Below are 72,089 nucleotides of genomic sequence, written 5' to 3'. Positions count from 1 at the left end.
TAGGTACACATTCTTCTAACTCACTGATGGTTTTGAGACCTGTTGGCTATGTTCATCCTGGTTTACCTGTTTGCCAAGATCATTTTACTGGGGTGCAGTTCTATGCATGCTATAGCTTTTTGGAGCCACAGGTGAGATTTGGGTAACAGGTGGACACTAAAAGTGGATGCATGATCTTGAAAAGAGCTCAGCAAACCTTCAAGCCAGAGGTACTAGTCCTCCCTGAACACCCCATAGAACAAAGCACTTAGTGCAATACCCACTACGCAATAGGGACTCTGATATTCCTGGACTCTGATATCTCATTTCTAATTGTCTTTCAGTCACCTTAAACTAGATGTATCTGAGATATCTTAAATTCAATAAATTTAAAACTGAACTCATCCCCCCACCAAAAAAAAATCCTGCCTCTTTCTTATTTCTCTATTACTATTGAGGGTGCCACCCTCATTCAAGTCACCCATGCTTAAAACCTAAGTGTCATCCTCAACTCCTCACTCTCTCTTATCCCCACCATATCTAATAAGTTGCCAAATCCTGTTGATTATGTTTTCATAACATCTCTTGTATAGGTCCCTTTCTCTCCTCTGACACTTACCACCCTGATGACAATCCTCATCACTTTATGCCTGGATTTTTGCAGTAGCCTTCTGATTAGTCTCCCCACCTTGAGTCTCTCCCCACTCCAGTTTCTCCACCATTCAGTTGTCAAACAGATCTTTAGCCCAGGGTTGGCTGTGTCATCTCCAGATTTAATAAACTCCAATAGTTCTCTCTGGACTCAAAGATGAAAGATAAGATCATCTGGCATTAAAGGCCCTTTAAAATCTGATACCTTCCTACTATTGCATTCTTCTTACGCCTTATTCTCCCTCACATATTCTTTGATCCCATAACACTTCTTTCTGTTCTTCTTACAACACACTCTGTCTCCAACTCCTAACATTTTCATGGGCTCTTACTCATTCTTAGAACTCTCTCCCTCCTTGTCTCCATTTCTTAGTTTCCCTGTCTTCCTTCAAATTTCCTCTAAAGTCACACCTTTTCCAATGACAACAACAACAACAAATAGCATTTATATAAACTATATAATTTGCAATGTACTTGAAAATTTTATATCAGTTTGCCTTTATAACAACCTGGGAGATAGGTGCTATTAGTGTTTCTCTTTTTCTAGATGAGGAAACTGAGGCACAGAGAAATTTAAGAGTCACAAAGGTAGTATATGTTCAATGCCTGATTTGAATTCAGCTTTTCCTAATGACAGGTCTAGCTCTGTATTCACTATGCCACCTAGATACCTTAACCAGTCCCCTTTCTTTAATGCCTTCTTCTTAGATTATGCTCAATTTATCACATATGTGTATGCATATATAGATATATAAATATAGGTATATGTATCTATATCTAGATACATATATACATATATGTCCATATACATAAATACACACACATGTATACACACACATATAAAATTTTGTTTGTACATTGCTGTTTACATGCCATCTCTACCATTAGACTATGACCTCCTTGAGAATAAAGACTTTCTGGGTTTTTTATTCTTTATAGCCAGTGCTTAGAAAATTACCCGGCACATAATAGGAGCCTAATAAATTATTGTTGACTTGATTTGCCCCATGAAAAGTTATTTATTGTGCCTTTTGTGCAAATGAAATTGACACTCCAACTTCTTTATGCACTTTTCCTAAGAGACTGTAAAATAGTATTCCATTAAGATACACTTTCATATCTACCACAGAAACATTTTCATATTAATGGTCTTTAGTTCCTCCAGTAGTATATCAGTAATCATTGATGAAAGATGTCACAACAATAATACTAAAAATTAAATATTTCAGATGATCTAAGAATTGAGTGATATTTAGCATCTATTGCCCCCTTTTTAACCATTTTGCCAATTTTGAAAAGAGATTTCAAACCACTTTGTAATTTTATCTGTTTCGTAGGTCAGTAAAACCAAAAATTCCATCACCTGGTATTCAGTATTATGATGAAGCTCTTGTTACTTAAATTGACTGATCCTCAGACCATAGCCACCATCTTCCCTGCAACGTATAGTTAAAGCCTTTCTGGCTTGTTTTAACTTTCTAGAACTTGTAGTCAGTTGGTATAGACTTTAAGAAACTAGAGTTTCACATATGTTATGGCAAAGGATCTGTATTCATAAGACCTTACCTTTAATCTAAAAAAAAATTATCCATGTACAAGATCAACACAGAGATAAAAATAATATAGTTACATCAACCTTTTTCCTGTTATAAATAATGGTGGCCAATATTGGCTACCAAAGTGAATGATAACAGATCCATAGCCTGAGGAGCTGCACTGATAATTTTGAAAGTCTCATGTAAAGAACTCCCAGTGTTTTGCACTATTCCCTAAGGAGGATTTATTAAAACACATGGATGTCAATTGCCCAGAATGAGATAGTGTGGATAGATTGTGATCTGAATTTTTTTGAGGAATTACTCACATCAGTGAAATCACAGATCCTTTGTAAAGCTGAAGAGTTATCCATCCTTAAAGATCATTTGTGTAGGATATCAAGTCTGTTTCAACTATCTTTTATGCTTAAATATATACAACTATTCTCTTAGACACAAAAGTCAGAGAATGCCTTCCCACCATCTTTGCAGATTCAAAATTTCTTACCTGGGTTAGAAGCACATTTGATTTCCTTATCCTAAATGACTTTCCTTCACATACTAAATAAAGTATGTAGAGTATATGGAGATTATATAGCACCAAATCATTCTTCATTCTGAATGTTGCTACAAAATGTGAAATTTAGATTATCTAAAGTTATTAGGATTGTACATCCTATGTGTAACTCTTAATATTTTATTGTGTACAAGGTAGCAAAATCTAAGAACTAAGTTTTTAAAATGTTTAATAGAAATACCATTGTGCTCCTTGGAAGTGACTCAGATACATTAGGGCTGTCATTTCTTATACTGCTTTTATTTTCAATATCCTGATATTTGCATGGGTTAATCTTTTTATATTTCCTAATCTCTTAGGACCAAGTTCATTTCGAAAAGCCCTGTCTGTTAAGTAGCTGGTTGAAGAATAAACATGCCAATGCACAAAATAATTATAGCCCAAAATATATTTTATTTAATGCTACATGAGATATGAAGGTCTCAAGGAAATGTAACTTCTAAAGTTTTCTTCCTATAGTAATTTTTGGCTTCTGGCACTTTCATACTAATAGGCATAGTTTAGTGACAGGAATATTTTCAGTCTAAGCAAGATAAAAGTAGGCATAAATCAATGTGTATGCTTGCCTAAATTTGGCCTATTAAATCAATTTTGGAAGCTATAAGGATGGGTCCTGAGTTCGCTATCATTAAAAGTCTGTCCTCATACCTATAAATGTATAATAGACTGGAAATGCAGGATGAGATATAGATAAATACATGATTGGCCCCATTTTTTTTGATCTAATGAATGACAAGGTTCTTTCTCACAGATAGTGCTATGAATGATGCTTAAAGCCTTGCTAGTCAAAAGAATGAATTGTATTAAGTTTCAGAGCCAAAATCAATGGTGGGAACAAAGGAGGAAGGTGGAACACCTCCTTGCTTACTGGAATCTTGCTGATATAATGTCCTGCTTTGAGAAAGAAGACAAACAAGAATGAAAAGGACCTCTCCCTTCTATAATACACCGTTCAATTACTGTAAAATGCTGCATGTTTCCCCTATATTCTTTGTTCTCCCACAAGATGCAAATAAGCCTCAGAAGAGGAATTGAACAATGGTTATGAGATCAAATTGAAGAGAAATCAGGGAACCCCAACTATGTTTAGCATATGTTATAGGAGGATAATGCTGAGCTGAGTCTCATTTAGGAATTGACACTTATTTTAGGGTTCTCAAAATTGTTACAGCTGTTCCAAATGGAACTAGTGCACTAGCGTGGTTCATGAATAGCTAAGATGTCCCCATTTGCAACAATTGCTCCTATTCCCTCTTCCATGCCCACTCCCATATCTGGGCTCCTCAATCTGAGGCTGATGGTCTATTGTCAGTCAATCAATAAAAATTAATTGTTCTCTGAAATACTCAAACTGTCAATCTATTATCATTCACCTTGGTGGCCAATAGTGGGTCACCTCCTTTTACAACCAGAAAAAAAAGATTGATGTAACTATATGATATTATTTTTAACTACATGTGTTAATCTTGTCTTAAACACCAATTGCATGCCAAGCACTGTGCTAAGTGCTAAGGATACAAAAGAGGCAAATGCCCAGCCCTCAAGGAGCTCATGTACTACATATTCTGACCAACATGCTATCATAGAAGAAAGAAAAAAAAAGCTGCCAAGCCTTCCTTCAACCCTCTATTTCCTTGGAGGCCAGAGGTAGGGGTTAAGGGTCATTAATGGTTATTTGCTGTGAGACCACAGGTTGGACACCCTATAGGTTGGGACATGCTTTCTTTAGCATATCTACAATCAACAATGAATGGCTCGCAGTAAAACTACCCATGATACAAAGATGGTAAAAGTTGACGTGTCCCAAAAGTGGGATCCTGAGGTTTACCTAAATCCCGGTGAGTCTCTCCCTAACTTATCCTCTTCCTGCTCCTAACTCATGCCTGGGCTTGTGGTTTCTTGCTAGGTTCTTTCCTTGCCTCAGGCACCAGAATTCTTAGTTAAGGTTCCTCTACCTGTAGCTACTATATTTTTGCAGCTGCCTTTACGTTTACCTTTACCTTTAGCTAAAATTTTATCAATTTTCCTGGATTATATGGTGCTCAGTTCACTCTGGCCCTGGGACCATTAAATGGGTTCAGCAGTCCTCAGAGTCTTAAGAATTGGGGTGACTTGTGTCTGCCCATTAGAAGAGTTTCCAGTAGATAATATTACGGTCATCTTAAGTAGCTGAAACCTATACCACATCCGTCTTCATAGGAATGAATGGGAAAAAAAAGAAACTTCGGAGATGTGTGTGTTTTCATTGGATCCCTGTAAGGGTTACAATAAATAATCAGCAATTCACTTTGGAGGCATTAAAAATAATAGAAAACTCCTAAGTACCTTTGAGGTGCCCTGTGGGCATTTACACTGGTTCCCTATCACTATTTGATTATCTTTAGGTCAGCAGCTTGCTGAGAATTCCCAATGAAGTGCCCTCATTTCATCAGTTGCTATCCAGTTTAATTAATCTGGTTTTGCGAGCCAGTGTTGACCCTCTTCACTTTTCTATGCGCAGGCCTCTGTGTTGTTCTCAATTTCCCACAAATCTGGTAGTTATTACCTGCACCTGGGTTGCTCTTGCCACTCTGAAGCTCAGAACATCAGAGCTAAAAATGAAACTGGTTAGGTGTCAGAACCTACCAATTAACCCAACTACTGTACTCAAGCTATCTCTCTAAGTGAGGCTGTTCACCCCTAGACAGGTGTTAATATAGCTTTTTCTCCATACGTGCTCAGCATGGTTAGCTCCCAGCTAAGTCACCAATGTGAGCAGTCATTGAATACTGCTTTTGTTTGCAGAGCACAGCAATCCTGCTTATAATTCCCTTGGGAGCCAGCTCACCAAATCACAGGAGAGAGGTCAGGGCTAGATATATTGATTTGGAAGTTATCCCCAGAGTTTGATAACTAAAGACATGGGAGTAGATGAGATTGCCAGTGGAGAGAGTTCAAGTAGAAAATCAAATCAGGGACAAGGAAAGAATCCTTGCTTCTCTTCATTCAACACTCAGAGAAGAGTAAAAAACAAGGGAAGGGCATAGGACTTGATAAGAATTAAGTGATACCTTTAGGAGGGCAAGGGCAATGATTGAACCAAAGCAAAATTACAAAGTAAGAAGGTTACTTTTTGGTGGTTATTTTGGTCCTGCCTATCTATACATCACGCTTGTCCTTATTCCCACTATCACCATCAAGTTCCCTCATCCTGATCTCTGAGCCAACTCCTTAATATTCATGTGCACCAAGATGCTGTTTTCCTTTTGACACTCTTACTTGGCACCACCATTACTTCAACAATCACATGTATATGAATGATTCCTACATGTATATATCCAACCCTGACTGCTTTACTACAATTCAGATGCAGTTAGCCAACTACATATTGAGCACCTCCACAGGATGCCCCAGACACATCACAAACTCAGCATATCCAAAACTAAACTTACCATCTCTACCCTTCAATCAACTTTGCCTTATGATTTCTGTATGCTACCACCATCACATGGAGGTCAGAAAAAGTAATACAAGCTCTCTAGGTCTCTCTGCAGAACTCTGGAATCAATGGGAGACAATGGCACAGAACTGCCCAACATGGCATGCCAATATCAAAGGAGGCACTGTGCTCTATGAGCATAGCAGAATTTCAGTGGTTAAAAAGAAAAGTGAGTTGCACAAATTTAGAAACACCTTCACTCTTCATATGGATTATTGTGGTAGAGCCTTCTGAGCTCATATTGGTCTGATCGGCCACAATCAGACACACTGTATCTCTGCCCTAACACAGTGATGTCATTTTGGTCCTCTTCAAGCACAACCAACCATGACTTCTATATGCTGCCACAATGTACTTTGTCATTCATGCTTAAAATCCCAATTCCCTACTGCTCATCTCCCATATCCAATCAGTTGCCAAGTCACTTTCATCTCCACATTTTCTCTTGTTTAGTCCTCCTTTCTATTCCCATCGGCATTACCTCAGCCGTAGCCCTTATTACCACCTGGTTAAAGAACCGCAACAATTCCCTAACAAGGCTCCCTGCCTTTAGTCAACATTTTGCTTTTCATTAGCATCCCTGCTTGTTAGATTCCCCTGAGTCCTATCAATGAGAAATATACTGGGTGCATTGCTTCGGGGCCAGTATGAGGCCGAATGGGAAGGTATAAACGGATACTACTTAATCCAAGCAACCAGAGGGTCATACAAATACTGGAAAGCAAGTTTTAGACTATTTGTTAAGCATCTCTCTGTGTTACTTATCTTCCTATCGAATTTTAAGTTCTATGAAGATAGGATCAAAGGATCGCATATCACATTTAAATTTTGTATCACTCCTAGTTTCTTTCCTCACATCAGCACTTAATCGTTGTTTAATAAATACTTCGTGAATTGAATTATCTTGTTTGTTGCAAGATTCCAAAAATAGCCCTAATTTTACATTGTGATGCTTTGGCTTGTGGAGAATGATGTAAAACAAAAAGTGCATGGTCCTAGTAAAAATCCAAAATCAAGAAGAACTTATGTAGCCAGGCTTCCTCGATTGGCTCCAATTTATATTTGCGGCCCTGTCCAATTTCACCTCCATGGGACAAGACACCTGTCCTAGGATAAGCTCAGCACTTCTAAATTCATCACCGTGCTATTACTCAGCCTTGATTGACACTGCAGCCTCCCCTCCCCTTCTGTTTAGAGGGTTGGAGGACAGGGTACTGAACTCTTCCCAATATTTTCCTTTAGAGGGGGCAGAAACTGAACTTTAAGATCACTGCACTTTGCCTCTGCTGCCCTGATTAGTTTCAACTCCATAGAAAAAGATGCCCCCAGGCCAGGTAACTTTAGCATCCTTCCCTTCCTGCTTTCTAGCCTCCTTTTGTGTGTTGTCTCTTCCTTTAGATTGTAAGCTATTTGAAACCAGGGACTGTGTTGTTCCTTTTATTAATTATATCCCCAGCATTTAATATACTGCCTGGCACATAGAAGGCACTTAATATAAGTTTATTGGATTCCTAAGGTTGGGGCCTCTCATACTTGGGTATCATGGAAAATAACAGAATGGGCCCTAGATTCAAGAGCAGCTTATTCAGTAATAGGTTCCAAATTGAATTGTAACCAAAGGTAATAACACAGCAATGATAGTCCATATAGTAGGTGTTTAATAAATATTTGTAAAAGGACGAAATCAATTTTTCTGCTTCTTTGTTCCCTTCATTCTGTTTTACTTAACTAAGTAGGACTGACCATATACTCATTCTTTGATTAAGACTGCATTCGGGGTGGGGCAGGGGGAGATAGAACCAAGATGGCAGGGTAAAAGCAGGGACGTGCTTGAGCTCTCCCCCGAAACCCTCCAAATACCTGTAAAATGACTCTAAATAGATTATAGAGCAGCAGAACCCATAAAATAACAGAGTGAAACAAATTTGCAACCCAAGACAACTTGGAAGCTGTACAGGAAAGATCTGCTGCACCAGTCTGAAAGAAGAGCACAGTACGGTGTGGGCCACACTGGCAGATGGGACCCTAGCAAACTTGAAGCAGGCCTTAGAGGACTGAATCACTGGCAGCTGTGGCAGTTTCCAGACTTCTCAATCCGCAAACACCAAAGACAACTTGGAAGGTCAGTAGAAAAGATATGTTGGACATAGGTGAGAGAGGAGCATGATCTGGCCCCAGCCCCAGGGTGGCAGAGGTGGTGGCAGCATCATTGGCTGCTTCCAGAGGATGGGGGGATCAAGCAGCTGATCAGAGGGGATCTCTTTGGTGGTGCTGAGGCAGGATTCTCTTACTTCGCCTGTTTCTGAACCGGGGTCATAGTCCTCGGTGGCAGTCCTGCGGTGAGAAGGAGCACTGGCATGATGGAGTTTGTCTCCACACTGGAAGCAAAGTGCTACCTTAAAAAAGAGCTAAAAGGTCAAATAATTGGCTGGGAAAATGAGGAAACAGCAGAAAAAAAATCAGAATGTAGATTCTTACTTTGGTGACAAGGAAGATCAAAACATAAAACCAGAAGAAGACAACAAAATCAAAGCTCCTTCATCCAAAGCCTCCATGAAAAATATGAATTGGCCACAATCCATGGAAGAGTTTAAAAAGTATTTTGAAAATCAAGTAAGATAAATAGAGGAAGAATTGGGAAGAGAAATGAGAGTGATGAAAGAAAATCATGAAAAACAAGTCAATATCTTGCTAAAGGAAACCCCAAAATGCTGAAGAAAATATTAACTTAAAAAATAGACTAACCCAAATAGCAAGAGAGGTCCAAAAACCCAATGAGGAGAAAAATGCCTTAACAAAGCAGAATTGGCCAAATGGAAAAGGAGGTCCAAAAGCTCACTTAAGAAAATAATTCCTTAAAAATTAGAATGGAGCAAATGGAAGCTTATGACTGTATGAGAAATCAAGAAATTATAAAACAGAACCAAAAGAATGAAAAAATAGAAGACAATATGAAATATCTCACTGGAAAAACAACTGACCTGGAAAATGAATCCAGGAGAAACAATTTAAAAATTAATGCACTCCTTGAAAGCCATGATCAAAAATTTAAAAAGCCTAGGCATCATTATTCAAGAAATTATCAAAGAAAACTGTCCTGATATTCTAGAACCAGACGGGAAAATAGAAATTAAAAGAATACACCAATCACTTCCTGAAAGAGATCCCAAAAGGAAAACTCTTAGGAATATTTTAGCCAAATTCCAGAATTCCCAAATCAAGGAGAAAATACTGCAAGCAGCCAGAAAGAAACAATTTAAGTACTGTGGAAATACAATCAGGATAACACAAGATTTAGCACCTTCTACATTAAGGCATCAGAGGGCGCGGAATATGATATTCTGGAGGTCAAGGGAGCTAGGATTAAAACCAAGAATCACCTACCCAGCAAAACTGAGTATAATACCTCAGGTTAGACATTCAATGAAATAGAGGAATTTCAAGCATTCTTGATGAAAAGACCAGAGCTGAATAGAAAATTTGACTTTCAAATACAGGAATCAAGAGAAGTATGAAAAGGAAACAGAAAGAGAAATCGTAACAAACTTACTAAAGTTGACCTGTTTACATTCCTACCTAGAAAGATGATATTTGTAACTCATGAGACCTTTCTCAATATCAGGGTAGTTGGAGGGAATACACACACACACACACACACACACACACACACACACACACACACATATATATATATATATATATATATATATATATATATAACACAGAGGGCACAGGGTGAGTTGAATATGAAGGGATAGTATCTAAAAATAAAATTAAGGGATGAGAGAGTAATGTGCTGGGAGAAGGAGAAAGGGAGAGGTAGAATGGTGTAAATTATCTCACATAAAAGAGGCAAAAAAAGCTTTTACAATGGAGGGGAAGAGGGGGGAAGTGAGAGGGAATGACTGAACATTACTCTCATTGGATTTGACTTAATAAGGGAATAACAAACACACTCAATTTGGTATGGAAATGTATATTACCTAACAGGAAATGGGGGAAAGAGATAAGAAAGCAGGGATGATAGAAGGGAAGGCAGACTGGGGGAGGGGGTAATCAGAATCAAACATTTTTGAGGAAGGACAGGGTGAAAGGAGAGAATAGAATATATGGGGGGCAGGAGAGGAAGGAGGGAAATATAGTTAGTCTTTCACAACATGACTATGATGGAGCTGTTTTGCATGAATAAACATGTACAACTCATTTAAAATTGTTTGCCTTCTCAATGAGCATGGGGGGGAGGAAGGGAGAGAATATGCAAATCAAAGATTTAAAAATGAATGTTAAAAATTGTTTTTAGGTGCAACTGGGAAATATGATATACAGGCAATTGGATATAGAAATCTATCTTGCCCTACAGGAAAATAGAAGGGAAGGGGATAAAAGAGGGGTGATAGAAAGGAGGACAGACTGGGGGAAGGGGTAATCAGAATGCATGACATTTTGGGCTGGGGGGAAGGGAAAGATGAGGAGAAAATTTGGAACTCAAAGTCTTGTGGAAGTGAATGCTGAAAACTAAGAATAAATTAATTACAAAGAAAAAAAAGACTGGATTCTCCTCATTTCCCTGACTATTGTAATAAATCTGGAGTTCCTTTGTGATATAAATTTCTAGACCTGAAGTCAGAAAGATCTGGGTTTGAATCCTTTCTCCGATTCTTAATAACTGTGTGATCCTAGGCAAGACACGTAACCTCTCTCCTCTCATTTCCTCACTTGTAAGATAAGAGTGTGAGATTAATGATTTCTAAGTTACCTTCCAGCTCTACATCCAGGATCTATAATCCTATAAAACTGCTTACCTCTTCAGTCATCAACTGCACATCAGAGCTCAAAACCCATCTCTAAAGGGTCCAACTGGCTCACTTGCTAATTCCTAAATATTTTAGCTTTTACTTCATATGTTTTCTATTGATCATGGAAATTATTCCAGTCTTTTTTTCCAATTTAAACATCATAGCACTTAAAAAATCATATAAGGCATTTTTGTATAGAATCAAAACATCTCCCATATGGATATTCTCCCCCTAACATAATAGATGCTATCTCTGGACCTGCTATCCAATCTTAGATATAAGAACAAAGGAAACAAAGCATGTTAGTCTCTCCACTTGTGGCAGGAAGTTCAATCCTAAGGATGGTTAATTAGTAGACAACTAATCCCCATACTAATTGAGCCAGAGATGATTAAATTTCTACTTTAATCTGCTTCATAACAAACTCATTCCTCCTTGTTTTCATAGTCGCCATTGATGTGACCCTCATTTGCATACTCTCTACAGTTTGGGACATCCAAGTATAAATGTAAGATTAAAAACCAAAAAGGATCTGAAAAGTAATTTTTTTTTAAAATGGCATGATTAGTGTCATCAAGCACATGAAAGGTTATTCAAAAGAGGAAAATGACTATATCTTTTTTCCCCATTGAGGGTGGAAGAGCAAAAATATTTAGTTACAGATGATGGGGGAAAGTATTCTAGCTACAATTTTCTAGACTCCAGAGTTGCTTGGACACAGAAGCTTTGGAATCATAGGAGAAGCTCTAAAAAAGTCTAATAAAAATGAAGAAATTAAAACAATTCACAGTCACATGGAAAAATGCTCTAAATCATTATTGATTAGAGAAATGCAAATTAAGCCAACCTTGAGATTTCATTTTACGTGTTACAGATTGGCTAATATAATTAAAGGGAAAAGTGACAAATGTTGAAGAGGATGTGGAAATATTAGGACACTAATTCATTGTTGGTAGAATTGTAAACTGATCCAACCATTTTGAAAAGCAATCTGGAATTATGCCCAAAGAGTTATTAAACTGCTTATCCCCTTCAACCCAGCAAGACCACTACTAGGTCTATCTTCAAAGATGATTAGGGAAAAAAAGAAAACAATCTGTATGGTCGAAAATGTTACAGCAGTTGTCTTTGTGATGGCAAAGAACTGGAAATTTTATGGATGCCTGTCAGTTGTGGTATATGATTGTGATGGAGTAATACTATACTATAAGAAATGTTGAGGTCAATGATCTTAGGAAAACATGGGTAGAATGGCACAAAATAATGAAGAGCAAAATGAGCAGAATCAAGAGAATGTTCTATATAATAACTATTATTTTAAGAGCAACTTTGGGTAACTAAGTAATTTTGATTGTTATTAATACTCAAATTAACTATAAAGGACATATGAAGGAAGATGCTATCTGCATCCAGAGAAAGAAATGATAAATATAAGTATGTATAGAATATATGTGTGTGTATACACACATATATGCATATGGATATATACACGTGTTTATTTCTAATGGTGGCAATCTTTAGGGCAGGAGGAGGGAGAGAAGAAAAAAATGTAAAAAAAGTTGTATGATAACATTTTAATGTATTTAAAATACATAGCAAGCAGATTAGTAGTTTCATGTACAATCATCTTTTTTTCTGTTCTACTATGTTATGGAAATACTTGTTTCATTTCTTAGGTCCAGAATAAAATAAATAACTTTTCAAAAAAATTGAATAGGTATCTATCTCTCTGGGATGGTGTTGGAACATAGGCTAGCTGGAAGAGTGAACTGAATTGGACAGTCTTTTCATGTTCTGTGATTTAATCATTGGTATTTTGTTCTACTGTACAAAACTGATCTGTTCTCAGCTGCATTTTAAAGAAAATCTGATATTCACACAAATTAAGGGACTTTTTTCACAATTCAAGATATTTAAATTATTCATTTACTGTTAAGATTCTACCAACTCTATTTTATTTAAGATTATGATTATAGGTAGGGATAAGGCAATAATATGAATTTGCTATCTTTTAAATTTTATAATAATAGCTAGTAATTACAGAGTACCTCTTTTCCATGGAGCTTAATCTGTTTTATGGACATTGCCTCATTAATCCTCCCAACTTCCTCTTGAAGTAGGGATCATGATCCTCATTATACAGATAGAGGACCTAAGGCACAAAGATGTTAATTGACTTGCCCAAGGTCACACAGCAAGTCAGTGGCAGGGCTGTGACTTCTGACTCATTGTCTAATACTCTGCACAACAGGCCATCCTCCCTCCCTCATTGGAGAAAAGGACAATCTATTTTAGGAAAGTTCAACAATTGGCTGTTGAAAACCTTGGGCAAAGTTGCAGGCCACAATATAACACCATCATATTGGCATGTAGTCAATGTACACAAAGCAGAATACACAGCAAGGTTACTAATATAAATAGAGAAGAAAATGTACCTAAGAATAACTCTCTAGGTTTGTACTATTGGCAACTAACATTATTCTTCCACATAACCCTGGAGGTGGCTTTATAAATATATTCTAATTGTGAATGTTATGAAAATATTCAAGGATTAAATAAATCAAAAGCTAAGATCTTGGCTGGGTCCACGGAAACTGCCCTACAGAGCTGCCAATATTATTTCTTCTTTTCTACTAGAACACTGGACCTAATCCATGAGTTGAAATCCAGCCCCAGATATGTATCAGCTGTGTTATCCTAGGCATGTCACTCATCTTTTGTCTGCCTCAGTTTCCTTATCTGCAAAGTGGGGACAGTAATAACACCTGTCCCCTGGGGTTGTGTGAGGATAAAATGCAGTGGTATTTGTGAAGGGATTTGCAAACCTTAAAGCACTGTACAAATGCTAGCCATTATTAGTAGTTAATATTAACTATTTGTTGTTATGATTATTATTGATATCAGTGTGATGGTAGTAAAGTAGAGTGCTTTAAGGGAGTGTAAGCTGTAGAAGTTTGTACCAAGCTTTAAAATATCCAAATATGTGTCTGGTAATGGATTTTGTGTCTATTTTCTGAGGACCAGGTTACCTCTTTCCAGAGAGGCTCAATATCATGAGGTTAGCCACAAAAATGACATTATAACTCTACAATTAATAAGATATGGATGGAGTACCCATTCTGATGAAAACAAAGATCATTCAAATAAACCTATTATCATTACCATAAGGGCTTTGGATAAGCATCACCATTGAAGCATAGAAACTTACAAATAAGAATGATTTTACTTAAAAAAGAAAGAAGAGGAAGCTAGCTGGTTATTAGATAAAAGAAATATGGTCCAGTTTAGGACCTGCATGTAAATCCTTTTCATCTCGGTAGGACAAGCTAGAGCTTATACCACAATGGAAAAATAATCATTGTGAACTCAGGGTCACTTCCATATCATGATAAGAATTTTGAGGAAGATTCTAGGTGAAGTTTATGGGATTTTAAAGAAAGGCAAAATGCAGTGGGCTCACCAAACACCCTATATAAACAGGCAACACAGAATACTGCTTTGTTAGTTGCTGAAAAAGCAGTAAAACCATTTTGTAGCCCCATTTAGGACTGTACAGCTCAGCCCCAAATGGGAAGAATCCAGAAAAAGTGCCCTATATATAGCTTTCCTCACATCAAATTAGTCTCACTAGATTACTGCATCTGGTGAGTTTTACCTCTGCAGTACAATAAAGATAAAGCTGCAGAAATTCTGAGCTGACGTGAGGCTATATGCAGAGTGCTTTGGCAGCAAAGCCAAATATGTAGTCAGAGTGGGGACTTACCCTTGAGGTTCACAGTGGTTGACAGAACTGCTGGTCTTTGGCTTATATGCTTTTCTTAAAGCAGATTGCTTCAGACTGAAACTAGAGATAACTATATCCTCTTCCCTCTATCTACTTTGATGAAGTTCCTCTTGATACTTGGATAAATGCGCTCCAGGTTGGCCACTGAAGACTGTTTGCAAAAGCTTCTAAATTTGAACTAACATTTTCACCTTAGAGTGCTCTGGATGGAATGCTATTGGGAGATAAAATGGATTTCCTAAAACAAATGAGGAATAAATGAGATCCCATAGGTTCTGCCTACCTGGAGGAAACTCTCTCCCTATTCTTCCAGCTAAAGGTGAGATCCTAAGGGACTTGCAGCCTAATGATACTGTTCCAGGCTAAGCCAACTTAAATAACCTTACTGAAATTCTATAATGCCCTTACTGTTTCTCCACCTGTAGCACTTGGATGTGGGATGTGGATGGCAATGAACTGTCCTTCACTTTTGGCCATTCTGCTCCTGGCAGGTTGATGATGGAACTGAATGAAGGTGTATCCATAAGCTGGAAAATATGTATGACAGGTACATTTGTGTTACCTACTTTGATTAATTTTATTATTCTGTGGGATATTATGTATGATAGCACTGGGCACTTGATTAATAGTTACATGTCTAGGGTCTAGATGCTAAAAAGGACCAGGCCCTGGATATAGAATCCTCTTACGGTATCTCAAATGAAACTAGTATTTAGGGATGCCAATTGCTAGCTTAAATACACTGATAATCCAATGCCCGCAAATGTTTTACTATCCTCTCAAGAATCCTCATATTTATATGCTACAAGAGCTTCTTACATCATTATAAACACTTCAGCCAATCAGATGGTTCCTTAAAAGCCATCCATTGGGATAGAATAATGGAAACATATAAATTTACCAAGGCAGCTCTGTTCACTTATAAGCATAAAGAGAATAACAAAACTTGTCAAGAATAACAAAGAATCTTCAAATGCTAATCATCTTTCAAGGTCCTTCCAAATCCCACCTCCTCCTTATAGCCTTTAAAAGCAGTTAATTACAATAATTCCTCATTTTTGTTCATTCATAACATTCATTTTCTTAGAGGGCTGCCCTTGGAGTCCAGAAGACCTGAATTTCAGGCCCCATCACTAAAACCTCCTAAATACTTGACCATGGGCAAACTACTTAACCTCTTAGTGTCTGGAAGAGTTCTTCAAGACTATTTGTTTAAAAAAATATTCTGATTTATATTAATGGAGAGAATTTTCTATACAAGGAGATATCACAACAAAGGAATCATAGGCTTAAACAAAAAAGAGGATAAAAGGACATAATTATATATCTTTTATTAAGATTTAACCTTTCATGTTCTCTATATACTGTGGGTAGGAGAGTATATACCACCATAGACCCAGAGTACTAATATTAAATACATGATAGCTTAATGCCATGATGTGGTTCATCCTTTATTTAAAATTTATTTGGAATTTATTTTCCATGTTTATTACGAAAGTCAATTTGACTTTATATGCTTCTCTAGCATATAATCCAGGAGAGCACAAGAATCCAATATATTTGTTAAGCACGTATTATGTACAAAGCACTCAATGAAAGCATTCAAAAGGATTATACAGAATGACTCTAAGCCACTAGAAATCTGTTGAGGACTTGGGACTGGATACTTTATCAAACAGGCTCTCGGTACTAAGTACTAGAGATAAAACAAAAGTTACAAAACAATCCCTGTTCTCAAGGAGCTTGCTTTCTATTTGAGGAATATCTAGAAAGTGATAATTTGAGCTGAATCTCAGTGGAAAGTAAGGAGCCTATAGGGTACAGTGATAAGGGAACATATGTCCTGCAAAGATGACAGCCTCCGAGGCAAAGAGATAAGATGTGTCTCTCTGGCAAGCTGAAAAGCTAACAATCTAGTTTAGCAGACATATGGAGTGTCTAAGTGGAACAATATGAAAAAAGTCTGGAAAAAGACAGTTTGGAGCCCAACTCCAGTTATGCTGAGGAAATAGCACCTTATCTTAGAAGCAGTAGGGAGCAACGACATTTTGGGGGGGGCAGTCATAGGATAACACCTATGCCTTAGGAGTATAGCACATGCTCTGGAGCTGTCCTCTTACTTTAGCGCTGCCAAGTCATGTTCCCATGTCTTTGCACAGGATTCTAGAAAAATCTAATGAGGCGAGAGGTGAGTTTGTGAGTTTATAAGCCAAAGTCCACAAATCCCAATAGATTTACCTTCCCTTCTCCATTCAAAGTTTATCAAACTGCCAGAATTAATTAGCTTTTAGACAGGGGTATTTACTAAGGTGGCAAGAAAGTATCAGGAACAGTTGATATAAGAAAGCTTTCTAAAAGTTTATGACACTCTCCCATCTATATATATATATATATATATATATATATATATATATATATATATATATATATATATATATATATATAAAATCCTGGGTAAAGCGGGCTCAAGCTTAGAGAGAATATGGGTCAAAGGGGTAACTCAAAGCTGCTTGTCACTAGAAGTCTATTTTTTCCCTTCATGGGGGTCCTCATGTCTTTCCTCACAAGCATGGCATAACTTTTTGCAGGAAGCCTTCTAGAACCCAGAAAATGCCTTTTCTCAGTGTATTTACTTTGTCTTCTATTCTCAATGTAGACATAACTATCAATGACTATTGCTCTGAGAATGCTGCCAGGATGCCGATCTCTCACCAGCTGTTCCAGGGTTGTTGCTAGAATACTGATGAGGACTCCAAAATATTCTGCCTTTTGAAGTCCACAAAGTCATCCTCTGTTCAAGAGGATAAGATGGAAAAGACAATTGAGATTTTCTCTCTACAGGCATACTCAAGAAACCCCTCAGGGGCTTAGATGGAATTGCTTTTACCTCTGTTTAATCAGACCCTGGAATAATTTCTGGTTTCCAAACTGAGTTGTTATTTTATCAAAGAGCCCATCACTCAATTTTAACCAATTGTCTTCAAGGATATATAAAACCTGGTCTTGAGACCTTGATCTATTCAATAAATGTAGTCTTCCTTTGGGTTGGGGCAATTGATTCCTTGATTCAATATGACAAGAGGAATTCCAGTGGGGAAAAGAATAAAGAATTACTCTGAAGTTAGGATCAATGAATCAACGGTAAAGTGGAGGTATCATCAATAGAAAAAGGGAATTTGAAGGAGGAATGATTTGGTCAGAGATCAGGAAAGACAAGAGAATTAGTTCCCTCTTGACATGTCAACTTTTAAATATCAGAAACTATCTACATAAGGTGAAGGAGGTGATTCTGGGCTCTATTTCAAGAAATAAATTAGGGTAGAAAAAATAACATCATCTCCACAGAGATAACAGGGCCAATGACAGTAGATTAGACGACGAAGGGAGTGAGTATAGAAAGAGAAGAGCACTCAGGACAAAACTTTGAGAGATGCCCAGCTGTGTAGAGATAGACAATTTCATTGATGGCTTTGTGGTTTATCTGGTTGAATCAAAAGACATGATCCTAGATTGCTAAGTCAGTTCTATTTGACCACTTCAATAACGTTCCTCTGCCTCAAAATAATGAAATATAAGACTTAGAAATAACACTCAGTTCTACTTGCAGTTCTGTCTTTAACTTGCTGTGTGACCTTGGGAAAAATCATTTGGCCTTGTTAAGCTATGGTTTTTCTAATTTCTAAAATGAGGAGTTTAGACTACATAACTTCTATGGTCACTTTCATTTTAAACTATGCTCAATATCTGTGTTTCCTTTGTGGAAGGAAAAAGAACATAAATTGCTTTTGAGATATTATAATATCTCAAGGCTCAAAATTTGAAGAGTAACTTAGAAGAGTGAAATAAGATATAGAGAAACATATAGAATGTCATTTAAAATTAAGCATTAAGCAATTTAAGCAATCTAAAAATAACCAGAAGTTTGGGGATAATGAAAAATTACAATTAATGGAAAAAATTATATTGAATGTTCTTTTTTTTTTCTAATGCCACCTATTTGCTGAATAGCATCTTATTCTGGCTACTATTACATTCACTATGCATCGGGAAGGTATTCCCAGGAGAATCCTTAGTTTTACACCACTCAGAATAATGGCTTGCATGGAGGCTTCAAAGAAATGCAGAATGAATGTGAAAAAAAGCATTTGTTCCTACTAGTAAATATGCTGAACTTCCCAGGGGACTCCAAGAAAAGATTGTGTTTAGGGGATACCTAACATCCAATTGAGTAATTTTAAAGACATTCACAGTTTAAAAAAGTATTTATTCCCCATTCCCCATTGGTTTATTGCCTATGAACAACTTAATATTCAAATAATGCAACATCCCCATAATAGTAAGGCAATATATGCACATATGATGCAGAGGAGATATGGTCCAATGCCACCCATTAGAAAAACAAAGTGTTCTCTTGTGATGGGGATAAGATTTTAGCAAGTCTGATTTGAATTGAGAGACTTTAGCCTCTCCTCCCTTGAGACAACTTTCCAACACAAGTCACTGGCTTGTTGTCATGTTTTGAAAAAAGCACAAGGATAAAAATCATCATTAAGCTCAGGGTAGTACTCTATCCACGTATTATTATTCTCCTTAACTCTGTGATCCAGTCACATTGGATGACTATCCCCTGAACATGTTTTTTGCTTTTGTTCATGATGTTTGATCCCTTAGATTTTTTTTCTGTTGTTTCTAGAAGAATAACCAGTTCCCCTAATACTATGCAAGCACCACATTTTATATAAAGGGCCAAGTCTGGGCCTCTTATGTCAGAAAAAAATCACCACATCTATTTTTAAGGTCTGGATTACTTTCCTTGAGGCATACAGAGGAATACCAGTTATGTATCAGGAAGATTCTAGATCTTCTGTGTTGCACAGAGAAGTCTTGCCTGTAGGAAACTCTGAGAGTGGATAAGTCATAGCAGAGAGACACAACTGGACACAATCATTTTCTCAGTAAAGGACCATTACCTTCCTGGAGAAAATCCATGGGAAACTTGTATTACACCTGTGACAGTGATATTTCAGAATTAAAAAGCATCTGAACTAGAAAAAGGTATAGATTAATGGGTAACCTCAGTGAAAGACGTTATGGTTTTGTGCAGGGTTTGTTGTTCGCTCAACCAAATATTTCATTGTGTATTTACATAAAATTGATAAATATTTTGGGACTGGTGAAACACTAGGCCAGTCATATGCTATATTGATTGAAACTGTATTTCAGTACAGAGAGGAGAGGCCAACTAGCTTTAAAATTTGTATGCACTTGAGACAATAGGTAGAAGTAAGGAAGGACATAAATGGATAAAGGACTCAAAAGGATGTTCACCCCACAGATATTTAGATCTGAATGAGGGCAGGAATATGTTTTCATAATTCTCAATGCATACTGAAATAATTTTATGCCCACTAGGCACAGAACCACAAAAATCATTCTGGTTTTACAGAGTCACTCAGAAAAGAAATATCAAGTTCCTCAAACAGTCAAGTCATAAGCAAATATTGTTTTAATTGATTTCTGGAGGACCATAAGTGTTGATGTTGATGAATTTCTAAATTTAATAAAGGGAAAAGTAGTTATTAAATCATTGATTACATGAAACATGAAAAATTTACATGAAAAGCAAATAAAAATGTTATATCATCTTACCTCTGACCAACTCTTGAATAAAAGAAAACACAGCGGCAAGGGAAAAATGTGATGATGACAAAATTGTTAGAATTACATACAACATACTTTATATCACATTTCCTAATTGTTGGTATTCAAGATGAAAGGACTGGGAGTAAAGAATCTAATACTGACTGCCATTTTAGTGTATTTATCTACTATACCTTCCTGATCCTATCTTATACTCACTAAAGTATCTCATGGTAATAAATCCTCTATATTTATGATTCACTAATATCCCTTTTTGAGGCAGTTGATGGTTCAGTGGATGAAACACTGGGCCAAGAATTAGCAAGATCTGAATTTAAATCCAGCCTCAGAGCTTCCCAAGCTGTGTGACCCTAGGCAAGTCACTTAACCTCTGATTGAAGCCACCAGATGAGGAAATGGCAAACAACTCCAGTATCTTTGCCAAGAAAACTTCAAATGGTATTATGATGGGTCAATCATGATGGAAATGACTGAAAAACAACAATAAGCTTCTTTTACTTTTCCCCCTGAAACTGTAGATTTCAAGGTTCAAAAGACATCTAGCTTTAGAGTTTTTGGGCTTACCCTATGGAACAAGTATAATGTAATTATTCAATTTATTCCTATAGTTAGCAAAAAAAAAAAATACCAAACAGATCTTTAAGGTTCTTTAAATGTTACAAGATAGTGGAAAATATCAAGACCATGACTATTCAGAACTCTCAGGGAATATAGCATTTTGGAAAATTTAATATTTCAGATATGAATTTTTAAGGTTAAATCTTCAAGTTCAGGTGATTGTTGAGAATTATTGAGAATTGAGCAATGTTATGGAAAGCATAGTGTAAGGCAGTGACTTTGTGGTTTAAAGGCTATGGAGTTACCTATGAACAGGTGATATACTCCCTCTTTCTTAGTCTCCAAAGAAGGGCAGATTTGTACTTCCATTCTTTTTTCCTGGTGGCTTGCCATTTCCCCATATAGAGTTTCTGCTGCTCATCAGCCATACCACTACCACCACAGCTGCTGCTATTACGGCTCTCATTGCCAACGATCACTCTACACTGTTCTTGCTTACCTCTTCCCTCCCTGATTTTCCTCCACTCAACTATTCTGCCTGAATCATAATGTTGATACTTTCCCTTTTTTGTGATATCTTCTGTCAAAATCCCACCATAACTACTACAAAATTATGAAATAATATCATTTATGACAGAGATTGCCAAGAGAAAGGGCTATAGAGGAGGTAAAAGGGCCATGGCCCGCCAAAGTGCACAATAGGGGGGATGGAAGGCATCTACAAAACCTGAGGAAATGCCCAACACAATGAGAGCATTGTATACCTACCTCCTCAGTCAATCATGCTGGTTTAATTGTTCTTGTTTTGTCATTTTTCTTTTCAGGGATCTCAAATTAAAAAAAAAAATTCAAGGTTTGTCAGACCAGAGCTTTTTCTCTGAGCTTCCTCACCAGCCCAGGTTTATGATAGCCCTTTACTGATGGGAAGTCAAGAACCAAGCCCTTATGAAGGGAAAGAATAAATGATATTTTATTATTGACTGCTGTATTATTGAACAGTTTTGTGTTCCCTGGTGTTTTATTTTTTAAAGCAGAAAAATGAAAATATTTCTATTTTTCTCTCTCTTTAACAAAACAACAAACTGTCATTTTTTTCATATGTCTTTTAGTTGCTTTGTCAGAAGCTGAATGGCTCTCAATTAAAAAAAAACCCTCCAACCTTAAAGCAAAGACATCATTGACATTTTGATATCATTTAGTTTAAACCAGGAAAATATTCCTCTGTGTGAGGAAGCTTTTTTGAAAAAAAAGGTGGGGCAGCGAGGCAATCCTATGGGGGGAGATGAAAGGAAACGAGATGGAGATTATAGGTTGAGAAGTATTTATATACCTCTGAACCATAAGTCAACAGTGAACCATTTTCTTTTTGTACCCCTATTACCTAACACAGGGTCGCTTGCATATGGTTGATCTTAAATTAATTGAATGAATGTTAATTACCATGATTTGTTTTCTGCCAGTTGTGAATTTATCCCTTTCTACTAGTTTTGATTATAAATATGTAGTACACCTTTGGTTAAATAAGATTGAGATTCATTCTTATTGGGTTAGATGTCTTTTCTAAAAAAAGAGAGAATTTGAGAACACATGGGTTAAGGGCTTATGAAAAGCTGACAAGTCTGTGAGTCACTTCTGGCAAACTCAGATTCATTAATTCAGTTAATTGAATTGAGCACTGTTATGGTGACAACAGACATCATAGGTTGTCTGGAGTGCTTAGCAGTATGGGTGTTATAGTCCATATGGAAAATACCTGCCTCTGGGAAAAGAAAATGAACTGAAAAGTGAATTGTGCATCTAAGAAATGTTAGGGGGAAAGGAGCATACCCTATAATATATTATGCGAAGCATAGTCTATGGGTAGGCGAATGAGATATAGCAAATGACTTTGCAATAGACAAGGGAAATAGGAAAGAATTGAGGGGTCAAAGACTGGTCTTTGTCATCAATTCGATTTAATTAAATTCATCCTATGTGAAAGGCACATTGTGTTAAGCATTAGAGTTACAAGATAAAACTGAAGATACTCCTTTCACTAGGAACCTTCTATTACAAGAAAGGTCAACAGCTACACACATGAGTAAATACAAAATGTAAATGTAGCAGTATTGAAGGAGATAGTTCTCCCACATATGCATGAATATATGTATGTATATGCATATGTATCATACATATTAAAATATAAAGCAATTTTAGGGCAAACAATTAAAGGGATCAAGACAAACCTTGCGTAGGAGGTGGGACTTCAGTTAAATAAGGGACTGTTGTAAACAGATTCTAGAAGAAAGAGCCTACAAAATCCTAGCATTGTATGAGTGGAAATGATCAGTCTCAAAAACCAAAAATCTTCTGTTTGAAGTGCCTTCAATTTTTTTATCCCTCAGCAACTAGGAGTTCTTGGGTGAAAAGCAGAAAACTTAATTAAACCAGATAAATTGATCAAAAAATGTAGGAGTTGGAAAAAGTTATTTAAAATAATGGAACAAATATGTATAATCATGAGTTGGTATCTGGCCCCTTTTCAAAGTAACTACCAAGATTCACATACTTCCCATGATTGGATCAGATATTGAGGTAAGGAAATTGTGAAGGATTCTTAATAAATTCAAGAAAATTCTGGGAAAGAGATGGAGGAGATTGAAGAAGAGGTCCATACCCAGGTGTGGTTAGATTGTGTCCATTATCTTGAAGGGATGGGGATATTTGTAGAGTCAATCACTCAGTATCTATCTATTTGGTGTGCCTCTGGTCTCTTCTTGCTATTTCAGAATTGCCTATTCCAGTTAAGGATGCAGCTGAGGCCAGCGAGAATGCCAGTTATCAGGGAGCACTGAACTTACTGAGCCAGGTTGAGTGAGGTGACCCCTGTTTGCCTAAAGACAAATTCTTCCTCCTAAGACTCTGAGTTGAGGAGAAGCAGCTGTCCTTGACTGCTCTACTCTTCTGGATTTTCTGTTTCCTTTCTTCTCTGTAAGCTGAATTAATAGAGGAAAGCCCCAGTTTCTTTGGAAGTTGGCTATGCCTGATCAGTGTACATCCACAGCAGTTCACTTTTCCCTTTTGCCTCTGTGATTCTGTCCATTTCTTTGCCAACATTTTAAAGTGTTATATAAAATATATTAGCAGCTTCTAACATTTGTGTGCTGTTATATGGGAGATAGAAATTGGGAGCCACATAGTTTGAAATAAAGTTATCAACTTATCCAGCACCCACCTTGGAAGCTGGGTGGAGAAATAGCTAAAAACTAATTTCTCACCTCTGGACAGTTGCTACCTGGTAGTTTTCCTTGGTCAGTGCAAGTAGATAAAGAAGAAAAAATAAAAAGCAAAGAAATTTTACTTCTGCTCTCTCTCTCTCTCTCTCTCTCTCTCTCTGTCTCTCTCTCTCTCTCTCTCTCTCTCTCTCTCTCTCTCTCTCTCTCTCTCACTCTCTCTCTCTCTCTCTCTCTCTCTGTCTCTGTCTCTGTCTCTCTCTCCCTCTCCCCTCTTCTCCCTTCCCCCCCTTCCAAGACTTTTCTTCCTGAGCCCATAATTTGGCTAACCCAGTATTCCATTTTTGGCTGTCTTCTCTTTCTATTCTCCTACACTTTACAACCTGATTTGCTTCAGTGCCTATTCCATTATGCATAATATTCTTAAATCAATATCTCAATTCCCTGACCTCTCTTATGAGCTCTGGAACATCTGGAATTTTCTAAAATATGTATTCACCTAGCTTTTTTGTTGATGCCTCAAACACAGTATTTCAAAAAGCTAAATTATTTTTCCCACTAAATCTTTTTCTCTTTCTGATTTCACTATTTCCTTTTATGGAACTAAGGCTCATGTTTTTTAATGTTTTCAAACTTGGTGTTATCATTGACTCTCTTCCTTACTTGATATCAAGTTATTTGCTAAGTCCTATTGCTTCAATTTCTGAAAGAGCTGTCCCTTCTCCTCTACTATACAGTTATCACTTATTGTAGTTACCTATTGCCACACACCTGGACTCTTACAAAAACCTTCTAAGAAGTCATGTTATTTCTACTTTTTTTCTTTTTTAATTAGTTCTTTATGATGCTGCCATACCTATGATCAAAAGTAGTGGCTTCCTATTGCCAAACAACCAAACTTTAAAATAAATTTCCTGGTATTCAAGGGTCTCTATAATCTGGTACCACCGCAATTTTCCAGGCTTATCTTATATTATTTACCATCTACATGATCTAAACTATCTTACATTAATTCAAATCGAATGAATTGAACATTATCCTTGCTATGTGCAAGGACACTGGGAGCACAAAGACAATAACACAATAGTCCCTCTTATGATATATGTTATACTAGTCTCCTTTTATGTGCACACACACATACCAATATGCTGTTGCCAACATTGTATACTCTTCCATCTCCAAGTGATTACTGTACTTTTTGACCTCTCTTCCTTTGTTCTTTCTTTTTCGATCTTCTTCATCTCACATCACTCAGAGCCTTTCCAGATTATTTCTTCCTTCACCCTTTTCTCACAGAAAGAGATGGCCCTTCTCTTTGCCAGAGTAAATCCTTCTTCATACTCATGTGATCCCATTCCATACCATTTTCTCCAGTAGTTTTCTCCCTCTATTATCCTCATTCTCTATCACCCTCACTCTTTTAATAATCTCCAATCTATCATACAGCCTACAAATGTACCCATGTATCTCCATTCTCCAAAGACTTCTTGATCTGTTCTTCCCTTCTAGGTCTTATCCCACACCTCTACTTCCTTTTGTGGGTGAAGTCCTTGAGAAGGGTATCTACAATCATCATTTAAACTTTCGATTTTCTCAGTCTCTTTTTAACTCCTGTCTGTCTAGCTTCTGACCTCATCATTTGACCAGAACTGCTCTCTCCGGTTACCACTGATCTCTTAAATACCAAGACCAATGGCTTTTTCTGAATCCTCTTTCACATTGTCAAGCACCATCTTCATTTGGATATGCTATTTTCTCTAGGGTTTCATGACCCTGCTCCCCTGGTTCTCCTCCCACCAGTCTTACCTTTCCTTCTCAGTCTTCTTTGCTAGGTGTTCACCCATATCATGCCTGGTAACCTTTAGTGTTGCTTAAGGCTCTGTCTTATGGTACCTTCTCTTTTCCCTCCATACTATTTAGCTTGCGGAGCTTAGTAACCTGGATGGATTGCATTATTATCGCTATACAAATTATTTTCACATATTTATCTAGTCCTAACTTCTCTTGACCTCAAGACTCAGATGTCCAATTGCCTATTGGATATATTAAAAATGGATGTCCTATAGCTATTATAAACACAACAAGCCTAAAACTTTATCCCTAAGGTCTATTTCCTTTCAAAATTTCCTGTTACTGTCAAGGTACCACCATCCTCCCAGTCACCCAGACTTGCAACCTAGGTGTCATCCCTCATTCCTTACTCTTTCTTTTTCATTATCCAATCAGTTGCCAAGTCCCATTAATTCTCTCTTTGCAAAATCTCTCACAATATAATTGTTCTGTCCTCAGATATTTCAACCATCCTGGTGCAGACATTCAACACTTCATACCTGGACAATTACAATAGCCTTCTCTTTGGTCTCACTGTCTCAAGTCTCTTCCCCATCCTAGTGTCTCTTCCATTCAACTATCAAAGTGATATTCAAAAAACAAACAAAATTTAAAAAATACCTCCCGTGGCTTTCAATTATCTCTACGATCATATTTAAATCTTACGTTTGTCTTTTAAAACTTTTCATAGGGGCAGCTAGGTGGCACAGTGAGTAGAGTAATGGCCCTGGAGTCAGGAGGACCTCAGCTGAAATTTGACTTCAGACACTTGACACACTTACTAACTGTGTGACCTTGGGCAAGTCACTTAACCCCAATTGCCCTGCCTTCCCCCCTCAACCAAAAAAAAAAAACTCTTCATAACCTGGACTCTTTCTATAATTCCAGGCTTGTTATATCTAATGTCCTGTAACATAGCTGATGATCCAGTAACTCTGGCCTCCGTTCTGTTCCTTAAGCAAAATACTCTATATTCAGACAATGCAATTTACTGACTGTCCCTCAGACCTAGCATGTTCTCTCCCTTCATCTCCATTTTCTGGCACACATAACTTCCTTTAAATTCCTGCTAAAACCCCACTTTCCACAGGATGTCTTTACCAATCTGCCTTTATTCTAGTGCCTTCCTTCTATTATTTCCTAAATATCTTGTATATATAGCTTGTTGATACTTAGTCATTTGCATGTGCTCTTCCACTATTAGATTGTGAGCTCCCTGAGAACAGGGTCTGTTTTAACCCTTCTTTGTATCCTTAGCACTGATAAATGTGCATGGCACATAGGATGCTTGTTAACTATTCCAGTTAATCAATAAAGATTTTAATCAACAAACATTTATTTAGCACTTTCTCTGTTTGAATTATGATTGCTTTTAAAGTACAACATAAATACCACTTTCTCCAGGAAGCCTTCCTTAATCTCTTTTGTCAATAATAACCTATTCTTCTAGGACCTCATATCTCATAGTACTTATCAAATGATATTTTGTATTAGTTTTCTTTGTTGGAGTCTCCAACAAAGTCTTTGTTATAGTCTCCAAGGTCAGAGACTATATCTAAACTCTTCATCTCCTCAAAGTGTTTATTACAGAAGACGCTTGATAAGTGTTGAAATGAATAACTGAATCATGTTGGTATGATCACCCTCCCTGCCTTTACACAGACCCTGCTGGAATCCTGTTTCTGCATGTGTATCAATGTGAAAGTGGAGGGGGATGGGTGACTATGCAGGAGTGATTAGCTGAAGAACTTGAATGCATAACATATAAAACTAAAGGTTTAATGTCAATAGTGCCATATTCTTTTGTCTCAGGTTTATAGTCCATTTTGTCATTATTTCTACTTAAATGTTCACTACAAATTGTAGAAGCACCTAGTCCTACTGCCCATTTCGGTATGAGGCCAATCCCTGCTATTGAGGAAAAGTGAACATGTCTGTTACTTTAAAACTTCATGGAATAATTTGGTCAAAGCTCACAGTTTTTCTTCAGAAGGGTCTAAGGTAGGATAAGGGATAGGAGGAAGGTAGATATGCAGTTAATCCAGATATCTGTATATAAATTGAGTCAATATATACTTTATAGCAACATGTTTATATAAGTAAATGCACACAATCACGTGAAGTGATTTTTATGTGTCCAGGAAAATCAGTCTCCTGATTTTGATGAAATTTTTGTAGATGATTCCATCCCAATGAGAATGCTATTATAAATAGCAACAGTCTTTTAACCCATTGATTATAAACTTCAGATGCCTTTTCTCTTCTTAGAAAGGACATTTTTTCCTTGCTCAATAAGTTTTCCTCATATTTTGTTATCATTTGCATATGGGTTTCATAGGTACAGGGAGTGTCAAACACATAGATTGAGAACATTATAGATCTGGTATCTGTGTTTAAATATAACAGCACTTCAAATCAAAGTACATTGAGTTTACAATATGCTTATTTGTATTTTCCTGTCATAGCAGAAAAGCAAATTAACTACAAAGTCTTAAGAAAAATGAATAACACAGTTTATATTTATAAATTCATATAAATTTATAATATATAATATCTATTACATAAATATAATATACATTTATAAATATAGAAATAATAAATTGATATAACTTTCCTAAAATTTATCACTTAGTACAATAACAGTTCTATCATATTATGACTTTCAACAAAGCCTAAAACCATTTAAGGATTGGTGAATATGGGTAAATACCAGTTGATTTCATTATTGTAACTCGACTTCATTATCTAAGAAACTAAATTATAGTTATTAACCTATCAAAATTTACAAATTAAAAGGCAACATTATGGCCATTTAATGCCAACATCTTTGCATATTAAAAAAACCTTCCTATTAAAGGGGAAAGCAGAGTCCCTTAATAGTATTCTTACACACAAAATGTTTTTGCAGTTTATTGGTTCAGTATATACATATATACATATATACATATATGTATATAATGAACAATACTTTAAACTCATTTTTGCAAAATTAATCATAACAGTCTATCATAAATAAATCATTCTGTATATTTCACATTGCGGTGCTATAGGATTCATTCTGAAATTAGGTGGGACAGATTGTGTACTCATTTTTTCTTTGTGAATATACCATTCAGTAATGAGTAACAGAATGGAAAGAGAGCAGCAGGTCCTTTAAAAAATATATTTGAACATAGGATATCTATCAAAATAATCTAGAATTTATCTATCACCAGAATATCCAGAACTTGGATTTATTTAATCAAAAAAATCTGGGAGGGGCAATATGAAGAACATATAGTTTAACCTCCAACCCTTTCCACAATAACCCTAACATGTGGTCATGTAGCCCCAACTTGAGTACTCACAACAGAAATCTTATTGTCAAATAGTTCATTTTAAAACAGGCTGAATTAATCTTTCTAATGCACATATCTTTACATTATTCCATTGCTAAAAAAAATCCATTCTTCCCTGTTGCCTGCTTAGTAAAATCCAATTCCTTAGATTAGTATTTAATGGCCTCTACAATCTATCTTCATTGTAAATTCATGGTTTTACCTTATACCATAACCTTCCAGGTATACTATGATTCAAACAGTTTGAAATCTTCAGTATCTTAAGAATATATCTTATCTTTTCTTTCATCTATGTTTTTGTCAACAATATTCATTAGAGGTGGAATAGTCACCCCTTTTTCCATTTGCTGAAATCCTATCCATCCTTCAAGACCCAACTCAAATTTAACATAGTCCATGAAGCCATTTCTGATGTCCCTTGCCAGTAAGTGTTCTTTCCCTTCTTAGAGGTTGTCTTTCATGTACTTATTATGCACTATTGTTATGTTTGTCCATCACTTACCTCCTTTTCTAGAAAGTAAAGTTCTTGTTGAAATGATGGTGTCTTATTTATCTTCACATTTTGTCCTCAACACCAATCATAAAGAGCACTTTATATGTACTGAATAATGAAATGTTCTTACATTTCATTGATATAGGAAATGTCTACTGTAGGAACTGCCAGAACGAACATGACTATGTCTTAGTAGATAAATACTAGGCTATGATTTAATATCTGATCTGATGGCCATATTCCATGTTAATGGAATTTAGATAATATCTCTCTATTGGCTTATCTGTTTATGCTCAAGGTGCTTAAATGATTTTTTTCCTCTTGAGATCTGTAGTAATTTCATTTTTTATAATCTCCCATCACTCATTTTAGACTCTTCCATTTGCTTGTGGTTTCAATGGGATGGAGGACTGAACCCCAAAAGCATATTGGCATCCTCATATGCTAAGTACATGTTTTATTGGTCTCAGGCTGTGCCCCAATGACTTCAGGTGTGATGTAACTGGTTCCAGCTGGATGTTTGGATTTTTCTCTCAGGCTTTGTGGAGTGATACACACAAGCCCATGTACCCTGTGTCTTTTCCCTGTTCCTCAGTTTTCTGGCTAAACTCTGTTGCAGGTCACAGTGTTGTAGCATGGCTGTGTCAGCCAAAATAGTTGTCTGCCTTTTGGTTTTCCATGGCATGGAGAATTAAGGGGTAGATTTGAGTTTTGTTGAAAGTTTATGATTCAGATTGTGCTGAATCTTATTCTTATTCCCTACCAAAATGTGCTGGGTGATGGGAAATGGGGTGTTGAGTGAACTCATTAGGAGTTGAATATTAGCCTATATTAGGGAAACTATCTAGTCCTTCATCTTGTTGGTCACTTGACCCAGATGTGGAAGTCAAGTATTACAGATCTCCAAACTTCTATAGATTTTTAAATGAAATTTCTCTTTCAGCTCTTCCTGGTGTGTATCACTAATAATATACAGAAGTGCTAACAATTTATGTGAATTTATTTTCCATCATAAAACGTTGCTGAAATTATTTCAATTACTTTTTTAATTTCTAAGGTTCTCAAAGCACAGAATCATATCATTTGCAAAAATAAAAAATGACAGTTTTGTTTCTTCATTGTCTTTGCTTATTCTTATTCTTTTTACTTTTATCGTTATCACTAGTATTTCTAAAACTATCAAATAGGAGTGACTGTGGACATCCTAGTTCTGTCTCTAATTGAAAAGGACTGCATTTTGTCCCCTTTACTTTTTGTTTCTCATTTTGCAGACATTCTATTTATTATTTTATGGAAAGGTTCATTTATGCTTTAATAGAAAGGTGTGTTTCATTTTATCAAAAGCTTTTTTTTTCTGAATACACACACACACACACACACACACACACAGAATGATATAATTATCATCCCTTTCTCACATAATGAGATGGCCCTTCTCACCAAGGCAAGCACCTCTACATGCACAAGTCATATAAATGGGATATTATTGAAATTTGCTTTCTAATCCGTTCTGCCATTCTCTTTCATTCTGGGAGTGAGTTCATCTAATTCACATTGATAGCTTTGACGTTAGTTGTGTATTTTATTTCATCCTATTCTCTTATTTCTCCCCCACTTTTCTCCACATCCTCTCTTTATCCAGAGTTCTCACTATTTCTTTCTTTTCCATTAAATTCTCTTTCTTGATCCCTCCCCTCCATCTCCCCACCACCCACCAAGGTGTAACAACAATGTTGCTAGCAGCTGTTGTGGGGGAGAAAAATTAACAAGGGCACACAGAAGGCAGCTAGCACAGGTTCTTTGATCTGCTTTTTCTAAGAAAAGCAACTTTAAGGGGTTAACAATCTCAGTTTAATTAAACATACATATATCATTCACTTAGTTCAGGGGGGAAAGATTAGCCCCCTGAACTTCAGGGCAAATACAAACAGAAATTACAAACATCAACAGACAGACCTTGTCTGATCAAATCCCAATTCATAGTTACCAGAGAAGCACCAACATCTATCTGGGTTATCAAGGCCGGGGTGGCTATTTCAATGGCTTGCCCAGAGTCTTGTCACCCTTTCAATGAGTCTATACTTAAAAGTGAAACACTAACCTTCTAACACATATACCCTGCTCAGGACCCTGAGGGCTGGGGCCAACTTAGCCTTTAGCGTGTGGGAAACCAGGGTGTAGGAAAACTCCTCAACAGCCAGGACCACATCATATATAAGCCAATGACTCTCCATTTCCCCAGTGCTGAGAAGCACTCCAAGACAAAAGATCCCACCTTACCTGTCCCATTCAAACAAAGGCCAGACTCATCAAAGGTACTTGATAGTCTTAGCATCCCAAAAGAGAAGAATAGCAAAAAATCCTGCCCTGATGACCATTACACGGGGTTAAGGTTTTTGTTTTTTGTTTTTTTTTTACTTATACTTTATCCCTTCTTTTATCTGTTGTCCCTTTTTCCTCTTCCTGCTTCACTCCTGTTTTCCTACTGAGTTTGCTTGTATTTCTAAACCATTCTACTTGTGTAAGATATACTCTTTAACAAGTTCAGATAAAAGCAAGATTTAAGTGATACCTACTGCTATAATTACGTCTTCATTTGTACCAACTTCTGTTATACACATCAATTATGTGAGATAATAAATTCCCTACCTTCCTCACCATTTTTCTGTAGAATGCACTTTCCCCCTCCATTTCCTTTAACTAAAATATAATATAATATAATATAATATAATATAATATAATATAATACAATATAATATAACATAAAAAATAATATAAACAACTTCTAGGACTTCTATCTTATTTGACTTCCTCCATGAACCCTGATAATATTAGCAGTCTGAGGGTACACTTCTTTCATCTTTTCCACTAGAATACAAGCATTTCATCTTTACATATTCTCTTCTAATTGCTCAGCTGTATTTTTATCTTTTCAAATTTCTCATGAAATTCACATTGGTATTTCAACATTTTTTACTCAGTTCTGATCTTCTATGTTGTTGAATAGTCCATTTTTCCCTCTACAGGATTATACTATTTTCCTGGGTAAGTTATTTTTTTATGTAAACTACATTTATATTTTTGTTTGTTTGTTTTTGCCTTTAGGAATATTGTATTCCCTGCTTTCTTTTTCATCAATGGGTAGCAGCTAAATCTTGTGTGATCATTACTATGGTTACTTATTTTATTTTCTTTCTGACAGTTTTCTTAAGCTCAAAACTCTGTGTTTGGTTATGATGTTTCTAGGAGTTTTCATCTTGAGGTTTCTGTCAAGAGGTGATCAGTGAACTCTTTTTTTAACTTTACCTTTCTCCTCACTATCTCTCTACCCCCATATCCAGACTGTTGCCAAGGCTTGTAGATTTCGTCTTTTTGATATCTTTCACCTATAACCTTTTTTCTCCTCTGACACTACCACCACTCTAGTGCAGGCCCTCATTACATCATGCCTGGATTATTGCAGTATCTATTGTTTATTTAGTCACTAAGATGATTTTCTTAAAATGCAGGTTTGATCATTTCATTTCCCTATTCAATAAACTCCAATGGCTTGCTGTTGCCTCTAGGATAAAATACAAAATGCTCTTTTTGGTATTCAAAGCCATTTATAACCCAGCCCCCTTCTTCCTTTCCTGTCTTCTTATATGTTAATCCCTAACATACACTCTGATCCAGTAACACTGGCCACCCGCCTGTCCCATGAACAACTCTCTCCATTTCTTGGCTTTGGGCATTTACTCTAACTATCCCCAGCTCCTGGAATCCTCTCTCTCCTCCGCTCTGATTACTGACTTCCTTTAAGTCCCAACTAAAATCTCACCTTTTTTTAGGAAGCCTACCCTTTTAATTCCAGTGCTTTCCCTCTTTTAATTATTTCCTATTCATCCTCTATATAGCTTGCTTCATGTATTTGTTTATATGTTGTCTCGCCCCATTAGATTGTAAGCTCCTTGGGGGAAGGGAGTGTCTTTTGTCACTCTTTACATCCCCAGTGCTTAGCACAATGTCTGGAACACAGTAGACACCTAATAAACATTTGTTGAATTGAATTGAATGACATTGTTCAAATATATTTGGACAAATTTATTTCATAATTTTTTGAAATGTAGTATTTAGGCTTATTTGTGGTTAAGGATATTTAGGAACTCCAGTTGTTCTTAAATTATCTCCCATTTAATCTCTTTTCTAACTCAGCTGTATTTCTTTCACGAAATATATTATATTTTATTCAATTTTCTTACAATTTTTATTTTAATATTTCTCTCTTTCTCATGTTGTCATTTACTTCATTTTGGTCTGTTCTATTTTTCAGGGAATTTGTTACCTGGGTAAGGTTTTATAACACTGTGCTAAGCTGTTAATTCTCTTTCTAAGTATCTCCCCCTTAGCTCTTATTTCTTTTCCAATTTTTCCTTCAATTCTTCTCATTTTGTTTTAATATTTAAAACATTTTTTTTTAAATGCTGGTATGATTTCTTCTAGAAACTGATCTTGTAGCCAATCTTTATTTTTCTTTGAGCTTTGCTTGAAAATATTTTGGAGTTATTCTCTTCTTTTTGATTTGTGTGTTTGTTATCATTAGAATTATAAAAGCCATTTATCTTTTTTATTTGTTTGCTTATTCTTGTAGTTTCATTTTCTGGATTGGGGCTTTAACTTAGGACTGGGTAGTGGGCACTTCTGCTGGAACTGTGGTATCCTGTGTGAAGGATGGAATTGTCTGGTGTCTTGACGATGAGGATGGAGCAACAATGAATAATTCCACTCCAAGGGGAATAGTTCTGAGTTTTCCCTCTCCTGGTTTAGAATGATGGCATAAAGGATTTCCTCTGTTATCTAGAATGGATAAGATATACTTTTCTGGTATAGATCTGTTTCTGAGGGACTGGATCCAAGATGTTGACCCACCCCTGTTTCATATTCCTGCCCTGGTCACTTGATTATGGTTTGAATACAAATAATGTAATTTCTGTGACATGTCCCCAAAATATAATTATAATGATAATTTTATATGAAAAAATGATTTCTCAGTCACAGGCCAATATTATAATACTTCAAATTAATTTGTTAAATATGTCTGCAAAATTCATTGTAGTGAACTGAATTTTCAGGTGTTAATCTTAAAAGTAATAATAGATTTGACCTCAAATATACTTCTTCAGATTTTCACATATAGGCTATGTATGTGTGCTACCAAAATAACTGTATCAATAATGTGGCTAGCAGCTACTGTGGCTGTATTAGAACAACAACAACCAGCACACAGAGAGCTGCCAACACAGGTTCTTTGATCTGCTTTTCTAAGGGAAGCAATTTTAAGGGGTTAACAATATCAGTTTAAGCAAACATACATGTATCATTCACTTAGTTCTGGGAGAAAAGATCAGCCCCATGAACTTCAAGGCAAATATAAACAGAAATTACAAATATCAACAGAGAGACCTTGTCTGACCAAATCACTATTCATAGTCACCAGAAAAGCACCAACATCTATCTGGGTTACAGACCCAGGTTGGGGTGGGTACAATAGCTTGCCCAGAGTCTAGTCACCCACATTCTTCAGTGAATGTACCCCCAAAAGCCAAACACCAACCTCGCATCTTATATACCTGTCTCAGGGCCCTGGGGTGATTGAGGCTCACAATTTAGAGTGTGAGAAATCAAGTGTGGGAAAGTTCCAATCACCACAACCACATCATATACAGTTCAATGACTCTCCATTGTCTTAGGACTGAGAAACACTCCAAGACAAAAATGATCCCACCACACCTGCCCCATTCAAAGAAAGAACAGTGAAAAGTCGTATTTTGTTTGCCATTACAGTAACTAGTTTTAAAAAATCAGAAAATCAAATTGTTGTCATCTACACAAATTTAATGATTTTGTTCACTCACCAACTCTATTACACATACCCTGAACTCTGCCTCAGACACCAACCCCTCCAATCAATACTGCACCGATTATCCAGTTTGGGAGGGTGCTCTGTAGTGCATGTCTCTTCTTCATTTCTATCATACATTAAATGATTTCTTCTATAAAAAAAAGACCTCACTATAGTTGTTTCTCAGTTCTTGAACTTGTGATATGTTCGTATATTCCACTGCCCTCCACTGGAATGTATCATATTTGCTCATGGAAAAAATGAATAATAGTTTTGGGAATGTATATACATAAGCAAAAAAACAAAAGTAAAAAATTAATTTCATTTATTGAAGTTATAAAATAATTTTACCTACTACCGATGAGTTGATTTCTCCTGAAACTTTGTTGTGTTACTGTATTTTGTGAAACTATCAGGAGATGTTAATATTTATTTCTTTACTTGAATCTTGAAATCTGGCTTCTAAATAACCCTTTTCCAATTTAGTTTAGTGCCCATTTTTGTACTAATAGAGAGGATGATGTGTGTGGCTAATTCAGTAACAATGACTTCAACACCTCATATTTCAAATCCTCTTATATTTCATTCATATAGGTATTCTTTTCACTGGTTCATATCAATAATCATTCATGTTTTGTAGATAGATTCATGAGTTGCTGTAATCCAAATATTCATTGGATTACAGATAACTTTCTAGTACTAATACTTGTTACATTTAACATTTTTGTTCTTTGAATGTTAGTCCACCACAAGAGCAATACAAAATACCTTTCTAGCTTGGGAAATATTGCCAAAATTTGTACTTCCCCTGCAGAGCCCTAAGAATTCAAGGTCATTTCTAAGCCACAAGAAGGCATTAGGTTATCACTGAAAAGGGTAACTATATAAAGTATTATTTACCATCAGAATCCTTAATAATATATAAATACACATATACACAAATATCAGATAAACCTAAGGAGATAGACAGAAATTCAGACATGAATCTTACATGGCCATTTACTCACAAATGTATATACACAGGTCTTCCTGTATTTATATTAATCCTTCAGGTGACAACATTATAATCTACTTTTAAAAAAAATATTTAAATTTCTTCATCACCAACATACAAACATATGTTCTTATTCCCACTTTTTGGGTAGACACACTCTTTTTGTCATAGAGTTCTAAGAGTCCAAGTGAAAAGACCCTTAGTGGTTGCCAATACCAGGGGAAACACAGAAATCTGTCATATGTAAAGAGAATTAGTTGACTGATTAGTTGACATCTCAATAGTGTAAGATGGTTAAGGTGTGCTCCTAAGCTATACAATTAAAAGGCAATGTACCGTATTAGAAGGATGTCTAGACTTGAAATCAAACAACCTGGGTTGAAATCTTGGCTCAAGTATCTAATAGCTAAAAATAATTAAGATTTATGTTGTGCTAAGGTCTGTTAGATTCCTATAAAAAAGTGAATTTGAGCAGATTTGAGAGAGTCAGAAACCGTGAGCAGTCTGCGTTGGGCAAATTTCTGAGCAGGGAGAGTCTGAAAGGCCAAAGGCACAAATCTGTAGGCTCAGAGAGGGCTCGACGTGGGGAGCTGCTCCAGACCAAAGCAGAAGCGGGCCAGCCAGGAAATCCATGTGGGAGACAGGTTGGGAGAAAGCTGGGCACCGGAAACTGACAGAGATCCCCAGGCCTCCCAACACAGGACGGCAGTCTGTGGAGCAAGGAGAGGCAGCGCAACTCCACCGGCCGGGAAAATATCTACTCCTGAGACTTGCAGCCCGAAGGAATGAAACGCCGTTTCCAGGAGACATAATGGCCAGGTAAATGGCTCTAATCCCTCCCCCCCCCCCACCCAGAGAATTCCTCGTGAAAAAAAAAAAAGAAAGCTGGAACAGAGGAGAAAGAAGTGGGGCTTCAGTGGTCAAATAGTAGAAGTTCATTAGTCCCAGAGGGGCAAAGTCGGCAGGGGTCAACACCAGGAGGCCAGACGTAATCTTGCTTCCCCAGGGGAAGTGCCAGACATTAGCTCAAACAACAAACAGCTGAGACCATTGCTGAAGAGCAACACTGCTGGAGAGCACCCATAGGGAGTGAGAGGTCAGGGAGCTAGACCCCTCCCCCACACCTCAGGAAACTGAAGGCTATAATTCCAGATTCACAATCCCCAGAATAAGAAAGATGGGAAAGAGAGCCCTGAGCCCCAAAGGCAGATATTTGTTGTAAAGACAGGAAAAGGCAAAACAATAAACATGAAGAAGAACACAACAAGAAAACCGAGGACAATAGATTCTTTTTATGGAGACATGCAGGATCAAAATACCAATAAGGAAGAAGACAGAAATGACACTGTAGATACATCGGAGACCTCAAAAGGTACTGTGAACTGGTCTCCAGCCCAAAAAGCACTGCTGGAAGAGCTAAAGGAGGATTTTAAAAACCAAATTAGGGAGCTAAAAGAAAATATGGAAAAAAAGATTGGTGAAATGGCTACGAAGATTCAGAATCTAGAGAGAGAAAATGACACCCTGAGAGGCAAAATCAACCAATTGGAAAAGGAGACTCAAAATCAAAATGAAAACACTAACTCATTAAAAATTAGAGTTGAGCAAGTGGAAGCTAATGAATCTATGAGGCACCAAGAAGTAGTAAAACAAAATGTAAAGAATAAAAAAATAGAAAAAATGTGAAATATCTGATTGGGAAAAGAACTGACCTGGAAAATAGATCCAGGAGAGACAATTTAAGAGTTATTGGTCTACAGAAAATCCACGATGAAAAAAAGAGCCTTGACAGTATCTTCGAAGAAATTATCAAAGACAACTGCCCAGAGGTCCTAGAACGAGAGGGCAAAATAGTCATTGAAAGAATTCACCGATCACCCCCTAAAGAGATCCCAAACTGAAAACACCAAGAAATATTATAGCCAAATTTCAGAACTATAAACTAAAGGAGAAAATACTGCAAGCAGCCAAAAAGAAGCAATTCAAATATCATAGAACTACAGTAAGGATCATGCAGGATCTGTCTGCTTCCACATTAAAAGACAGGAGAAATTAGAATATACTATTCTGAAGGGCAAAAGAGCTGGGACTACAACCAAGGATCAACTACCCAGCAAAACTAAGCATAATTTTTCAGGCAAGGCGACGAACATTCAATGAAATAAGGTAATTCCAGACCATCCTGATGAAAATGCCAGAACTCAATGGAAAATTTGATCTCCTAATACAAAACTCAAGAGAGTCATAAAAAGGTAACCAGGGGGGAAAACCCCCACAAACCTTATTAACCAAAAAGGGCAGGTTGTCTGCATCTTTGTGTGGGAGTATATCATCATATGTATGTTTTATATATATATACATGTACATGTCAATCTTGAGAATGGTACAGCTATTATGACAATTGAAAGGGATACACATAGATTGTGAATGCCTGTGTAAATTAACTGATGTAAAGATAAAAAACATAAGTAAGAGATGTAAAGGGAGGGCTATGGGAGAAGAGGTAAGGAAGTAGTAGAAAAGGGTAAATTACACCAAATGAAGAGGCACAAAAACATATTATAGTAGAGGGAAAGAAGGGAGGGAGAAGAGCAGTATTTGAGCGTCATTGTCATCTGATCTGGTTCAAGAAGGGAATAACATACCCTGATAAGGTTAGAAATCTAACTTGACCTACGGGAAGTAGGAGAGGAAGGGGGGAAAAAAGGGAGCTGGTTGGTCAGAAGGGAGGGGAGAAGTAGCAAGTGGGAAATGGTAAGATAAGGGAGGGGATTAAAGAGGGAGGGTAGACTGAGGAAGGCAGCAGACAAAAGCAAAACTTTGTTGAGGAGAAGGGGAAAGGGAAAAATAAAAGCATAAACAGAGGGAAATAGGATGGAGAAAAAGACACAGATAGAAATCATAACTCTGAACGTGAAGGGGATGAACTCTCTCATAAAACAGAAGTGGATAGCAGAATGGATTAAAAACCATAATCCTACAATATGCTGTTTACAAGAAACACATTTGAAACAGGGGGATACACATAGGGTAAAGGTAAAAGGCTGGAGTAAAATATATTGTGTCTCAGCTAAAGTAAAAAAAAGCAGTTGTAGCAATCCTAATCTCAGAAGAAGCAAAAGTAAAGATAGATTTAATTAAAAGAGATAAGGAAGGACATTATATCCTGCGAAAAGGCACCATAAACAATGAAGCAATATCATTGTTTAACATATATGCACCAAGTGGTAAGGCATACAAATTATTAGAGGAGAGGTTAAGGGAGTTACAGGAAGAAATAGACAGCAAAACTATAATATTGGGAGAACTCAACCTCCCCCTTTCTGAACTTGATAAATCTAACCTCAAAATAAATAAGAAAAAAGTTAAGGAGGTAAACAGAATTTTAGAAAAGGCAGATATGATAGACCTCTGGAGAAAACAGAATGGGGATAAAAAGGAATATACTTTCTTCTCAGTGGTACATGACACATACACAAAAATTGACCATGTACTAGGGCATGAAAACCTCACAATCCAGTGCAGAAAGGCAGAAGTAGTTGAAGCATCCTTTTCAGATCATGATGAAATAAGAGCAAATTGAAAATGCCCAATTAAATACCAAATTAGAAATTCTGAAAATCAAAGGAGAGACTAATAAAATTGAAACCAAGAAAACTATTGAATTAATAAATAAAACAAAGAGCTGGTTTTATGAAAAAACCAATAAAATTGATAAACCTTTGGTCAATTTAATTTAAAAAAAGAAAGAAGAAAATCAAATTACCAGTATCAAAAATGAAAAGGGTGAGTTCACCTCTAATGAAGAGGAAATCAAAACAATAATTAGGAATTATTTTGCCCAATTGTATGCCCATAAATTTGACAACCTTAGAGATATGGATGAATATCTACAAAAACATAAACTGCCCAGGTTAACAGAAAAAGAAGTAAAATTTCTAAATAACCCCATCTCAGAAAAAGAAATTGAGCAGGCTATCAATGAACTCCCTAGGAAAAAATCTCCAGGGCAAGATGGTTTTACATGTGAATTCTATCAAACATTTAAAGAACAACTAATCCCAATACTTTGTACACTATTTGGGAAAATAGGTGAAGAAGGAGTCCTACCAAATTCTTTTTATGACACAAATATGGTACTAATACCCAAACCAAATAGAGTCAAAACAGAGAAAGAAAGTTATAGACCAATTTCTCTAATGAATATTGATGCAAAAATTTTAAATAAAATATTAGCAAAAAGATTGTACCAACTCATCACAAGAATAATACACTATGACCAGGTACAATTTATTCCAGGAATGCAAGGCTGGCTCAATATTAGGAAAACTATTAGCATAATTGACCATATCCACAACAAAACTAGCAGAAACCATATGATCATCTCAATAGACAAAGAAAAAGCCTTTGACAAAGTACAACACTCATTCCTATTAAAAACACTAGAAAGCATAGGAATAAATGGAACCTTCCTTAAAATTATAAATAGCATCTACCTAAAACCATCACCAAGCATTATTTGTAATGGGGATAAGCTAGATGCATTCCCAATAAGATCAGGGGTGAAACAAGGATGTCTATTATCACCCTTATCATTCAATTTGGTACTAGAAACATTAACTGTAGCAATAAGAAAAGAAAAAGAAATCAAAGGAATTAGAATAGGAAAGGAAGAAACTAAATTATCACTTTTTTGCAGATGACATGATGATTTATTTAGAGAATCCTAGTGAATCAAGTAAAAAACTACTTGAAATAATAAACAACTTTAGCAAAGTTGCAGGATATAAAATAAACCCACATAAGTCCTCAGCATTCCTAAACATTACTGACAAAGCTCAACAGCAAGAGATAGAAAGAGAAATTCCATTCAAAGTTACTGCAGACAGTGTAAAATATTTGGGAGTCTATTTGCCAAGACAAACCCAGGGCCTATATGAACATAACTATGAAACATTTTTCACGCGAATAAAGTCAGATCTGAATAAATGGAAAAATATCAGTTGCTCATGGTTAGGCTGAGCTAATATAATAAAAATGTCAATTTTACCTAAATTAATCTATCTATTTAGTGCCATACCAATCGAACTACCAAAAATTTATTTTACAGAGCTGAACAAAATTATAACCAAATTCATTTGGAAAAACAAGAGGTCTAGAATATCTAGGGTATTAATGAAAAGAAATGCTAGAGAAGGTGGCCTAGCCATACCAGATATTAAACTATACTACAGAGCAGCAGTCATCAAAACTACCTGGTACTGGCTAAGAAACAGAGGTGTGGATCAGTGGAATAGGATAAGAATACAAGGTGGAGAAGTCAACAACTATAGCAATCTACTCTTTGATAAACCCAAAGAGGCCAGCTTCTGAGCTAATAATTCACTATTTCACAAAAACTTCTGGGAAAATTGGAAAATGGTAGGAGAGAAATGGGCCTAGACCAATATCTTACACCATATACCAAAATAAAGTCAAAATGGGTTCATGATTTAGGAGTAAAGGCTGATACTATAAGTAATTTGGAAGAGCAAGGAATAGTTTACTTATCAGATATATGGAAAAGAAAAGAATTCATGACCCAACAAGAGATAGAGAGCATTACAAAATGCAAAATGGATAATTTTGATTATGTTAAATTGAAACGTTTCTGTACCAAAAAAGCCAATGCAACAAAAATTAGGAGGGAAGCAGAAAATTGGGAGAAAATCTTTACAACTAGTATCTCTGATAAAGGCCTCATTTCTAAAATATACAGGGAACTGAGCCAAATATATAGGAATACAAGCCATTCCCCAATTGAGAAATGGTCAAAGGATATGAACAGGCAGTTTTCAGAGGAAGAAATTAAAGCTATCTATAGGCATATGAAAAAATGCTCTAAATCACTACTGATTAGAGAAATGCAAATCAAAACAACTCTTAGATACCACATCTCTCCTGTCAGATTGGCTAAAATAACAAAACAGGAAAATGATAAATGCTGGAGAGGATGTGGGAAAATTGGAACGTTGTTGCATTGCTGGTGGAGTTGTGAGATGATCCAGCCATTTTGGAGAAGAATTTGGAACTATGCCCAAAGGGCCACAGGAATGTTCATACCCTTTGACCCAGCAATACCACTTCTAGGGTTGCATCCCAAAGAAATCACACAAGCGGGAAAAGGACCCATATGTACAAGGATATTTATAGTGGCCCTTTTTGTGGTAGCCAAGAATTGGAAATCAAAGGGATGCCCATCAATTGGGGAATGGCTGAACAAGCTGTGGTATATGAAGGTAATGGAATACTATTGTGGCATAGGAAATGGGGATGATACGGACTTCATAACAACCTGGAAAAACCTACACGACATAATGCTGAGTGAGTGGTGCAGAGCCAGGAGAACATTGTACACAACCACAGATATACGGATTCCGTGAGGACCAACCCTGACAGACTTCGCTCTTCTCAGCAACACAAGGTGCAGGCACAACTCTAAAGGACTCACGATGGAGAATGCTATCTACATCCAGAGAAAGAACTATGAAGTTTGAATGCAGATTGAGGCACACTTCATGCTTGCCTTTTTCGCGTCTCTTTTGTTTTTGTTTTTGGGTTGTTTTTTTGTTTGTTTGTTTTGGTTCTGTTTCTTGTTTCTCGTGACTAATTCCATTGGTCATAATTCATCTCCGCAACTTGACTGGTGTGTAAATTAATTCAATGCAAATTTATTCGTGGTAGTTTTATGAGATTCCATGCTGTCTTGGGGAGGGAGGGGGAGGGAGGGGAGAAAATCTGGAACTCAAAATTATGTAGAACTGTCTGTTGTAAACTAAAAATAAAAATAAATATTAAAAAAAAGAACAGAATAAAAAAAAAGATTTATGTAGTGCTTAATATGTGCCAGGCACTGTGATAAGCACCTGACAATTATTATTCCATTTGCTCCTCACCACAACCCTAAGAGGGGCTGAAATCCATGTTGTTATCTCTAACTTACAGATGAGGAAACAGAGGCAAACAGGACCACAGGACCACACAGCTTGTAAGTGTCTGAGGCCAGATTTGAACTCTAAGTGATCTGATTTCAGGCTATAGTACTCTAACCACTGCACCACCTACCTGCCATAATTACTAGCTATAGGACCATGGGCAAGTAAGATAACCTTCTGAAATCTGTTTGTCCTATAACAATGTAACAATGGGTTTAACAAGGCTACCCCTACCTCCCTCACAGATGTGAAGACAATACATTGTAAGCTTTATTGTTTGTCCTTCCTTCTCAAAGAGGATCAATAACACATTAAAGTTCTACATAAAGGTAAGTTGTTTTTAAAATTCTTACCTGAAGGAGGGGTATGTTGGAGCCAGTTCCAATAAGCTATTGGCGGCTGATTGTTACATTTGCAGTGTGAGCATCTATACCTCACAAATCACAAATTGTAACTTGATTTATTGTTTGCTAATTGTCCAGACTTAAGAAAGTGATGGAGAAAATATTGATAATGCTGATTAAATTTTAAAATGTGTCTTGCATTTTTGGAGACCAGTTGTTAAATATTTACCAGCACAATGCTGCTTGAGGGAATGTACGATGGTCACTACAAAACACACATTCCCACTTGGTGTTCTATTGGCAAAGTACTTAGATTAGTGAAGAATTAGGACATGCCTTCTAGACACTTACCACCTAAAACAAATAGTGATGCAGAAAAATAAGCAAAGGGCACTGCTCTGACAAAAACGCATAAAAGCAGGATAGCAATCCATAATTAGACACTATAGAAGTAAAATCAAATACACATCAGGGGTGAGGGCATTTTGAGGTGGAAAATGAAGAAAAAGGCCCTTTTACTAAGGCAACACCACTCCTCTATTTTTCAGGTGTGAATAAGCTTTCATTACAGATTTTCTTTTGCTGGATTGAACTCTGGGTTCTTTGCATAAAGCTTAAGGAGAAGCCTATAATTGGAATATTTTCATGAGTTTGTCAGAGGCAAGGGAAATTTTATTAAAGACCACTCCAAAAATCATTGCTTTGTGTTTGCAAAAACCCATTTAATTTATCTTAGGTGGATTTGCAATTACTAGTTGTGCTTCTCAGTTCAGCATGGTGTCTGACGGCTCATGTTATAAATAACCTCCCCAATGTCCTTTGCGCGATTTCCAATTTAGTGATGTACTTTTCGGTAACCAGTGTTATTTAGTCCAATTAGGAAACATTTTGATATAGGTCTTTATTAGATGAGCTATCAAGAACAATATAATATTTGAGAATTGAAGACCAAGATAATATATGTCATGCTAGCTAGGAAGTTCCTAATCTCTTGCAATTTTTAATAGTAAAGTTATATTAAAAAATTTAAACTCCAGACATTCTAGAACTTGAATTTGCATTTTGATAATTTTATTTTCTTGTTTATTCATTTATTATTGACTTATTTACTCATACACACATATGTTTTTGTATTTTGAAGCCTCGGACAGATCATCTGTGGACAGTTAATGGAAAGACATGAATGAGAATTGCATATAATGAAATGACATGAATAAATTGCAATCTAGATGGAGGGGAGGATTCTCCATGATAATATTACAGGTAAAATAGCTAGCATTTATTGAGTGCTTTAAGGTTCACAAATTTCTTTGCAAATGTTATTACATTTTAACCTCACAACAACTCTGAGAAGTAGGTGTTATTATTATCCCCATTTTATGTATGAGGAAACTGAGGTAGACAGAGTTTAAGTGCCTTGCTCAGGTTTCACACAGATCAAAAGTGTCCAAGGCTGCATTTGAACTCAGTTCTTCCTTATTTCAGGTACAACATTCTCTTTACTGTGCAACCTAGTTACAGAAGGTAAACCAGGAATGAAACCTTGGAGGGAAGAACTAGATTCTCTTCTACTGAGAAAGGGATCAGCTCTTAGGCTGCAGCCAATTTGAATCTGGCTATCTCTGACCCCCAAACTGAGAAGCAAAAAAAGAAGGCAAAACTGGAACGAACTAGAAACTAGACAAACATCATTAAAAATAGGAATGATATATACAACTATTCTGTAGGAGTACACCACAGGTAGTAGGTACCAGGTATATAAAAATTAAAGAGCAAAGTATCTTCCTTCATGGAGCAGCTAGGTTGCACAGTGTCCCTGGAATCAGGAGGACCTAAGTTCAAATCTGGCCCCAGACACTTACTAGCTGTGTGACCCCGGGCACATCACTTAACATCTTTTGCCTCAGTTTCTCATCTGTAACATGAGCAGCAGAAGGAAATGGGAAACCACTCCCGTGTCTCTGCCAAGGAAACTCTAAATGGGGCCACAGAGAGCTTGACATGACTGAAACAACTGAACAACAAGAACAACCTCCCCTCAAGGAACTTATACTCACCAGGGTTATATGAAATTGATACACTACATATAGAACCATTCTATGGGATAGCAATATAGGCAAAGTTTAGGTCCTTTGTACTCTATGAAAATGTGAGGAAGGAGAGAATGCTTTCTGGAAAGACTTTCTCTGTGAAAAATCATAGAGGACCTTGTTAAATGCACAACATTTTAACAAAGAGAAGGATTTTTGTAGACAATGATAAGGAGGGAGTACATTTCAGGAACTGGAGACATCCTATACAAAGCCACAGTGTTGGGGAATATAAAGCTGAGGTTGGAGAATAAAAAGAAGTACAGTTTGGTTGGAACATAGAGTGAGTTTATCAAGAGGAAGAAGGAAGGAAGTAAAGGAGAGAGGGAGGGAAGAAGGAAGAAAGGATGGAAAAGGGAGGGAAAAGGAAGGAGCAGAAGGAGAAGAAAAAGAATAGGACAAAAAGAAGGAGGAAGGGAGGAGGAGGAAGAAGAAAAGGAGGAGAAGAAGAAAAAAGAAAGAAGATGAAGAAGAAAAAGAAGAAAGAGAAAGAAAGAAATGAAGGAATATAAGGTACACTTGTACCAAGTTTAGAGTAGTGTATCAAAATCAAGTAGAAATGGATAGAGCAGAATATTAATTGGAAAACCATAAATTAGTATTATTTATTTTGGATTGTATTTTAATTTATTTTCTTAAACATTTGCCAATTAAATTTTAATCTGGTTCCAGCAGCACTATGCAGCTTTACATATTATCTACCACTAAGGGTTTGAGACCTTTGTTTTAGAACACCCTAAATTCTAGGCTTAAGACCTCTTTCTATTTTATTTGAGGGGTAAAAAAGATCAGTGAACAATTTGGAACAGTGAATAATATATTTATGCCTTATGAAGATCATTTTGGCAACTCTATGAAGATTTCAAAACTGGAGGCAGGGATACTATTTTTTTAGCATTTACTTTTCCCCAGTTAAATGTAAAAACAATTTTTAACATTTGTTTTTTAAACCCTGAGTACCAAATTCTCCCCTTTACTCCCTCCCTACCCCTCCCCCATTGAGAAGGCAAGCAATTCCATATAGGTTATATATGTGTATATGTGTTGTCATGTAAATCCATAATATACATAATAGTGATGTCATGAAAGAAAACATATACCAAAAAAAAAAAACCTCAATAAAAATAAAATGGAAAAAAAGGTTGCTTCAATCTGTATTCAGACACCATTAGCTCTTTCTCTGGGGATGGATAGCATTTTTCATTCTAAGTTTTTGAGTTGTCATGGATCATTGTATTGCTGAGAATAGCTAAGTCGTTCACAGCTGATCACCCTACAATATTGCTGTTACTTTGTACCCATTACATTTCGCTTTGCATCAACCTACGTAAGTCTTTCTAGGTTTTTTCTGAGAGCATCCGACTTATTTCTTATAGTACAATAGTGTATATGCTCTCCTTAAGCCAAATCTGATGAAAGTAAGGTTCACTCAGTCCCTCTCACCTCCTCCCTCTTCCCTGCACACTTCTGTCTTCCATCACAATTAATACCACAACTTATTCAGCCATTCCCCAATTGATGTGCATCCCCCAATTTCCAAATCTCCAGAGAAGAGGTGCTATAAATATTTTAGTACCTATAGGTTCTTTTCATTTGTGTTTTTTATGTATTTTGGGATACAGACCTAGTAGTGGTATTGCTATCTCAAAGGGTATGCATGGTTTTGTAGCCCTTTGGGCATAGTTCCAAATTGCTCTATAGAATAGTTTAATCAATTCACAGCTCCAACAATAGTACATTAATGTCTCATTTTCCCCATATCCCCCTTCAACATTTGTCATTTACCTTTTCTGTCTAATCTAATAGGTATGAGATAGTACCTCAGAATTGTTTTAACTTGCATTTCTCCAACCAATGATGGGTTAGATTTTTTCATATGGCTCTAGATGGCTTTAATTACTTCATCTGAAAATTGATTATATCTTTTGATCATTTATCAATTGGGTAATGGTTCTTATTTTTATAAATTTCGTACCATTCTCTATATGTTAGAGAAATGAGACCTTTATCAGAGAAACTTGCTTCAACTTTTTTCAGTTTCTATTGCTAACTGTATTTCCCTTCATCCTATTCCACCTACCCCCATTTATTCTATTCTCTCTTTCCTTTCACCCTGTCCCTCTTCAAAGGTGTTTTGCTTCTGATTACCCCTTCCCCCAATCTGCTCTCTCTTCTATCAACCCCCCTTCTCTTATTCCCTTCCACTTCTATTTTCCTGTAGGGTAAGATAGATTTCTATAACCCAATATCTGTGCATCATATTTCCCAGATACATGTAAAACATTTTTAATATTCATTTTTTAAAACTCTGAGCTCCAAATTCTCACCTTCCCTCCCTCCCCACACACTCTCATTGAGAAAGCAAGCAATTCAATATAGGTTGTACATGTGTATCCATGGAAAATATTTCCATAAGAGTCATGTTGTAAAATATAACTATATTTCCCTCCATCCTCTCCTGCCCCCGTTTATTCTATTCTCTCCTTTCATGCTGTCCCTCCTCAAAAGTGTTTGCTTCTGATTACCCCCTTTCCTAATCTGCCCTCCCTTCTATCACCCCAATCTTTTATCCTTCCCTTCCTACTTTCCTCTATGGTAAGACAGATTTCCTTACCCAATTGAGTATATATGCTCTCCTTAAGCCAAAACTGATGAGAGTAAGGTTCACTCATTCCTTCTCACCTCCTCCCTCTTCCCTGCCACTGTAAAAGCTTTTTCTTTCTCTTTTATGTAAGACAATTTAACATATTCTATCTCTCCCTTTCTCCTTCTCTCAGGACATTCTTCTCTCCCCGCTTAACTTTATTTTTTTAGAAATCATCCCTTCATATTCAACTCACTCTGTCTATACACATACATACATATATCTGTATATACATATATATCTACGTATACACATATATACATATATGTATTTATATAAAAATATATAAATACATATATTCCTTCCAACTACCCTAATAAAGAGAAAGATCTCATGAGTTACAAGTATCATCCTTACAAGTAGGGATATAAATTGTTCAACTTTAATAAGTCCCTAATGATTTCTCTTTCCTGTTTGCCTTCTCATGCTTCTTTTGGATCTTGTATTTGAAAGTCAAAATTTCTATTTAGCTCTGGTCTTTTCTGAATAATGCATTAAATTCCACTACATCATTTTCCCCTCATGGATTACATTTAGTTTTCCAGGATAGTTGATTCTGGGTTTTAATTCTAGTTCCTTTGACCTCTGGAATATCATAGCCTTCTGATCTCTTAATGTAGAAGCTGCTAAATCTTATGTTATCCTGAGTGTGGATCCACAAAACTCAAATTGTCACTTCCTGGCTAATTACAATAATTTCTCCTTGATCTGGGAACTCTGGAATTTGGCTATCATATTCCTGTTAGTTTTAATTTTGGGATCTCTTTCAGGAGTTGATCAGTGAATTCTTTTAATTTCCATTTTCCCCTGTGGTTGTAGAACATCAGGGAAGTTTTCCTTGATAATTTCTTGAAAGATGATGTCTAGGCTCTTTTTCTGACCATGGCCTTCAGGTAGTCCAATAATTTTTAAATTGTCTCTCCCGGATTTATTTTCAAGGTTACTTATTTATTCAATGAGGTATTTCACATTGTCTTCTATTTTTAATACTTTTGGTTCTGTTTTATAATTTCTTGATTTCTCATAAAGTCATTAGCTTCCAATTGCTCCATTCTAATTTTTAAGTAATTATTTTCTCAAGCAAGCTTTTGAAACTTTTTTCATTTTGGCCAATTCTGCTTTTTAAGGCATTCTTCTCTTCATTGGCTTTTTTGGACCTCTTTTGCCATTTGGGTTAGTCTATTTTTAAGGTGGTATTTTCTTCAGCATTTTTGGGGTCTCCATTAGCAAGCTATTGACTCATTTTTCATGATTTTCTAGCATCACTCTCATTTCTTTTACCAATTCTTCTTCTATTTCTCTTACTTGATTTTCAAAATACTTTCTGAGCTCTTTCATGGCTTGAGACCAATTCATATTTTTCTTGGAGGCTTTGGATATAGGAATTTTGACATTGTCTTCTTCTGGTTTTATGTTTTGATTTTCCTTTAAGATTCTATAGTCTGAGTTTTCCCCCATTTTTTACTCATTTTCCTAGCATATTCCTTGATTTTTTAAACTCTTTGTTAAGGTAAGCTCTACTTCCAGTGTGGAGGGCTTGCTGTCCCAATCTTCCGAAGTTTTGTGCAGCTCTTTTCAGAGATACTTCTAGAGACATGTAAGTTTTCAGTTCTTCCAAGGTGGTATGATCCAAGGAGAGGTGTTTACTCCTCTTCTGGCATGTGCTCTGGTCTGTGAGTGACCACAAGCACTCTTTTCTGCCCTGGAACTGGGAGGAGGATTCTCTCTTCACTGGTGCCATAAGCTCTGCTCTGCCAGTTCTCCTCTTTGCCCCTCCTTGCCTCCTGCTACCAAGGACTGAGACCTAGATCGAAGTGTGGGCAAAGCAACAGAGTCCTACCCTGGTGCCAGAGAATAGACCGCTGTGATCTCCTTCTGGCCAGATGTTCAATCCCCTTACCATCTATGGGCTGAGAGCTCTGGAAGCAACTGCCACTACTGCTGCCACCACTGCCATCACCACCACCACCATGCTATTGATTCAGTCACTCTTAAAGTCTGCTCCTGGTTTCCTGGGGCTGGGGCTGTGCTGGGGCCAGGGATGGACTACACTCCTTTTTCACCCAGGTCTGACAGCCCTTTCCTATTGAACTTTCAAGTCATCTCTGGCATTTGTGAGTTCAGCAGTCTGGAAACCAACACATCTGCCAGTGATTCAGTCCCCTGAGGCCTGTTCTGGGTTTGCTGGGGCCTGGTCTGTGTTGGCATAGCCTGCACTAGATTATGTTCCTCTTTCAGCCTGGTGCAACAGATGTTTTTCTCTCAACCTTTCAGGTTTTCTTGGGCTGGAAGTTTGTTTCACTTTGTCTTTTTGTGGATTCTGCTGCTCTAGAATTTGTTTAGAGTCATTTATACAGGTATTTGGAGGGTTTTGGGGGGAGAATTCTGGTGAGTCCTTGACTTTACTCTGCCATCTTGGCTCCCCTGGAGGCAGGGGTACTCAAGAAACATGAGTTGTGTCTACTACTTGCAAATCATTTTGAGAGGCATGCTTAGCACAGGTAGAAGGCTATTAGAGTAATCCAGGCAAGTAGTGATGAGGCCTGGACTAATACAGTCATAGCATAAGTATGTAGAAAGGGATAGTTTACAAGATGTTATGGAGGTAGAATCAATAAGAAACCCGATTAGATATTAGGAAAGAGGGAAGACTAAAAAAAATAGTGCAGGTATTTTTATCCCTGGTGACTAAGAAAATGATGGTGCCAAGAAACAGAGATGTCATAGTTGGAAGGAGGACAGGTCTAAGAAAAAGTTGATAAATTCAATTTAGAATGCACTATGTGAAAGGTGCTATATGAACATGGGTCAATTATTTAATCTCCTAGAGCCATAGTTTCTTCATCAGTGAAATTGCCATGATTATGCTTCTACCTATTTATAAATGTGTTGTAAAATTTAAAGGGCTAGCAGGAGTGCATGGCCTGCTGAAGATCTAAGCCCAGTCTGGGTTGGGGGTTGGGTAAGGAGCAGTGCTGGTGTGGCAAAGCTGGCACCTCCCCGCCAAACATGGAACATAGAACTCTCTAGTCTACAAGCAGTCATACCCCGCTGAAAAACTCGAAGGTCAAGTTAGTTGGCTGGGAATATGGCCAGGCAGCGAAAACGCACCCAGATTCAGTCTCAGACTTTGCATTCTTTCTTTGCTGACAAAGAAGACCAAAACATACAGCCTAAAGAAGTCAATAAAGTGCAAGAGCCTACACCAATAGCCTCCAAGAAAACCATGAACTGGTCCCAGGCCATGGAAGAGCTCAAAAAGGATTTGGAAAAGCAAGTTAGAGAAGTAGAGGAAAAATTGGGAAGAGAAATGAGAAGGATGTGAGAAAACCATGAAAAACGAGTCAATGACTTGCAAAAGGAGACCCCAAAAAATACCGAAAAATACACTGAAGAAAATTTAAAGGGCTATATCATTGTGAGTTATCATTCCTTCCTAAAGAAGGGGGTAAAACTATATTTCTTTTTTTAAACTTTGCATAACAATTCTTATTTTTCAATTAATTTTTAAAAGCTAGAATTATGGACATTATATGCACCAGTTTAAGCATCTAGCAAAGATTCTCAACCTAAGGTCTATAAACTTAAAAAAACTGGATAACTTCATTTTGATATGTATGTTTTTTCTTCATATTCCAATATATTTCATGCAGCTAAGATCCTTATTCTGGGAAGGGACCATGAAACAAACAAAAAAAATTGGCAGTCTTCACAGGATTGTCAAAAGGGGTCTATGAAACAAAAATATTAAGAACTTTTGAACTCTGGCCCACAGATTATTGTGAAAATTGAATTGTTATAAGGCAAACTGACATGTTAGGGCCATAACTTTAGAGACAGAAGGGACTTTAGAGGCCATTGACACAACCTCTAATTTTATAGATGAGGAAACTAATGTTCAGAGGGGTTAAGTGACTTGCTTGTGGTCATACAGCTGTTGTGAGGCAATGTTTAAATCCTGTTTTTTTCTGACTATATCCATAGTACCATATCAACTACATTACCATTAGTATTATAGACTGACTTGTTTTGGTCTGATCACATACTGGTAAAGAGGAAATTAAACTGTTGCATTAGTACAACTACTTGGATAAGACATGGAAGTTTATGAGATAAAAATGTTGAAATTGAAAACATTTCAAATGTTATGTCTGCCTATTAAAATATTGCTGTGGGGCACATCTGTCATGTATAGTAGATATTAGTATATATAACCAAACCTGCAATTCAAAACACAGAAATTTATATGAGCATTAAATGAACCAAATAAAAAAAACCTGAAAAATTTTGTATTAAAAAATGGGAGGCCAGGAAGTATTCAGTAAACAGTCCAAAATGAAGGACTGCACCTCTGGAGATAGGTTTGGACTCTCTAGAGTTGATAATCAAACTCAAGGGAACAGGTGATATTATCAAAGGAAAGTTTAGGGAGAGCTGAGAAGAAGGTGCACTTTTGGGGAAACTGATACAGCATGTGAAAAAAGGAGGAACTAGTAAACAAGGCATAGAAGGAATCAGGAAGGTAGGAAGAGAAAAAGGAGAAAATAATATTGCAAAAGTCAAGGGAAAAGAAAGTAACTAGGAAAGAAACCATTGTAGGTGAATGACATCTTAAGAAGTCTAGAATAAAAAACAATAAGGAGTGATAACCAGATTTAATATTTAAGAGATATTGGGATCAGAAGTTAGTTGCCACAGTTTGAGGAGTAAATGAAACAACAGAGGAAATGAATGCAGAATACTTTTTTTCCTAGGAGTTTATCAGTAAAGAAAAAGAAGAAAAGGATTTTAGCTTGAGTGATAGCTTAAAATATTATGGTCAAAGGAAGAAATTTTAAAGGACAGATTAGATCTGAATACATTTGTTGGAAATGGGAAAGGTGCCTAGTGTGTTAGAAGAGACAGAGAGAATGATGAATGGAGTAAAGTCCTAGAGAAGATGGGAATGGATGAAATTAAGAACACAAGTAAAAGTTTCAACATCAGTAAGGTGAAGGGTACTTCAGACTTTGAGATTAAAGAAAAACAGGAGAGGACGGATTAAAATACAAAGAATGTGAAGATGAGATGTGAAAATAAGCAGAGTAAATATCAAAAAGAAAGACTACTGGACTCGAACCAGAGAACCTGAATTGAAATCCTGGCACTGATTGGATCATGGGCAAGCCACTTAAATATTTCCGGGATTCCTTTTTCTTGTCTGTATAATGCTGGGATTGAACAAAATGATCTCAAATTTTATTTCCAGTTTTAAAATATCTGATCCTATGAGATTAAGAAATCCCCAGCAGATCAATGTTTTTGATAATGCATGAAGTTCACTATTAAAAGAAGGAGATAGGACTCAATTTGGGAACATGAAGGAAGGAGACAGAAAGGTTCTCTCTACAGAGAACACTGGAGATGAATGAAAGAATCATTATATATCGATGAGGGCTCAGCTAAGGCTAGAGAATGTGCATTTAGTATAGTCCCAGTTCTATGGGTTCATTAATGCTTCCAGCAACATTCCATGGCCTGGGAGAAAAAGCAAAGTAGGAATAATTCAGGTTTGAGAATTAATAGTGTTAATCAAGAAATTATGTGGGTAGGGAAGGGATGGCATGGAAACGAGAGAGGGTGATAGGACAGGATGAATGCGGGGGAAGGGGAAGTATTTTGTTAAACTGGCTAACTATAGAGTCATGACTTTAAAGGGATGATAGACCAAGCAGGGATGATGAAACAGGAATTGATGGCTGAGATGCCATGATGAAGAAAACAATTAGGGTAATGATAGATAGACAACGGAAAAGCTAGAAGGGCAGAAGATTGTAATTTGAGACAGGATTTTTAGATCCAGAATGAAAAGTCACAAGAAGCCAAACACCTGTTCCCTTTTGAGAGGTTGTGATTTTGAGTAAACACCACCAATAAATTGCTCTGCTGCTACTGCAAATACTCTTCTTGCTCTCTGATCTTTTTACGCTAAGTGGTCTTTGCTACATACACTGCTTGTCAGAAGTTCAGCTAAGGAAAGCAGGAAGAAGCAGTCCCAAACCTCAGTAGACATTTTAGCTACTAGAAAGACCAAAGTGAGGCTATGCCCCAGGAACATACCAGGCCAATAGCTTAGCTTTCACTTGAAAAATCTTGCTAGGTTTCAATTGTCAAAGTTGGAACTGTTCCACTAAATCTCCCTTAAAATGAAACTCACCAACATTCTGACAAGTACGAACTGTATGCAATTCCCTAGCTGTTTAATCTGATTAGACCATAACATTTGCTAAGCAGGGCAATAAATTATGTAATTTCAAGATTCATGATTATGACCAGAATTTCTAAGCCATCTTAAGAAACACCTTATTGAAATAAAATTTAAAATATAAGGTTTAACTTGAAAGCATTTCCAACTGGAATACTGCATTCTCACTGAAATATTTGGGTCAGTCAGTCAACAAATAATAATGAAACCTCTGCAGGGCAAAGCAGTGTGCTGGCTGAAAGGGGAAGAGTTTTGCCTGTACTTTGTACATAAAATTTAACTTCATATTTAATGTTGAGAGAAGACATTTATAATGTTGCCAAGAAAACACTTGCCTTGTGTTGCCAGGAGTTATCAATCCACCACATTTTCAAAAATGTGTGTGCATTTATAAGACTAAGAGGAGGGTTTTTTGTCATTGTTTGTTTTGCAAATGAAAAACAAGTCAGTATTGGAAACAAAAAAGCATCAGAGGAAAACATTCTTCTTACTAGATTCTGAACAAGGAACTTGAATGCTGAGACACTGCCAAGATTAGTATTGGAAAGAACATCACATTGTTTCTGCTGTGCTTACCATGGAATGACTTGCCATAAAAACAGAAGCAGTAGCATAGAGGCTTAAAAGCCCTTCCTATTGAGATATACCTGTTGATGACTCACTCTCTCTACAATGATGTAATTTTCAATATTATTTTGTTGCATGAATAAAAAATTTGATATTGGAACTTTTTTTCTTTCAAAGCAGAGTATTTATACTGGTTGCCTCTAGGTTTGTTCCAAATAATTCATAGTTTCTAATTTGGAATACTGATATGATACATCATAAGGTGATATATACATCACCTTAAGGTTTGCAAACTGCTTTACAAATATCTAACCTTATCTTTACAACAACCCTGGGAGAAAGGGACTGTTATTCTCCACATTTTGCAGAGATGTTGAGTGACTTTCCCATTTTAAATAGATTGTAAGTGGTTGCACAAGAATTTGAACTCATGTTTTCTTGACTCCAAATTCAATGACCTAATTTTCCCAATGAAGCAATGTTACAAATGGTTTAGGTTCCCAAACTAGACAGCAAATGCCTGTTTAGTCCACAACAGACTTAGCTTTAGGGGAAAGAATACCCGGGAGTTGAAGACAATGTGTTACCAGAGAAATTCTAGGAAAGAAGAGGAGTAAAAAGAGAGAAAGAGGATACAGAACTTTTTCCTTGATTTATCATAGAGAATAGAACTTTTCTCTCTCCTGGTCCCCAAGAAAATATTCCATTTTCCCAAATGATTTATTTGCCACTGACAGTCAAATGAAAATATTAATTTTCTTATTTTATCTAATGTAGATGGTAGGAGCAAAGTAAGATAATTAACTGAACACACTAATATGTGATTGGCAGAAGACACTAAAGACCTTAAGAGCACAGGTGATGTTTCCTTACTATTGCTCACTAAAATTATGGGCCACAGAGGAGAAAAGAAGATTCAGAAGTGACTTTAGGAAAATGAAAGGTATTGTTGTTGTCTTTCATTCCTGAAGAGGACCAAAATGACAACCAATGTTAGAGTCAAGCTACAGTGCATCTGACTGTGGTTGATCAGACCAATACAAGCTGAGAATGCTCTACCACTGGTTGGGCACAAATAGTCCATGTGCACACTTGGGGTGGTGTAATGGAAAGCAAAGTGGGATTTTTTGTTGCTTTTTTTCTTTTGGAGTGCTTCTTAGCACTAAAGTAATCAGATGCCTTTGATTGAGTCTTGCCTTTGTTTGAATCAAGATTCTTTGATTGAATCAGGAGTTCTTGATTAGAAACAGTATATATACTCTGAGGTTAGCATCTTGCTTTGGGCCTCACTCATTGGAGAACTGTTCATGCAATTTGGCCAGAGAAGACTCTGGGTAGACATTGAGGAGCCCCTTGGCTTTGAAAACCCAGATGTTGGTACTTCTCTCCCTGGTAACTGTATGTATTGCTAGAGTCTGAGAGTTAGAAGCCTGTCTGTTGATTTTTGTTATTTTTTCTGTTCATAATTTCTGTTTGTATTTGCTCTGAAGTTCAGGGTGCTGACTTTTTCCCCTGAACTAAGTGAATGATATGTGTATGTTTAATTAAAGTAAGATTGTTGACCTCCAAAACAGTTATCTTTCCTTAATAAATCAGATCTGATCCTGTACTAGCAGCCATCTTGGGTATGCCAGTGTGGTTGCCTTTGGAAGGGCAAGCAAAGTGGGACTGTTTGTTGTCTTTTGTTTTGGAGTGCTTCTCAATACTGGAGCAATCAAGTGCCTTTTATTGAGTCTTGCATTTATTTGTAGGAAGACCCACACCCTTTTGCTAGTAGGGTCATGAGAGGTGTGAAATCCTCAAGTGGTGTGAAACCCTTGAAAAGTGTGAAGCTCTCGAGAGGTGTGAAACACTTGAGAGATGTGAAGCACTCTGACCCTGAAGAAGTGTATATATACTCTGAGGTTAGCATTTTTGGGGGGGCTCAGTCATTGGAAGAGTGTTGGTGTGGAGACTCTGGGTAGCCATTGAGGAGCCCCTTGGCTTTGAAAACCCAGATATAGGTGGTTTTTCTCTCTGGTAACTATGTATGTATAGCTTTTATCAGACAACTAGAAGCCTGTCTATTGATTTGTGTTATTTGCTCTGTTTATATTTTCTCTGTAATTTCTGTTTGTATTTGCTCAGCAGTCCACGGTGCTGACTTTTTCCCCTGAACTAAGTGAAATATATATGTATGTTTAATTAAAGTGAGATTGTAAACCTCTTCAAGTTGCTTTCTTTAGAAAAGCAGATCAAAGAATCTGTGCTAGCAGCCCTCCTGTGTGCTGATGTTATTGGCGTTATACCTCCACAGCAGCTGCTAGTAGCATTGTTGTTACACCATTACAGGTAGATTCTCTTAATTTTCACATTTTCATTTCCTTTGAGCTACTTCAATTCTCCTTTGCTCATAAAGCACAGACCTCTCTCTGATATGCTGGGTGGTCCTGTGCTGGTGTCTCCAATGTAACACAATCAATTCCAAAGTTCTTCAGAGAGACCTTGACATTGTCCTTGTATTGATTCTTCTGACCACCATAGGAGAGCTTATCTTGTGTGAGTTCTCCATAAAAATAGTCTTTTAAGCTACTTTTGACATTTGAACAATGTGGTCAGACTATTGGACCTGTACTCTCCACAGTAGAGTTTGAATGCTTGGCAGTTTAGCTTGACAAAGGACCTCAGGGTATGGTACCTTATTGGGCCAGGTGATCTTCAGAAACTTCTTAAGACAACTCAAGTGAAAGGGATTCAGTTTCCTGGCATCGTGCTGGCATACTGTCAAGGTTTAAGAGGCATACAACAGTAAGGTCAGCACAATGGCTCTGTAGAATTTCAGTTTGATGTGGTAGCTGATCTTGATGCTGTGTTTGTCCTCATTGAAGATGTTCACCAACATTACTGCAAACATCATGCTAAGAGGCATTGGAACAAGAACACAGCCTTGTTTCACTCCACTGGTGACAGGTAAGGGACAAGAGCATCATCCATTATCCAGAACCCAGGCAAGTATGTCCTCATGAAATTGACATACAATACTAATAAACTTCACTGGACAACCAAATTTTGACATCATTTTCCATAAGCCCTTGTAACTGACAGTATCAAAGGCCTAGTCAGATCTACAAATGTTGTATACAGACCTCTCTGTTTTTCTCTTGGCATTTCTCTTGGAGTTGTCATGAAGCAAACATCATATCAACCATTCTTCAGTCTTTTCTGAAGCCACACTGGCTCCCAGGTAGATGATCATCTTCCAAGTGAAGAGTCAGTCTATTAATGAGGACTCTGGAAAGAATCTTGCCATCAGTGACTATCAGAGGAACCTCTCTGTGATTGTCACAGGACAATCTATTTCTTTTACCTTTCTAGAGATGGATAATGGAGGCATTCTTGAATTCCTAGGGGATTACCTCCTATTGCCATATAATGCAGAAAATTTCAGCCAGCTTTTTTATGAGTAATGGACCCCTCTACCTTATAAATCTCTGCTGGGATAGAATCAGCACCAGGGTCTTTGCCAGAGGAAAGCAGCCTAATGGCATTCAAAACCTCTTCTTCAGTTGGAAATTTGTCTAGAGAGGGATTGGCTTCAATCTGAGGTAAATGATCTGTGGTTTCATCATTGATTGATGATGGTCTATTGAGAACACTTATGAAAGTGTTCAGCCCATCTCTTCAGGATCATATTGTTATCACTAATTAATGTGGCTCTATCAGCACTGAGTAGCTGAAATGCACCATACATCTTTGACTCATAAATAGCCTTCAGGGTATCATAAAAACATTTAGGATCGTGATTATTAGCATAAAACTGAATTTCATCTGGCTTATTATTGAGCCAAGAATACTGCATCTCTCTAAGCTTTCCTTATACTTTACTTTTGATGCAATTAAATGCTGCCTTCTTAGATATGGATGAACTATTCTGCTGGTAAATCCTGTGGAGTCCTTGTTTTTCATTCAGTAGTTTCTGAATTTCATCAATATTCTCATCAAACCGGTCTTCGTGTTTACACATGTTCTGATGAGCAAATGCAGTGGTGTACACCAAATACCTAAAAGCTGCACACTCCTTTTCTACTTCACTGCTGCCAACTGTTGGTTGGTTCAACTTTCCCTCCAAGTTAGCAACAAACTGTTCCTGTTCAAAGAAGCACTCTAATCTGTTGACATTAGACTTTCTGGTAATCATTTTGCTTTGGGGCCACCACTTTTGTTAAATGCAAATATTTAGCTTGCAGAGGATAAGTCCATGATCAGTCCAGCACTCCATGCCACACATTGCCTTCATCACTCTTACATCTTGTTTGTCTCTTCCCCTTACAATTACATAATCTATTAAGTGCCAATGTGTGCTGCCAGGGTACATTCATGAAGTTTTACTGCATTTAGGTAAATGGAAAACAGTGTTGTTGATGAGAAGGTTATGCACAAGTCTCCAGTAGTAAGTGACCATTGCTGTTGCTGTTTCCAACTCCATTCCTGCCAAGGACTCCCTGCCACATCTGGCAGTCTGAGCCTACTCTGGCATTAAAGTCACCTAGAATTATAAGCTTGTCCTCTTTTGACGCAATGATGATAAGGATCTCCAAGTGTTCATAAAATTTTTCATTGATCTCATCAGAGTTCATCATGGTGGGAGCATAGGCATTGATGATGGAGACATGGCATTTTCCTGAAAGTGGCAATTGCATTGTCATGAACCTGCCATTTTCTCCTTTTGGTTGGCATACAGCTTGACTAGATTAGTTTTTTATTACAAAACCTACTTCATGGCACTCCGCTTCACTGTGGCCACCCCAGAAAAAATGTATAAACAGCTCCAGCTTCAGTGAGCTGGCCTTCACTTTATTTTACTCAGGGCTACTATTGGGATGTGATACGTGCTGAGTTCTTTCACAACAAAAGAAGTTCATCTTTCAGGTCTACCGAATTTTGTGCCATCTATGAGTATGTGTGCATGTTGCATGTAACAATGGTGAGTAGAATCATCTTTGCAGAAGATTTGTACATTTTTGTATGTTTCAACCATAGGTTGGAATCCCTGCCTACTATGGCAATCAGGCCAGGGTTAGTTAAGCAGGCAATTTTTAGGTCACATTTTCTAGCCCCTTCTGCATACCAGAAGGTGCGTGGTATGGTACTGAAAAGGCTTCACAGACACCCAAGGAACTGCTAAATCCCACTGCTTCTACCTGCGAGAAGATCACCATATACATGGGGCCACCTGTGTGCAAGGTTTACCTTGGATTACTGCTCCCAGTATATCTGCACCTACTGCTTCATCACTGGCCTGTCTCCACAGGACTTTGAAATAGGTAAAATGGTATCAGTTATTTCTTTTGATTCAAGCATAAATTGTATTTAAGTCAGGCAGAATTGCATGAAGTCATCGACCTCATTCCCTCTTCTGGAGCCATCACAGTCCAGTGGCAGGACAGAGTCAAGATGCGGTGGATGACCTTGGTATCTTTGGCATCTAACCAAGTTCTAAGCACTCCACAGGACTTCTTCAGCTCCCTTCCTCTCTGTTGGAACAAATTGTTCTCTTCCTCTCATTCCACAAGAGGAAGTTTTCACATGCTTGAGGTAGACACCCCACTAACTCACTGCTAGGTTTGAAACCCCTCAGTTACCTTCAACCTAGTTTAGCCCTGTCTGCTAAAATGGGGTACAGCTGCTGCACATGCTACAGCTTCTTGGAGCCACAGTTGAGAGTTAGCTGGATTTAGGTAGACACCAAAGCTGGAAAGCAGCCCTAACATCAGAGGTACTAGTCTTCCCTGAACACATCCTGTACCATACATAGGTATGTTTGTGTGTATACATATACATATATACACATACTCATATACCATATGGGTGTGTTTATGTGTGCATACACATATATATCTCAGAGAAGATAATATCCAAAAAGAGAGGCAACACTCAAATAAGCAGAGCATATATAATATTCAAAGTAAATTATAAAGCTAAAGCTTTACTTAATCGAACTGCCAGGTTTACAGAGGAAGAAACTGAATAGGGAAGTTAAATAAATAATTTGCCCAAAGTCATATAGGTAGGAAGTAGAAGACTGGAGCCAAGTTACTTTGAATTCAAAATTAAGACCCTTTCCAATGTAAAGCATTGCCTTGTTCTTCAACCTCATGTATGTGAATGAGATTTAGGAGAATATGACTCATAGATGGAATATAATAATGGAAAGTTATATTTATTCAAAAAATTAAAATAATTTATTATACAAAAGGGGTAGTGAATATTTCATATCAAAAATATATACCTGTAAGAAAAGTATATACCTGTAGTATATAGCTACATATGTGTATATATATATATATATATATATATATATATATATATATATACATATATGCAGGAGGGAAGATGGAAAGTGTTACTTTGAACATGGAGATAAACCCATGGAAGAAGAAAGAGAGGAAGAAATAAATGAAGAAATTTTTAAAATTATAATTTATGGAAATAAACTCAGCCAGAAGAAAATGGATAAAAATTTAAGAAACCATCACAAAGCTAATACACCAAAACATGATATTCAGCTATTTGGATATCTTCTGGATATCCTATTGCTAATTAAAAAGAAAAAAAATAAAGCAACTGACAAATTATTGAATAACTTTAATAACTGTTTTCTTCAAAAACTAGAAGAAATGACAACAAGCACTGATTATCTGTACCAAATTCTGATCAGTAAGAGGAACTAGCTGTCAAAGGAGAAATTGTAGGCTCTTTTAGGTAAAGAGACTATTCCAGCTTCAAATTTATGACACATAAGGAGGGAAAACCTAAGGACAGCCTGAAACATACCTGAGATTTTGCATTAGCAGGCTTGAAAGAGACCAGACAAAAGATATGTAGTATCCCTTAGTTTAAAATTATATTGGGAAAGTTGTTCCAAGATGAATGAAATGTAAATGGCCAAAACACAAACAAGTAATTCTAGTCAGGAGAGAAACAGGCACATTTACTTAAAGAGAAATAGGGAAGTCATGAATTAACTTGATTTTTTGAAGGCATATATAAGAGGCAGTATGGCATAATGAATAGTGTGAAAGAACTGGGATCCAGTTCCATCTTTGATACTGTATGATCCTAGGAAAGTCACTTAATCTATCAATACTTTAGGAAAAAGAAGTTTGAGAGAATTTCCTCCCCCAGGAGTTCTACCAATGACATCATGGGTCTAGTTCCTTTCTCTATTTATAGAAATGTTAGTTATACAAGTTAATGAGTCAATAAACATTTATTAAGCACTTACTATGTGCCAGACACTGTGCTAAGCACTGGGGACATATCTTAAGGAGCTTGCATCTAAATGGCGGGACAACATATAAACAACTATGTAAAATACGCTATATACAGAATTAGAGATAATCAAATAGAGAGGGCACTCTAGTGAATTAGGGAATTAGAAAAGCCTTCCAGTAGAAGGTGAGATTTTATCTGGGATTTGAAGGAAGCCAGAGAAGCCAAGAGAGAGATTAGGAAAGAGAGAATTCCAGGGATGGGAAACAGTCAATGAAAGACCTGGATTTGGGAGATGGAATATATTGTGGAAGGAACAAAAAGGAGGAAAGTGTCACTGGATTGCAGAGTATGTAGGGGAATATAAGGTGTGCAAGAATGGAAAGAGAGGTGGAAATGGTTATAAAGGTCTCTGAATGCCAAAAAGGGTTTTAGTTTTGATCCTAGAGGTAAGACTCCAATGGAGTTTATTGAATAGAGGACTGACAATACCAGACTAGTACATTAGGAAAATCACTTAGGCAGCTGAGTAGAAGATAGACAGGGATTAGAGTGAAACATGGCAAAAAAAAGACCAGCCAGTAGACTGGCTTTAGGTGATAAAAGCCTGCACCACAGTAGTAATAGAATCAGAAGAAGAAGAAAAGGGGGCATGTGAGAGAGATTTTATGAAGGTAAAACTGAAAGGCCTTAGCAACAGATACGAGGGTAAGAGAGAAGGAAGAGCCAAAGATGACACTTAGGCTCTGAATATGGGTAACTGGGAGGATGCCCTCAGTAACAGTATGAAGTTTGGAAGGAGGGAAACTTGGGGGGAAAGGTAATGAGTTCAGTTTTGGGTATGTTGAGTTTAAAATGTCTATTGGTCAATGAATTTGCAATGTCCAATAGGCAGTTAGAGATGTAAATCTAGATATCAGCAGAGAAGTTAAGGATGAATAAGTGGGCTTAAGCATAATCAAAATAAAGATAATTGAATCAATGGTAATTGATGAGATCACTTGGAGAAATAGTTCTGTAAGAATACTGTAAGATGTAATAAGATTCAAAATGAGATGAAATGGGGGATTAATGAAAAGGACCAAAAAAGTGGATTTTTTTAACTTATTTTAAGAGAAAGAAGATCAAAGTAAGTATAGGACTGTAGCTTGCAGGTTATAGGAAAAGAGATTTTTAAAAAGTTAGAAATACCTGATCTTTATTTGGCTTCTTCTTTCCTCTGTCAAGGAGAGATATTTTTTGGATTGGAAATGGTACAAAAAAGGTTTAAAAGGATTTGACACCCCCTCCAAAGTGAAATGATAGTGAAAATGCACTGAGTAGCTGTAATGAGTTCAAATTTCCAGGTTCAAGTGAACTATATTCATGATCTTCAAAGACCTCCCACAATGGATTGCTAAGCCACTATCACTGATCTTTGAAAAAACATGGAAAGTGGAAGGTACTTCAGGATCTGAGACACACAAACTTGCCAATTTGAAAAAAAAAGAGAGAGGAAAAAGAGGGTGGAGTCTTCAAACAATAGGCCTGACTTTAGCTTCAAATCTCAGAAAAATCCTAAAATGTTAATAAGGTGGTATTTTATAAAAAGCATTTTGAAATAAGATGTGGTAATTTCTATAGCCAGCATGACATTAGTTCCAGTAGTAATGGACACATTTGAGGAAAGAATCAAAAGTCAGAAAAGATCCTTATTTTCTAGAACCATGAACCAAATTTAATAAAATTCGAAAGAGGTAAAAGTAGGGACTTATAATTGTGAAGTCATTGCTTCTGTTTATTCTTTTCAATCCTAACATGATGTGGGATGTTTGACTAGATACCAGTTTGTGTCCAAAAGAGCCAGAGGTTTTAATAGATTCCAAATGTAATATAACTTAACAGGGTGAACTGACAGCCATAAAAGCTCACACAATTTAGAGAGTATTAAGATAAGAGAGATGTTCAATGCACATCCCCATACCACCACCATGTGTACCTTCCATAATGTCCCACTTCCAACTTTTTTCCCCTTATAATTGTTCTCTTCCCCTGCTGGAAAATAATTTCCTTGAAGAGCCCTTTTCAAACCATGCCACCTCCACTACAGCCATTCCCACATCTTCTAAAACTTTGGACCTTGCCTTTAGAACCTTTCCCCTCCCGGATGACTGCCTTGTCATGGCAGAGGAGCTTGCCTAACTCAATAAAACTATGAGCTATGTCATGCAGGGTTACCCAGGAAGTACATGTCATAGTGAAGAGTTCTGACAAAATGTGACCCACTGGAGAAGTACATGCCAAACCACTCCAGTATCTTTAACAATAAAAGCCCATGAGCAGTATAAAAATAATAACAGATATGACCTCAAAAGATGAGCTGCTCAGGTCTGAAAGTATTCAACACATTATTGGGAAAGAGCAGAGGACAACTACAAGTAGCTCCAAAAAGAATGAAGTGGCTTGGTCAAAGCCAAAAGGACACTCAGCTGTAGATGTGTCTGGTAGTGAAAGGAAAGTCCAACACTGTAAAGATCAATATTGCATCAGAACTTGGAATGTAATAGTTTTGAACCAAGGTTAGCTGGGTATTTTCAAACAAGAGATAGAACATTTAAAAATTGATATCTTGTATGGGATGGGAATGGGTGAATTTAATTCAGTGGTTGTTACATATACCGCTGTGGGCAAGAATCCCTTAGAAGAAATGGAGTAGCCCTCATAGTCAATAGAAGGGTGAGAAAAGCAGTAATAGTGTATTTTTTCAGATAACAGAATGATATCTGTTCAGATCCAAGGCAAAACATTCAGCAACAGCATAATACAATCCTATACTCCAACCATTGATGTCCAAGAGGCCAAAGTGGTTCAGTTCTATGAAGACCAAAAATATCTTCTAGAAATAACACCAAGAAAAGATGTCACATTCATCATAGGGAATTTGAATGCTACAGTAGGAAATCAAAAGATAATTGAAATAATGGTCAGGTTTGGCCTTGGAGTACAAAATAAAGCAGAAAAGAAACTAATAGAGTTTTGTCATAACTCTATGATCATAGCAAATACTCTTTTTCAAGAAACCAAAAGGCAGCTCTGCACATGGACATCACCACATGGTCAATATCAAAATCAGATTGATTATATACTTTGCAACCAAAGACGGAAAACTCTATCTACTCTGTTAAAACAAGACCTGGAGCTGACTGTGACTCAAATCATGAGCTTCTTATTGCAAAATTCAGACTTAGATTGAAGGAGGTAGGGACATCAGACCATATCGTTATGATGTAAATAACATCTCTTATGAACATGAAGTGAAGGTAATGAATAGATTTAAGGGATTGGATCTGGTAGATACACTGCCTGAAGAACTATGGACAGAGGCAGCAACAAAAAACATCCCAAAGAAAAAGAAGAGCAAGAAAGCAAAATGGATGTTGATAAGACTTTTCAAATAGCTGAAGAAAGAAGGAAAGCAAAAGGAAAAAAAGAAAAGGAAAAATATACCAAACTGAATGCAGAATTAATAGCAAGGAGAGATAAAGTTTCTTAAATGAGCAATACAGAAAAAGAAGAAAGTAATAGAATAGGGAAGACAAGATCTTGTTGAGAAAATTAGAGAAGTCAAACGACAGTTTCTTACAAAAATGGGCATAAAAAGAAAAAGTGGCAGGGATGTAGCAGAAGTAGAAGAGATTAAAAAGAAGTGGCAAGAATATACAGAAGAAATACAGAAGAAAGATCTTAACATCACTGATGACCACAATAATATGGTTACTGATTTGGAGCCAGACATCTTGGACAATAAAGTCAAGTGAGCTTTAGAAAGCATTGCTAATAATAAGGTTAGTTAAGGTCATAGAATTCCTAAAAGATGATGCTGTTAAAGTGTTACACTCAATATGCCAGCAAATTTAGAAAACCCTGCAGTGGCCAATGGATCGGAAAAGATCGGTTTACATCCAAATACTAAAGAAGGGAAATGCCAGTGCATGTTCAAATATCCAAACAATTGTACTCATTTCACATTCCAGCAAGGTTATGCTTAAGATTTTTCAAGCTAGGCTTCAGTAATATGTGAACTGATTATTACTGGAAGTGCACATTGATTTTCAAAGGAACAGAGTAACTGGAGACCAAAATGCCAACATCTGTTAAATTATGAAGAAAGCAGGGACTTCTGGGGCGGAGCCAAGATGGCGGCCAGTAAGCAGAGACTAGCATGAGCTCCATACCGAGTCCCTCCAAAAACCTATAAAAAATGGCTCTGAACCAATTCTAGAATGGCAGAACCCACAAAACAGCAGAGGGAAGCAGGGCTCCAGCCCAGGACAGCCTGGATGGTCTCTGGGTGAGGTCTATCCCACACAGAGCTGGGAGATGGGAGCTGGGAACAGAGTGGAGCAGAGCCCAGCCTGCATGGCGTGGACCAAAGAGAACAGGAGCCGGGCAGAGGGGGCCCTAGCGCCCTGAATCAGTGAGCTGCGGCAGTTACCAGGCTTCTCAACCCACAAACAGCAAAGACTGCGGGGAAGGTTAGTGGGAAAAGCTGCGGGAGTGGAAGGAGTTCGCGGTTCGGCTTCCAGCCCCAGGGGCAGCGAAGGTGGGGCAGCTACAGCTGTTGTTGCTTCTGGCCCCAGGCCCACCTGGTGGGAGGAATTAAGTGGCGGATCAGAGCAGGAGTGCACAGCCTGCTGAAGATCTAAGCCCAGTCTGGGTTGGGGGTTGGGGAAGGAGCAGTGCTGGTGTGGCAGAGCTGGCACCTCCCCCCCAACGTGGAACATAGAACTCTCTAGTCTACAAGCAGTCATACCCCACTGAAAAACTCAAGGGTCCAGTTGGTTGGCTGGGAATATGGCCAGGCAGCGAAAACACACCTAGATTCAATCTCAGACTTTGGATTCTTTCTTTGGTGACAAAGAAGACCAAAATATACAGCCTAAAGAAGACAACAAAGTTCACGAGCCTACACCAAAAGCCTCCAAGAAAACCATGAACTGGTCCCAGGCCATGGAAGAGCTCAAAAAGGATTTGGAAAAGCAAGTTAGAGAAGTAGAGGAAAAATTGGGAAGAGAAATGAGAAGGATGCGAGAAAACCATGAAAAACAAGTCAATGACTGGCTAAAGGAGACCCAAAAAAAATACTGAAAAATGCACTGAAGACAACCTCTTAAAAAACAGACTAACTCAAATGGCAAAAGAGCTCCAAAAAGCCAATGAGGAGAAGAATGCCTTGAAAGGCAAAATTAGCCAAATGGAAAAGGAGGTCCAAAAGACCACTGAAGAAAATACGACTTTAAAAATTAGGTTGGAGCAAGTGGAAGCTAGTGACTTTATGAGAAATCAAGATACTATAAAACAGAACCAAAGGAATGAAAAAATGGAAGACAATGTGAAATATCTCACTGGAAAAACCACTGACCTGGAAAATAGATCCAGGAGAGATAATTTAAAAATTATTGCACTACCTGAAAGCCATGATCAAAAAAAGAGCCTAGATATCATCTTTCAAGAAATTATCAAGGAGAACTGCCCTGATATTCTAGAGCCACAGGGCAAAATAAAAATTGAAAGAATCCATCGATCACCTCCTCAAATAGATCCCAAAAAGAAATCTCCCAGGAATATTCTTGCCAAATCCCAGAGCTCCCAGAGCAAGGAGAAAATACTGCAAGCAGCCAGAAAGAAACAATTTGAGTATTGTGGAAACCCAATCAGAATAATCCAAGATCTGGCAGCTTCTACATTAAGAGATCAAAGGGCTTGGAATACGATATTCCAGAGGTCAATGGAGCTAGGATTAAAACCTAGAATCACCTACCCAGCAAAACTGAGTATCATGCTCCAAGGCAAAATATGGATTTTCAATAAAATAGAGGACTTTCAAGCTTTCTCAGTGAAAAGACCAGAACTGAATAGAAAATTTGACTTTCAATCGCAAGAATCAAGAGAAGCATGAAAAGGTAATCAAGAAAAAGAACAAGAAAAAGAAATTGCAAGGGACTTACTAAAGGTGAACTGTTTTGTTGACCTTCCTACATGGAAAGAGGATGTGTATAATTCATGAGACCTCAGTATTAGGGTAGCTGAAGGGAATATGCATACATATATGTTTATGTATATATATGGGTGAATGTGTATGTATGTATGTATATATCTATGTGTATATATATATATATATGTATATATTAGAGATAGAGAGGAGAGAGAGAGAGAAGAGAGAGAGAGAAGAGAGAGAAGAGAGAACACAGACACAGGGTGAGTTGAAGATGAAGGGAAGATATCTAAAAGAAAATCAAATTAAGGGATGAGAGAGGAACATACTGAGAGAGGGAGATAAGGAGAGATAGAATGGGGTGGAGTATCTTGCATAAAGGTGGCAAGAGGAAGCAGTTCTGTGGGAGGAGGGGAGAGGGCAGGTGAGGGGGGAATGAGTGAACCTTGCTCTCATCAGATTTGGCCTAAGGAGGAAATACCATACATACCCAATTGGGAATCTTACCCCACAGGAAAGAAGAGGGAAGAAGATTAAAAAAAAGGGAGGGGAATGATGGAGGGGAGGGCTGATGGGGGTAGAGGTAGTCAAAAACAAATACTTTCGAAAAGGGACAGGGTCAAGGGAGAAAATTCAATAAAGGGGGATGGGTTGGGAAGGAGCAAAATATAGTTAGTCTTTCACAACAGTATTGTGGAAGGATTATACATAATGATACACATGTGGCCTATGTTGAATTGCTTGACTTCTTAGGGAGGGTGGGTGAGAAAGGAAGAGGGGAGAGAATTTGGAACTCAAAGTTTTAAAAATAGATGTTCAAAAACAAAAAAAAAAGTTTTTCATGCAACTAGAAAATAAGATACACAGGCAATGGGGTGTAGAAATTTATCTTACCCTATAAGAAAAGAAGGGAAGAGGGGATGGGAGGGGAGTGGGGTGACAGAGGGGAGGGCTGAATGGGAAACAGAGCAACCAGAATATATGCCATCTTGGAGTGGGGGGGAGGGTAGAAATGGGGAGAAAATTTGTAATTCAAACTCTTGTGAAAATCAATGCTGAAAACTAAATATCTTAAATAAGTAAATTAATAAATAAAAAATATTATGAAGAAAGCAAGGGAGTTCCATAAGAACATTCACTTCTGCTTCATTGACCACACTAAAGTCTTTGACTATGTGGATCAAAACACAATGTGGTAACTACTCAAAGTTGATGAGAGAACTATCTCTTAAAGAGCCTGTATGTGGCTCAAGAAGCAACAGTTTGAACTGAACAAGGAACCACAGATAGGTTAAAGGAGTATAATAAGGCTTTGTATCATCACCTTATTTATTTAACTTATATGCAGAGTACATCATGTGAAATGCTAAGCTGGATGAATCAAAAGCACAATTAAGGTTGCCAGGAGAAATATCAATAATCTTACATTTGCAGGTGATACCACTCTGAGGGCTGAAAGTAAAGAAGAATTAAGAAGCCTATTGATAAGGGTAAAGAGGAAAGTGCAAAAGCTGGTTTGAAGTATAATATTAAAAAAATAAGATCATGGCAAGTGGTCCCATAACTTCCTAGTAAGTGGAGAGAGAAGAAATGGAAGCAGTACCCAGTTTTGTTTTCTTGGGCTCAAAGATCACTGTATACACATACCTTGGCCATGAAATTAAAACATATTAGCTCCTTGAAAGGAAAGCTATGGCAAATCTGGGCAGCATACTTAAAATCAGAGACATCATCTTACCAACAAAGATACATGTAGTCAAAGCTATGATTTTTCCAGTAGTAATGTGTGGCATAAAGAAAGCTGATCACCATAAAATCTGTGCTTTCAAATTGTGGTATTGTAGAAGACTTTTAAAGTACCTTGGACAGCAAAGAGATAAAATCAGTCAGTACTTAAAGAAATTAATACAAATTATTCATTGGAAAGTCAAATACTGAAGCTGAAGCTTAAATACTTTGGCCACATATCAGAAGAGAGGACTCATTGGAAAAGATTCGGATGTTGGAAAATATTGAAGGAAAAAGGAGAAGGGTACAGAGGACAGCAGAGGATGAGAGGAATAAATGGTGCCATGTAAGCAACATGATCTTAGACAAACTTCAGGAGACAGTGGAAGATAGAAGGGCCTAGAGTGCTATGGTTCATGGGGTTCCAAAATGTTAGATGTAACTGAACAACTGAATAACAACAACAATTTGAAAGTTTCCTGAGATCTGATTGATGAATTTTTGCTTTATCTTGCCCAAAACTGATGTTTCACCTCATTTTCCAACCATTTCCAAACCATGCTGCCATGCTCAGATCTCCCTTCCTCCCCCACCTGTTAGTCCCCTTTTATGTGTTCTCTCTAATTATTAGAATATAAACTCTTTGAAAGCAAGAACTATCTTGCTTCTTTGTACTTTTATCTTGCATGCTTATATCAGTGCCAGCTATATATCAAATACTTAATATATTTTTATGTATTCATTTTGAAAATTAATAATAATTTGCATCTCTAATGCTTTCTTTCAGAAGCCTGTCACTCACAGACACATGCATTACAGATGGATTAATTTGGCAAAGAACCAACACTTTACCAAAGTAATCTCCTGTGTCAACATATGTCTCATATCTCTCTTTATGCCAATATCAATTTTTATTGGGAAATTAGTTATAGCTGGAAAAACACATGACCTAGAAATGAATACAATTTGGGAATTTCTGAACTCAAAATTTTAACCTAGAGAAGGAACTAAAATGGCATTAATTATTATTTGGAAGAATCATTACATTTCAAAATTATTCTCATTTTTCAGAGAAGGATAACAACTATTTGAAAACCTTAGTCAGAATAATTTTCATCTAATAAATTCCAACTTTGAAGACAATTTAAATAATAGCTCCACATTAATATAGTACTTTAAGATTAACAAGGCATGTTCCTCACCACAACTCTGTGAAGTTCAAAGTGGAAGTATCGCTATCATGATTTTGAAATAGCAAATGTTCCAGCATACCAGGAATCTCAGATTTATTTGGGAGCAACCTCCAAAAATTCACATCACAACCCATTCATGCCTGTCTTGTACCCATGATCCTCAATTTCCTCCCAAATGTTCACTACAGGAAGCATTCCACCCCACATATTGGAAGGAAATTTTCCTCACTTTCTCCTGACATCATATTTGTACCAGTAGAGCCATCTCACCACCCATTTGTCATCCCTTGATCTTGCCATACGACTAGCCCAT

Source organism: Trichosurus vulpecula, chromosome 4 (genome assembly GCF_011100635.1).
Source record: "Trichosurus vulpecula isolate mTriVul1 chromosome 4, mTriVul1.pri, whole genome shotgun sequence".
Classification (NCBI taxonomy): Eukaryota; Metazoa; Chordata; class Mammalia; order Diprotodontia; family Phalangeridae; genus Trichosurus; species Trichosurus vulpecula.
Note: the sequence above shows the minus strand (reverse complement) of the source record.